The 53142-nt window shown below is 43.3% G+C and overlaps 1 protein-coding gene across 1 annotated transcript; it reads left to right on the top strand.

The window, feature by feature from the left end:
• Positions 1–3730: 3730 nt before the first annotated feature.
• Positions 3731–50898, top strand: lamc1 (laminin, gamma 1). Its single transcript, XM_028975785.1, is given in 29 exon segments — positions 3731–4297; positions 4299–4518; positions 30896–31200; positions 34463–34593; positions 36331–36497; positions 36779–36967; positions 37155–37272; positions 37825–37923; positions 40569–40705; positions 40981–41103; positions 41224–41413; positions 41521–41633; positions 41973–42194; positions 42766–42954; positions 43037–43282; positions 44003–44156; positions 44242–44384; positions 44490–44668; positions 44753–44909; positions 45117–45322; positions 45403–45482; positions 45611–45748; positions 45890–46034; positions 46124–46273; positions 46353–46467; positions 46546–46745; positions 47369–47527; positions 47920–48019; positions 48567–50898. Coding segments are annotated over 29 exon segments (4782 nt in total). The 5' UTR covers positions 3731–4147; the 3' UTR covers positions 48824–50898.
• The last annotated feature ends 2244 nt before the right edge of the window (positions 50899–53142 follow it).

The raw sequence follows: 53142 nt of genomic DNA on the forward strand, positions 1-53142 counted from the left end.
TCCCCCCCACACTAACTATATTCACCCCTGGCCACTCCACTCCAAAAGACTGATGCAATCAAATCAAAATGCGCATCAACAAGGTATTACTTTATATATACTTATGGAACCATTTTTGTATGATTATCAAACATTTAAGAAGTTATTGTTATGGTTTCATTTATTTATCACAAAATGTCTCAGAAAAAAAGAGAAAATCTTAATGAGTACAGTCCCGGCCGGCACAAATTCTGCTCACCTTGCACATGAGCCTTCAGCTGTCCAGAGGCATCAGTCTTCAGCCCACCAGCATGGTTCTGTCAAATGTCTTGCTGCACCAGTTGAAAGCTATGCAAGACATGTAAGGTCTTCATGGTGACCTCATGGCCACAAAACTGTCGCTGAATAAGAGTGGCGGCAAAACCACCAAAGACCCCTAAACCATGTGTGACTAGTGGGGTTTTAGTACAAAATGTTTATGCCAAAGTTTGGAAACATACTGTAATTGCTGGACTTAAAATCAACAGTGGAAAAAAGAGAACTATGGTATTATATTACTATATTGAACAAATATTTGTTCTTCATACAGTACAGGCCTAAGTTTGGACACACCTTCTCATGCAATGTGTTTTCTTTATTTTCATGACCATTTACGTTGGTAGATTCTCACTGAAGGCATCAAAACTATGAATGAACACATGTGGAGTTATGTACTTAACAAAAAGTGGAGACCTGGCGTCCACAGTCACCGGACCTGAAACCAATCCAGATGGTTTGGGGTGAGCTGGACCGCAGAGTGAAGCCAAAGGGGTCAACAAGTGCTAAACACCTCTGAGAACTCCTTTAAGACTGTTGAAGCTCATTGAGAGAATGCCAAAGCAGTAATCAGAGCAAAGGGTGGCTATTTTGAAGAAACTAGAATAGAAAACATGTTTTCAGTTATTTCACCTTTCTTTGTTAAGTACATAACTCCACATGTGTTCATTCATAGTTTTCGGTGAGAATCTACCAAATGGTCATGGAAATAAAGAAATCACACATTGAATGAGAAGTTGTGTCCAAACTCTTGGCCTCTTCTGTATATAATAGCTGCACTGTTTAGGTTAAACAACATTCTGTAAAGGCCATTAGATGGCGCCATAACCCATATCATTTATTACAACACTAACTTCATTCACAAGAAAGCACTTAATCCAAAGTAGCTTTAGGGGTCTACGGAGGTACTGAAGTAGTTCAACTACATACCTGGAGCCACTTTGAGTTGCAAAATCTTATTGCTTTCTATTCAAGTTTTTCAAGGACAGCTCCCACCCTGGCTTTGATCTGTTGCCCTACAGGTGCATTGAAACAAGGACAAACAGACTCAAGAACAGTTTGCTCCCAAAAGCCATAACCACCCTAAACTCACACATGCGCTGACTACACAGTCTAACTCCCATAACCTCGGGATTCCTTCTATCCTCCAGCTGTGCAGTATTAATAATTCATTGGCATTTACTGTGAAATATCTGTGTGCTGTGCAATACATATCATTATTCTCGCTGTCCAACATCCACTATGGACTGTACATGTTCATCATTACCGTGAACTACTCTTGAAACAACGTGCAAATATAATCCAATGTGCAATAATGTGCAATCCTCACTATATATCACACTGTGTATAAAACTACTTCCATATGTATATAGTGCTGTAATTTCTTGTGCTTTTTTCTGCAGTGCATGTCTGCACTGAAGGAGCTGCTTTTGATCTCATTGTAATTGTGTATAGTGACAATAAAATGCATTCTATTCTATTTCTGCAATCTTTGTATTTTTCTTTATATAAGATTTTGGCTATATTGTATATTGTTGTTGAATTTAAGCAACATTTAGCATTTCATCTTGTGGTGAGTCTATGGGTCTTGCAGGCCCATAATTAATGAATAGGCCTCCATCTGTATGAAAAGAACAAAGTCTTCCTGACCTCCGGGTAAATTCTGATGATTGCTGCGCTCATGCCACCAACATCCTTAAGTAACTAAATTCCCCTACAAAACAATCGCTGATGAATGTTCTCTGCCTCCTGGGGCGGCTGAGACAATGCACGCTTCAGACAAGCCCGAGCCTGAACTGCTGTGCTAGTCTGCCGCCTGAGATGGAGAGGTGTAAAAGACTGTCTGACAGATAGTGCTAACAAGCCTCTGCTCTCTTTTCTGACAACAGCAAATAAAAATAAAACACTGGCTCCCTTGAGATTTGCTGGGAGGGAAGGATTGATTGATGTGCTGGTAATAAAGAATGAGGTCATTGAGGGCGGGCATCATGCTGAAATACAGAAAATGATGTAAGGAAATGTGAGGTTTGATTACACAAGCAAGTGGACTTCGATGTTCTTATATAGTTATGCATATAGCAGCATATTAAAAAAAAGCCAAGCTCCTGGAAGTCATTTGTAAAATAGTAAACTAATCAGAATGGGATTGATTGCACAGACTGTGATGTCCAAGTGAAGATAAAGATGCTTTACATGTAGCCAGCTTTTTTCTTTTTTTTTTTTTAAATGTAAGACGTGTGAACGTGTGATCCTTCACTTTTCACATTTCAACTTTTGAGACAGAAACCGAGGATCACTCGTAAGACTCATTTCTATAAGTGTCATGGTGTAACTCAAGATATGGAAGGCCATTAACAGTCAACCTCCAGCCAGCTATTTTGGGTTTCCTCTTTAAGAGACACCATGGAGTATTTTTAACTTTGCCCTTTGACCTTACTGCACAGGGCTTTGACGTTTCTGTTTTTGTTGCCTCATGTACAAATGGGAACATTTGCATTAAAATGCACAATGGTGATGTGAATGAGTAAGAGTGGACTGCCACCAATTTTTTTTATTTTCACAGGATAGTATGATCTTGGGGTGAACTGATAGTAAATGTTTTACCTTTACTGATGGGAACGGTTAGGCAGATGCATAATTCAAAATAAAATTGCTTTTAAGCATTCAAAAACCATTTGTATTTTTAAATAATATTTGACATTCGACAACTAAAAAAAGAACAAAGCCAACACGCTAACAGTAAATCATTTGCAGCATTTATCAGACGCCCTTATCCAGAGCAACTTATAATCAGTAGTTACAGGGACAGTCCCCCCCGGAGCAACTTAGGGTTAAGTGTCTTGCTCAGGGACACAATGGTAGTAAGTGAGTTTGTTACCCACTAGGCTCCTACCACAGCCTAAATCAGCGTAAAAGGGTTAGAGTATCGCATAACAGTGCATATAGAAGCTTAAATAAATCAAGGGGGTTTATATCTATAATTAGGGTGAATCGAATCATATGAAAGATTTTTTTCTTCTGTTTTTTTCTGTCTTTTTCTCTTTTAACGTTATTTCGTCTAAGGTTGACGTTGTGACGTCAGCGTCACTGCGTGAACCTCTGTACGCAGGCGGACGTGTGTTCTGCGCGCATGTTGACGCCCACTGGCCGGGTCACGGGAGTCGACGGATGTGCGGACACGCCCTCATCTCACAGGGCCACGCCCCCGTCCGGCTGGTCTCGGCTGCCGAAGCCATTCAAACTGGATTTCTACAGCGGGGACGTGAGGACACGCCTCCACCTCCAAATGCCACGCCCGTGTCTCACATGGCCACGCCCCCAGTCCGGCCGGTCTCGGCTTCCGCAGCCATTATGACTTGCCTTCTACAGCGGGGTCGGCGGACGTGCGGACACGCCCCCATCCCAAAGACCACGCCCCCCAGTCCGGCTGGTCTCGTCTGCCGCAGCCATTCGGACTTGCCTTCTACAGCGGGGTCGGCGGACCATCAAAGCGTCCCTCAGGCGGAAGTAGATGTTGGGAGAACATTTTTTTTAGGTCCTTGACTTGCGCACTGGCTGCCAGGGTGTAGTCGGATGTAGCCTTAGCGCTTTTCCTTGGCGACTTTTTTTTTTTTTTTTGGCTCCCTCCTCCCCATGGCGGTGGTTACGGAGCGGTGAGACCGTGGAAGTTCGCGAAAGACAAGGCGAGGGGAACGCGGCCGTGAGGGGAAGAGGTCTAAAGGCTCCCGGTACCACTTTCCCCCCCCGCGCATGATTTTATTCCACGCTAGACTCGGGAAGGCTGCGTTTAAGTAAACGATATATATTTATATATAAATATATTTTTAGTTAGAGAAAGTTTTGCGAGTCCACCATGCTCCCTGCTCGAGTTTTTATCTTATTGACGTTCTGGACTGCGTGCAGCCATTGTGCCATGGACGAGTGCGAGGACGACCTGGGTCGCGCACAGCGCTGCATGCCCGAGTTCGTCAACGCCGCGTTCAACGTGACCGTGGTGGCGACCAAACACTTGCGGCTCCCCGCCCGAAGAGTACTGCGTCCAGACCGGCGTGACCGGGGTCACCAAGTCGTGCCACCTCTGCGACGCCAGGGACCGGCGGCAGCACCACAGCGCCGTGTACCTCACCGACTACAACAACCAAATGGATACCACCTGGTGGCAAAGCCAGACCATGTTAGCGGGCATCCAGTATCCGAACTCCATCAACCTGACCCTTCACCTGGGTAAGCGCCTTTCCGGCCGTGCAAAAAACCTTTTTCTGCCGCAGGACTTACTTCACGTTATTTTAGACGCTTTACGCACCACACCGAACCTTAAAAAAAAAAAAAAAAAATCAGTCGATTTAATCTCTAAATTATCAGTCATGCGCACACAAGAGCCTCCGTGTATGGGAAAAAAACTATTAAAATGTATATATGTATTTATATATTTATATGCGTGTTTGTAATTTGGGTTTTAAAATACTTTTTGTGAGCTGTAGATTATGTGGCCCCGGGCTACAAACTTTTACAGCCCGTTTTTTTTTTTTTTTTTTTTTTTTTTTTTATAAACTTTGGCCGCCCAACACGCCGTCGGCCTTTTCCGTGTATTTTTAGATTTTGTCCCGAGTCAATTTCGACTCGCGATATTTTCCATCATGCGGTTTCCCCCGCTCCTGCCCATCTTTCAAGATGGCGCCAGGCCTGTCCCACCGTCGCCCGGCGAGGTAACCGTACCTGTCCCGCCGCCTCGCCTGCGCTCCGGCGCGATTCACGAACCGAGGTGCGCGGCGTGCGTAACTGCTGCCGCTGCTGGTCCGCACGATGTACGCGCTGCCGTTCCAAAAATGACGGAAAGGTAGAAACGCTCCAAAAAGAAACAGCCATTGACAAAGTTTAAAATAACGAGTAATGAAAATGGATACTGTGCTGGTGTGAATTTGGCCATATTTTTGATTGCTTCTTTTATTAGTGCACATGCTTCCAGCTGTACTAAAATAACATGTCGGCTAATGACGAATGAAGCTTTTAAAGTGACAGACTCGGGTCTGTCAAACACAAAAAGTCCACTGGAACCTCTTGCGTGTATGTGGGTGTTCCGTCATCGACGTTGCCACCTACCAGAGTCATCTACAACATGAACGGCGTCTGCACCGGAGTTTTCACCCATTTGATGTCTTTCTAATTCCCCAAACAATATTGTTTCCTGTCAAAGTGACTAAACTTCAGAATTGTAATGTACGAAATGTTAATCTTAACTCATTCAACTTTTCATTAGTTTGAAGATATTTTAAATGTCGCCGAGCCTTAACCAACTGAGACAAGAATCTAAATTCATGTTAACGTTTTTGTGTGGGCTGGTCTTCATGGCCAAATGTAAAAGTTTCAGCACGTGTGAGACATGGGAGCGAGTGTATTCTGTTCATGCCCCGTTTATATTTTTATAATCCAAATACAACTTCGCCTGGCCCTCTTTGACTAAACGAAAAGGACAATCAAGATCTGTTGGCTGAGGACTAAACCGGGAAAAAACGTGATATCAAGCGAGGCCTAAATTCTTCCCCCAAATGTGACTATGCGTAGATCCATTTGGACCTGGTGAAGGGTGTTGTAATTCATCTGTTCGGATAGCTGGTAAAAAAAAAAACAAGTTTTCTTAAATCATTTCAAGACCATGCCTGCTGTCATTTTGCGGTGAGAGCTTTAAGGCCTTGTACTGATGAGTTCAGGTCTGTTCGGAGAGACGTTGTTTGTCTGCCCGTCTGCTTTTCTCACCCTGCAGGCCAGAGTTCAGTGATGAAATTGTTTGCATTACACGAATCATTGCATTTCTGCCTCCCTAAGCGAAACGGCACGCTAGAGTTCTCGAGTGGGAAAAACAGAGCTGGTGAGGGGGGTGGAAGCTTTATGTAGAGCCGACCAGAGGCGTTCCAAATTTAAATGACCTCCATGTTTAATATTCCCCTCTGATTGTCTCAGTTGACTTGATACGAACACACACAGAAGGGACTATTTTGTCTGGGTTTTGAGTTTTGCTCACATTTAGCTAGGTCTTTAAGTGTAACTACTATGAAGTAGTTTGTACTTAAGCATCCTTAGATGGTGGGGGGGAAACTTTATTTATTTATTTATTTTATCAATATTTGATGTGAAAGCCTGACTGGTTCCTTTCAAGTCTGCTAAATCAAAGTGACGTTGCCCTGTAATTAGCTGTGTACTCTGGTGTTGAATTGTCATCAAGCGGAGTGGACTATTTCCTTATTTCGAGGACGTGAGGTCATTGCAGACAGAAGTCTTAATTACAGTGCTTTGGGTAGTGTGTGTGAGACAGATAAAAAAAAAAAAAAAATCAAATTCTAGACCCCGGTCAGTTTGGTTGGTGGCTACGTAGTGGAAGTTTGCCGGCTTAAGTGATGAGCTTTTATTGTCGTCTTTAGCCTTTGATGGCTTTTTATCTCTCTGTTCTCTCTCTGTGGGCTGGGTTTGGGTAGGAAGCAAACATGTTCCAGCTTGACACGGGTGCAGTTGCTCACACTATAGATGGTGCTTGCAGTCTGGAGTCGGGTACATTTCCAATTCAGGCTTTTTAAATGCTGTGGGCCTCAGATGTGTCTCTAGAACCGACGCTTGTTTCGTTTTAATGGGTCATACTAACGTGACGTGAATATCAGACAGGTTTAGTTAGCAGTCTCAGAAAAACAGGCCTGTGCCAGATATCCCTCAACCGAGTTACATTTACAGCATTTATCAGACGCCCTTATCCAGAGTGACTTACAAACAGTAGTTACAGGGACAGCCCCCCCCCCTGGAGACACTCAGGGTTAAGTGTCTTGCTCAGGGACACAATGGTAGTAAGTGGGATTTGAACCTGGGACTTCTGGTTCATGTTACCCACTAGGCTACTACCACCCTCTTGTTTTATTGGTCAAGCATTTTGACATGCTTTAGGATTTTTCTGGAAATAAGTGTTTCAGTAGTTTATAACAGGGGTTTAAAATAAGTTTCCCCCCCCCAGTCAATGGTATTCTGTGCTCTCATTGGCTGTATCGCCAGTGGCTCTTTTATCTTTTTGCTTCATTTGCATTCAGTTGTCTGTAGTCTTCACGTTGCTCTTAAGCCTCATTTACTGGGTCTCCTTACTTTAATGAAAGACTGTGTAATATTTATAACAGGTGTAAAGCAGATAGAGCATTTTTGTTGCGCTGCTGGACTGTAACTGTGGTGAAATATAGTCTGGTCTTTTTGCATGTTTACAATGTTTTAGCTATATAAGTTATTTGACTTCTGTTTCGGTTGAAGTTGTAAAGTTTAACAGACCATGCATTCCACCCCCTCCCCCTAGAACCTTGACCATAAGCATTTCATAAGAAGCCTACAGTAAATCTGTATATGAAATCCTGATGTTTCCTCGATTTAGTTTGTTTTGAACGTTCTCCACATTTGCCTGAAGCCTGCCTCACTTTTTCTGCTGTACATCTGCACCTGGAACGTCCTCTGGCAAATGCGTAACACGGTGCGTGATAAGCCCTCAAATCAAGGACCTCTGGGGGTTCAGACAGTTCATTGGCAGTGGAACACTGGTCTGCCGAGCTGGGAAAGTGGCAGATTGACCAAAGAACCACCCCGGTGGCTGACGTATGGTCTAATTAATTAGTTTTCCCCCATCTTTTTAGTGTCTTTCATTTTGTTATATACCCCCCCCCCCCCCCCACCTCCACTTTTCGCTGTCCCCACTTATTTCCCCCTATCTCCTGAGCCTGTCTGCTCCTATCTGCGTTTCTGTCTGTCTCTGTTCGCTCATCTGTCTCCCCTGCAATCTCTCTCCCCCCAACCTCCCGTCCATCTCTCCTCGTGTGCCGCTGGATGTGAGATGGGAAGATGCAGCTCGGCAGTGTGGGAAAGTTTTCAAGGAAGAGAATGTTTTGCAGGCCCAAGGGTCTCCCAGGCTTTTATAACCCCCCCCACCCCCTGCTATCGAAGTCTGTGTCCGTTTTTGTAGAGGAACCAGCTGGTCTGAATTATACTGGTTGGAGATGACAATGTCAAGAGATGACAAAGTGCAAAGCAAAGCTGGCAATTTAAAAAAACATATCTTTTTTTTTTAAGGGGATAATTATTAGGCCTATGCATTGATTGAAATTATGAAGCCAAACTAATGAACTGACCATCCACAGATATGAGAGAGATTTTTTTGTTGAAAGATTGCAGATTGACATAGGAAAGAGCTGTTTTTGAGACTTGTAATTTTGTTTTTGTACTGATTCTGACACTGATAGAATAAAGCTGAAGCAACATTGCAAAATGTTAATTAGCATTTCTTTTTCCTATTTTTTTTTTTCCACTGCAAGTTGGGCACCCTTAATGGCCGTCTTTCATTGAAAGAGGAAGTGGCTTTGGCCCGTTTACAACACTCGGAATTGTATGGTCAATCAGACCACCCAATGAGCGCCAACTCCAAGACTCTGTCCCTCATCTCCTGGTGATAAAGCCTTTGTCAGCTGCTGATCCCTGCCAATGTGACCAAACACTTGTAGAGAGAAGTCCCAGCGGGGTGTTTGTTGGCACACGGAGCTCTGCTTACTTGTTTGGTGTAGGGGGGCGATGTGTCCATGTGCTAGTTTCAGAAAATACAGCATCCATACATACAGCGCCCAGTCCGTAACTGATAACCGAACGTAAACTGCTACATCCGCCCCCTTGTAAGTGGAATCCCCATACATTTTTACACTAGTTAGGTTAAAGAATCCCTTTTTGTGCAATTACAATGGTGGTCCCTGGTCTTATGCTTGGGATAGGCAAGTTTATTATCTATTTTTTTAGTCTCTAGAGTCTAGATAGATAGCTTTCATGTCTTTAAATCAGTGTGCACTGTGAATGCTGTTATCACATTAAGAAAGTGTAGCAGTACTCATTGGGCATATTCTCAATGGTAAGCTTCATAAAGCTTTTTGGGTTGAAATCAGTGTTCTTAATGTATTAAGAACCACGTGCCTGAAGGGCAGTAACATGGACCTCGCAGGCTTCCTCACAGTTTGTTTCCAGGTCTTTTCACACGCTCCTAGGAGGGGCAGGAAATCCAGGAGTCGCTTATTTTGGGAGCCTCTTGAATGCGCAGAGGCTTAGAAGGAGCCATTTTCCCCCTGCCTTGCCTTCAATTAGCAGCTCTTATCTTGTTTGAGTTTGTCCCTCCCCGTGGTAAAGCTTCTCATGCTGCCCTTTCAGACCCACCTTTCACCTGCAGGCCATGAAGCTCAGGGGAGTTCTGTGGGAGAGGCTTTACAGAGGCTCAGACTCCCACTCAGGTGCAGGGGTGACCCCCTTTTTAAATCATTTCATTTGGCCTTTTGAGATGTTTTGAGAAACAGTCAAATAAACCAGACATCAAATAATTTATAAAGTGGTGCTCAAGGATTATGGTGGAGTCTACTATAACTGAATATAGTCTTGCATGCTGTGGAAAGTTGCACTGCAGTGATGTCAGATTGATGACCAATGACCTTCACCAACCTCAGCTGTTTTTAAAGGACATTTTGTGGGTTTGCTTGTTGACCTCACATTCTGATTCCCCTGATTACCATTTTTTTCCATCACGCTTGCTTCACAAGCGTATTTGGTGTCAGAGCTTCTCACTTATTTTTTTTTTTTTTCCCTAAACAGAGACTTCAAAGCCACCAGGTTGAGAAGTGTAAAGGATCCCTTCTGTCCTGTGCCCCAACTGTCATTGTCCAAATACAGCTGTTTTCACACACAAACACCCATTTCACACGACACTCAGCTCCCCCTCCAAAAATGTGATTACCTCACAGCAGGACACTGTCTGCATTCTCACTGCGTCTCATTTTTCCTTCTCACCTCTTTGTCTTGTAAGTTATGAGCTGGTGAGATGAAAAATGTACCCTGAAGTTATATGGTTCTCCCTTGGGCATGGATGACTACACCTGCTTATTGCGTCAAGAATTTTTTTTTTTCTTCCCCGGTTCCCCGGCTCCTCTTCCTGGAAACTGAATCTTTCTGGACTTAGAACATAGATTTCACACAGAGGGTTCTTAAAAGTTTACACGCCCTACGAATTGTGGATAGTTTTTTACACAGAAAATTCAAGCACGTGCCATCATTAGTATTAAAAAGAGGAGGAGAATGAGGGGTGTTGCGCAGGCCGCTGCTTTACAGCAGGCTTATCTCTTGACGTTTTTAACCATTATCAGCCAGTTTGCTGAGGACGCCATGGTCGAGTAGCTCATGTGACTGAGGGACAACTTGTTACCTGGTGTTAAGACAACAGTGGGACGTAGACTAAAGAAACATTCATTGACTTTGAGTCCAGTTTCTCCCCCGCCCTGCAATGTTTGAGTTTGTGGTGCCGATCACTGAATACCACATTGTTTCCCAACTCTTTATCCCTGCTCAAGAATTAAGGAAAAGGTAAAAGCACTACTACACTCAATGGGGAAATATGTGTGAGCGTTAATACGTTCCTATGTGCTAAAACGTCCTATTAATGTCCCTTGTGTTGCCTGTTTGGGATTGGGATTTGGGATTCATCATTCACCGTCCCAGCCTGCGGGATGTGAACGATGACCTTTGATTTTCAGCCTTGAAAGTCACCTTTCTGCAGTTGTCCCAAGCGTATGACTAAAGCACTTTTGCAATGGTGAGAGATAAAGCCATCAAGTACAATCTACATTTTAAGGACCATTTGATCATGTATTTAAATACAGAGTATTGTTCATGTCAAATCGTGTGTTCCAATGTATAGTTAATTGGTTAGAAATGTTTGCAGTGGTGCCCTGGCGGGTAATAAAACGGACCCATATTCGGAAGGTTGGCGGTTCAAATCCCACACACTGCTCCCCAGTCGCCTGTCATGGCTGCCCACTGCTCACCAAGGTAATGGGTTAAATGCAGAGGCCACATTTCACTGGGTGCTTGTGCTGCAGAGTGTCACATGTGACAACTAACCAATCACATCACTTGATCACTCACAGTATAAAAATATTTAATCAACATTGGAACGTTAGTTTCCATTTGATCATTCTGTTACACGTTGCTTACGTTTGTCGAACCATTCCCTGATTTTTTTCATCTTTCCTTGCTTGTTTATATTATTACAATCCTTTTTCATTGAATGAAATGCTTTAAAGGCAACTCTGCTCACATGCCGAATTGCCTGCTTGAATTGTTCCTCAGTCACCATGTTTACTTTGTCAACAGGGTTTACACGCAGTTGTCTGCCTAAATGTGCTCCGCATTAGTCAACGAAAGACGATTCTCTGTGGAAAGATCATGCTCTTCAAATAGCAGCGTGGGCCTTTTCCCTTCAGACCTTTCAATAGAGCGAACATCGTTCTGGCCTCCACCCCCCCTCACCAGAGGATCTTCTAGTAAATAAACCCCCTACTTGATGGCTTCCTTTGCCGAAGCAGTTAAAACAACAAACTTGCCCTGTTCCCATCGCTCTATAACCCTTTCCAACAGGGAATGGGGAGAACCAAACGTCCACTCGTCGTGTTTTTTTCATTCCGATATTGTTCATCCGTGCAGCGAGCTTCATTGCTTCCCTTGCATTAGCAGGGAACTGGCACATGTCCCGACAATCTATGGATGCTGATTCGTCACTGGGTGTACAAACACACTTAAGAGTGTGCCTCAAAGAAATAGTCATGTCAATCATGCGGGTAAGGAAGCGGACCTGTAATCGGAAGGTTGCCGGTGGCTCGAATCCAAGTGGCACCGTGGCAGTGTGGGATTTGAGCCACCGGCAACCTTCCGATTACAGGTCCGCTTCCTTACCCGCTAGGCCAACCACTGCCCCAAAGCTTAAAGGCAAGGTCCAGAGTGCGAACCACTGCACATGCGCGAGTGCTAGTCATAATAAAATAATGTCATTCATAATCTCCGTGGACAGGGTCTAAAATGAGCGCATCACGGCACTGTTCGAAATGCAGAATATATTGGACAGCTAATCCTAATTTCGACACGGCCAAGACTGGTGCTAGAGCGTTCAGAACCATGGCCGGTGGTTTTAAACTTGTCCGTGTCTCATGCCCTTGGCATTAAAGTCTATAAACACCAAATTATTTTAGGTGTTTGGTCTAGCCCAGAACCCAGTGTGTCTGTAGGCCATAATTTTAGTCTGAGTGGTTTGTCCCTGCACTACACATAACACAAAGCAGCAATCAGGATAAGATGATTTTTTTTTTAAATTTGTTGAGTAAACCTTTCACTATATGGTGTGACCGACTATGTTTAGCGGTTTGCAAAAGCTTGAAAGGTGCACATCAACTTTTTGAGCCATTGTGTAAAACCCAAGTCTGTGAGCAAAGTTCGGTTTCACAAGATCTGTCTTGTGTCCAAATCTGCTTGAATTGTAAAGATTGTAAGCAGCAGGGGAAGGAAGTCCATGCCTTCTATCCAGTCCCAAGTCCCACAGTGGGGTCTGTTTATAATTCATTGGCTGGGTCAGGATGTGTATCGTGTCTGATCGTTTTTGTTGAGTTTACAGCAGGTCACTTGGATTTTCCAGGCCTGGGGAGCCGCTGGATGTAATCCGATTCCTCGCAGTTACATCCTTTGTCTTCGCTGGCCAAACAAGGTCTCTTCCTGTGGAGGTTCATGAGCAAATTCTTCGCTTTGTTGTGACATTCTTTCTGTTTTTGTGCAGGCCGACCACTTAACATCGCTCATGGTTCGGTCGGGCAGGTGAAGCTCGGCCACGTTTGGGTGCTCCCTAAGAAATACATTTTCCCTGACTGCAGATCAAAGTAATTTGAGCAGATTTGGACATGTGCTTTCTATAGAACAACCTGTGCATTCCTGTAATCCGAAGAGCAGCAGCCTTCATTTCTTCTGGTCCGTCACTAAATGGATCAGTGTGTGGTTGGTATTTTAGAGTGTAATGGTTTATTTGTACTTTGTGCTATGCTTTGCTATTGAGAACATATACTTATTAATGTCTTTCCACAGAAGGGGGATGTCACTTGAAATGAGGCTTTGACCCGTTTGTAGTCGTGGAACACCCTATTCCGATTCTGTCGTCTATCGGGCTCCAAGAGCCAAATGCCAATATAAGAACTAATTGATTAGTTTTGACTACTGCAACTAATCGCTTAATTTTATGAAAGCCTAATATAAAGTATTTCTAAATGAATAAAACATTGCCTGATCTATTTCTCGCCTTTTTTCCCCCTCCATTAACTATTCGATGTCGATCGAATGTGTGTTTAGTTATTACAGCTCTTAAAAACCAGAAAAAAAAGAACTTTGTAAAGCTGTATACGTCTTGTGACAAATGAGCTAGTCACGCTCCCAAGGGCGCATCAGTGTTCAGCGTCCAACTTGCCTCTTAAACTCTGATCACTTTTTGACCAGTGTTTGATGGGCTGTATAAGCTGTCTTTTAAGCATTTTCAGTAGAAATGGGTCCCATCAAAGAAGCCTTCGTGTGTGTGTGTGTTTGTGTGTGTATGTGTGACTGTCAGGGTCCTATCTTTAGATCTGAGTTCTACAACTCCCCACCTCCACCCCCAACTCCAATCTCCTGCCCACCCTGTCCAAGCTCTGCAACCTCACAAAACCCCTTTGTCTTCTTTTCTTTACACAGGGGAGGGGTTATCCACTGACTGGATTAGTCTTTTTGTTTGGCCGCCCCATCTCTCCCCCCACCCTCGCATCTACGGTCTCTTCACTTTTTTTCGTTTGCCCTTAACTGCTTCTCTTGTTGGTTTCCTCATCACCTCTGTTATGTGCAAGTTTGAATTTTTCCCGGTTTGTCCTTTTTCTCCGGTTGCCGTGTATAGCTGCCAGCCGAAGCTCTTTGTGGGGAGACGGTTCACTCCTCTGCATTTGTACTCTTTAACGGCTGTGTAAAAAGCTTAACCACAGCCTCTGTTTGCTGTCCATTCATCAGTGTTTACTTTGAAGTTGAAACTTAACATTCCTTCTGTTTGGAGCTAATTGAAAGGCCAGTGACAGGTTGAGGAGGGTTGGGGTGGCGGGCTCCCAAAGCTTGTTGAATCGAGGACTGCGGCGTCTCTGTCAAACTCTGTCACCAGGCTGGTGTTCTCAACCCCTTCTGCCTCCGGCCATTAGTCTGTGAGAGAGGGGGAGTAAAGCTTTTTTTTTTATATTCTGGGGTCCTCTTCCTACTTGCCTCTTCAAAGGAGCGTTCTGTATATTACCTGTAATACATTATTATATACATACGTACATGTATATGTTCAACTGAACCAAAACACAGTTCTGGCCTTGACTTGGAGGCATCTGCATCTGTTTTCAGATAAGACTAACCAGACGGTGTAACATGCACCTCGATGGCAAAAAAAGTATAGCAAAATTGGCCAATTCACCGCTCCATATTTTGCCAATTTGCCGCCAGCTAAGCTTTTGACATAATTGCTCAACAAATTGCTGTCTTAGCGGACATGCGTACAATCGACTTCTCTCCCATGCATGTATACTGGGCTAGTTAAATGGTATAACCATAGCCCTACGAAACTGCCTGGAAACACACAGCCTGCCGTGTTTCCAATAAATCTATCCCTCCTCTTGTTGCGATTTAGGCTGTTCACAAGGCTCTTACAATGCAGGGACTTAGGAGTTTTTTTTTATTTTATTTTTTTTATTAATGAGACAAAACATGTAAGCACTGAACAGTAAACAGTTATACATTATTATTTGGCTTAACCCCAAGCCAAAAATTGTGGTAAGTAATAGAACTTTAATATGAAAGAGAAGAAAATAAATGTATTAATGGATAAATATAAAACAAAATTTAATACTTATAAAATATGATATGTAAGCATGAGCAGTACATATGTATAAGAGATGGCGTCCTCATACCACATTTATCACAGCATGAGGATATGTCTAGATAAATATGTGATAGTTTAACTAATGGGTTCGATGCAGCACCTTAAACTGTAACAATGAAGGGCACAGAAAGATCAAGTGTCCTCAATTAAGGTTCATGTCCTACTCCTAAGCTGCTGTTATTTCTTGTGAAGAGGGGTGTCATAGATGATCGATATTAAACCCTTATGAATCTGGTGTAGCCTAAGTAAAGAGTCTGGCTCATCCGGGAAATTAGTTATCTTAGATCGGAGGAAGTGTCATATCTGTAAATACCTGAAAAGGTGAGTGTTTGAAAGGTTAAACTTCACAGAGAGCTGTGCAAAGGATGCAAAGCTGTTATCAATGAAAAGATCTGTCTCTCTTACCCAGTCAGTAAACACTGGGTCTGAAAGAGATGGGGTGTGAGTAGGATTTTGTGTAATTGGCGCTTACTAAAGAAAAATCCAGCAAAACCGAACCATTTGGCGTTTTTAAGAAATCCTGTTATTTCAAGACATTTGTGAATGAACAATTTAGATGCAATATATTACATTTTGAAATAATGACTCACCTATGAACCTGAAGACCACAGATTCACAGGTTCAAACCCCACTTACTGCCATTGTGTCCCTGAGCAAGACACTTAACCCTGAGTGTCTCCGGGGGGACTGTCCCTGTAACTACTGATTGTAAGTCGCTCTGGATAAGGGCGTCTGATGAATGCCGTGAATGTAAACATGCAGAGCACTTTGCTCTGATGAAGAACATGTTAGTTTCTTCAAATAGTTTGAGTTGTGCCCCACAGAACTCTAACTCTAACAGATTTCACTAACCAGTTAGTTTTTTTTATTTTTTTTTTAATAAAAATTATTTTTCCACCGGAATTCCACTAGAATCCTAGTGTTAAATTTGGCCTTCAGAACCTAAGTGACAGTGTTGAAATGTTGTAAAGCCCTTGTCATTATGAGTACAGGTGGAAGTGAACTTCCTGAAGACTCTCCATTGCATCCTTAATTGCACAGCAGGATTTAGGCTTGGGTTTATGAGCTTTCCAGCACATGCTGCTACAGCTTTCTTCAGCAAACAGGTCTTTTAAGAGCGGAAATTCACAATGATCTTATATAAACTTGTGTTATGCTTGAGGAAACGTGCCAAATGTTCCTTTTGCCCTTGATATATGAGCTGTGAAGTACGTTGGATTGGACTTAGTCCATTATGTCAACTGGCCAAAGTAAAGCCAGGAAATGCTGATGGTGTACACTTACCACAGTACAGGCCTGTGATATGTAGCTTGTGCCGGTATGTTTTGGTAAAAGATGAGTACATATATTCATTATAGTCTTGAAATGCACTACACTAAATCTAAATGCTTAGTAAATGCTATAAATTGCTGTTTAAATTGTAAATTTGTACATATATACAGATACATATTTGTTATTTTTTGTGATTCTTTTACCTTCTACTTCTGTCCATTTTCTGCCGTAACAAGTGCAATTTCCCACTTGTGGGACTAATAAAGGTTTATCTTATCTTATCTTAAATTCTAGGTTTACTAGGTTACCAATAAAGTTGCCATCTAAGATTTTTAGGTCCAGGATGGTGGTGGTCTGACTTTCCAATGAAAGTCTGTCTTCAGGGGGTGTTCCAATTGAATTTTTTCTGATTGGGAGAAATTAGTACTGTAATTCCAACTAATTTGCACTCTGAGTTTGTGGTGGGTTCAAATAAAGGTCCCCCGGTATTTTCAACTTTATTTACTATTGGGCGCCTTTTTGTGTTCTTAGAGTATAGATATTTACTATCTGTTGACAAGCATGCAACTGCAGACTTGCCTGGGGACAGTGCATTAAGTATATTATACCTTATGGAGCCCTAACATCTGGATGAATCCCTGTGGTCCTGTATTGTGCTTGTGGCTATACAGGAAGCCACTGAAGAGTGAAGTAATCAGCCATATTTTATATCTTGAACAAGTACAGCGTGTGTTAGCCTTCATGGCCTTTGCAACTGTAATTATTGCCTTGCTTATTGGCTCAACGGCAGTTCACCAAGACTGAACGTGTGACGGGCCACGCTGCTTGATAAGCCGCCCTTTAGCCGTCTCTGTGCCCACTTTTCCCCTGTACTCACCGCAACTGTTTTAGCCAAAGCAGCTGCCGAGTGAGTCTGCAGCCATTTCTTTATCTGCGCGCCATATTTAGCCTTCGTCTGGCCGGCAGTCTCCTACTCGCAAGCGGTCTGCGTGCTCAGGTTCGTATTAATTAGCGTTTTTTGAATACTTTCCTAAGCTCCCAGTAAGCTGCCTAAACCGGTAGGCTGTCATCGTTATGTTCAGGAAAAAAGACGAAAGAGAAAAGATGAGCTCTATGTATAACTCTTGCTTGCCTTGCGGTGATTGAGTTGTGTGCTCAACCCCAAATCGGATCTCTTTGCCTTTTTGTGTCACACACTCCTACTATATATTGGCCTGATTCTGAATGCACCACAAAGCTCTGGATGAACCTGGATGTTCTCTTCCAGTTCTTTTCAGATTAGTTGCTGCTCACAGTAGAGTGGCTGAGCTTCATTGACCAATGAAACAGCAAAATCCAGTCACAAAATATACAGTTATATACACACACATACATTCTTCCTGGATTAAAGTGAGTAAAGTACAACACCACATTTTATTAAATCAAGCATAACTTGAAATGTTTCCCTGAAATCTAAAACGCATCTGAGATGTAGACGTTTATCTCGTGAAAGGTCTTGTTAAACTCAGCAATTCATCATAATGTCGCACTGAAGGTGTCTGAGATAGCAAGGGGGAGGTTTCCATGGATGTGTAGGTGTGACCCATTTCTCCGGCGCTTGGAAAAATACAGATTCCGTTCAAATTGAAGACTCAAACAGTATTTTACAGATTAGCGCTACATCTTCAGCATAATCTGCCTGGGTGGCACAGGAATTATATCGTTCTAAATTCCTCTTGCCCCGTTGCTAAAGTGGTTTTCCGAAAATGCAGACCCCGGCCTCCTGCCTCTTATACCCGGTAGATGCGGGTTTAGACTAAACAAGGACAAATTCAAACGATGCACTGATGTAAATCTACCTGTTTGAAAGTCAACAAAGTAAAGAAAGATCAGAGACTGCTGCTCTTCAAATTTCAGATTTTGTCTATTAGTATAAAGAGATGTCTGCGTGCTTCTTATCTGTGCCAGAGAACATCTTTTGAAAAGAATTTATTTTTGTAGCATATGTATCTTGTTTTTGTCGTCATTTAAAGACTGAGTAAGGGTAGTAGGGATTGATCTTCCTGGAATATTTCATCCATCTCTTGTTCGTGCTTCATATAACTCTTTGACTGTTCCTCGTCCCTTTTCAGGAAATGCGGGTTTTCCATAATATGGGTGGGAGTATGTTTTACAACATGATTAAAATGCCGCTCCAGTCCAAACGCTCCAAGGTCACCCGTGGTGCGAGGTGGAATCGGAGCGAGAGCACGTGAACGGGGCCTTTCAATAAATCCCAAGTTCTTCCCTCACACATGCTCTGACCTCTGTTGATGGCCATATTGAACATATTGGACGCGTTGCCACGAGCGTAAGCGTCACGTTTTCCGCAGTGTTATCCATTGAGTATTCAGCAGTATGCATTATTACACTGGCAGAGGTGGCCAATGAGGATGTATTCTGTTGCTTCTTTCCAGAGTTTAAGCAAATTTACATGGGTAATAGTGATCGTAAGAATGTCAGTTGTCTTATGCTCTGTAGGGGGGCAGTGGTTGGCCTAGCGGTTAAGGAAACGGACCCAAAATCTGAAGGTTGCTGGTTCGACAAAACCGTCAAGGTGCCACTGATCAAACAGTCCCTGGGTGCCTTTTGTGACTGCCCACTGCTCACCAAGGTGATTGGTTAAATGCAAAGGACTCATTTCGATGTATTTCACAATGACAAACACTTCACTTTCAGGTGCTCTTGAGTATGGTACTGTCCCCACGCTGCTCCCCAGATGCCTTTCATGGCTGTCCACTGCTCAATAAGGATGATGGTTAAATGCAGGGGACACAGTTCAATGTGTACAATGACGTTCAATAAAGGGAAAAGAAATCAAACTTCACCACAATATGCCTAAAACTTGCCAATGGGTGCAGGTAAATTTTTTTTTTTTTTTCCCGTGTAATAGCAACCAATTGTAATTTCATCCCAATCCCAATCTTGACTGGAAACATTTGCACACCACACCACCACAAGATGGTGAAACTACTTAATCCATTAACTGAAGGTGGCGGCTGTTTTTTTGCTGACGTGAGCTGATTACTCATTTTAACCTGGCCTACTATGGGATCCTGTCCGCGTTTTTTAAGACACAACAAAGACTCAACTCCAGACACCAGATTTGAGATTTAGGTGTAGCAGGAGCCGGTGATTTTTGTATTGTTTTGTGTCGATTAAAAAACGCAGGTCCCTTCCACGCCCCACCCGCCCCGCCCGTTGACACCTGAGCATGTGCGGCTTTTCATTGTCCTGGAGCAGAGGTGTTGGTTTGCTTTTTTTTTCAGGAAATGGTGGGATTCCTTAGGCGCAGGATTTTCCTTATTACAGAGGCTGCAAACATGCTTCTCTGAAAGATGGAGGAAGACGTGCTACGCAGACATGCAGATGCTTGCAGTGTAATTTTAGCCTGTTGTCATTGTGGAATGATCTGTGTGTGTGTGTGTGTGGTGGAAGGAAGCTAATGGAAAGTAAAAAAGGCGCCTGAAGAGTGGTAAACATAATTATGGAGTAGGTGCTGTGATGAGAGTTCTGATTTCCACACGTGTCTGCAGAACGGTGAAACACGATTCTTGCCATCCTTTTGCTTGGGCTTTCCTCGACGATGCTGTCGGCAGTGACACCTGACCCATACACCCTAGTGCATCGCACAACCGCTGTTTTCATTAGGCCTGACAGTCATATGCATATGAGCTCATGCTCCAGCTGAAGCACCCTGAATTAGTGCATCAGCCATTTCTTCCAACAGTGAAATCATAGCAGTTAAAGGCTGCCATCAGATTTGCTGCTTTACGTGCTGATGTTCGCCTCAGGTAGAGTTTTTGCAGACCAGTAATCATGTACTGAATTGAATTATCAGCTATTTGATTCAGATTTTGTTAAAATAAGTTCTGAATTTCATAATTCAGTTGAATGAACATAACAGCTGACCGTTACAAATCCTGGATAAAAGTAGAAGTAGCAGCAAAGTACATCAAACAATCCAAACATGAATATAAATACAAAATAACTTTGTAGAAAATATGAAAATAAAACCTAGATAAATTAGACTTGTTGTTTTTTTTTTTTTTTTTTACTAAATATGAAATAGATTTCTAAAAAGGATGTGATTCATCAGGCCGCAGAGTCAAAGACGATGATGCACACATTGCGGAAAAGGCTCCTTAAAATACCCTCAGCCCCCCAGCACCGGCGGCACTATTTGAGGCGGAGGGCCGGACGTCATTTTTGCCGCTGCGCCTGTGAGTGTTGATGCAGCTGTTCTATGTCTGCACTCCATGTTAAAACACGTATCTGGTGACCTGTGCAGCCCCCTTTCTTCTTAGCAGGACACTGGCTTGGAGGTGTCTGGGCCATTTCAAAGGCCGACACTTGCAGGTCATTTTAACGCTCAAACAGTGTGGAGTAAAGAGCCTCTCTGCTTCTAGAAGGTCCGGGTGTGTATGTGTGTGTGTGTGTGTGTCTGTTTCAGTTTACCATTAACTCTACAGTATACAAGCGCAGGCCTGTTGGCGTGCCACAGAGCTGCCGAGTTCAGGCAGAATTCTGCCTTTTGAATTTATTTCATTTTGTAAGTGCTGTCAGGATTTCCATTAGGCCAGATCACGCTGGTGAGAGGCAAAAGAGTGTAATTATTGCGTTTAACCCTCCAAACATGATATGAAACGTCTGAGTATAGATCAGAGCAGCAGACGCCGATGTCTTTGGACGTTGTCTCTCAACACGTCACCAGCATGTGTGTTGTTGGGCCGAACAGTAAAGCCCATTGTTGTGACTAGTCGACCACAAAGGCCCGTCTGTGAAGTGAATGGACTCTGATGTGGTTCCTTAGAGAGTGGGGTGTAGGGCCAGATCTGTGTGTGTCATTGTAAAGCACATGGGAGCACAGCACATGGGGCACACAACGAAGTGTGTCCTCTGCTTTTAACCATCACCCTTGGTGAGCAGTGGGCAGCCATGTCAGGCGCCCGGGGATTAACCTTCAGATTATGGGTCCACTTCTTTACCCGCTAGGATACCACTGACCAGCTGTGTCTGTGTCCTGCTTAGAAGGCCATGCCATGAAACTTCTCCTTTCATGGAGTCTCAACAATCGTTCTGCCATTTCTGGCAAAAAAAAAAAAAAAAAAAGAAGAGAAGAGCGAGATCTTTGCATAACTCTCTGCTCCTTTTTCTTTCTTTTGCCTGTACAGCTAATCATTAACAGCAGCGATAACTTGGGCTCGCCACCCTCCACTGATTGTCGCCTTGTGAATCATACTGTATCCAAGCCCACCAAAAATAACTTTGCCAAAGCTTGGGGAAGTTAACGTGTCCTATATTTTATTTGGAAATGTTGCAACAATACAAGGTTCAGCCTTTAATGGAATTTGTATGTTATAACTGTTAATTATGCACTTAAATAAATGTTTGGGCTTCTCATAATTTTGATCAAATGCCACATGCATTGATACATATATATACGTAAAAGAAAGTCTTTGGATTTATTTTCTCCCTTGCTTTGTTCATTAAAAGGGGATAAGAAAGATGAATGACTGGGTATTTGCGGGATTTGTCTCAAAATCAGATTCCCCTTAACGCGGATTCCACAAACAATGAAATGGATCCCTTTTCCTCCAGGAAAAAATAAAGACAATGCGGGCAGGAAAATAGCACAGTCTGTTCAAGGTGTGTCTCCTTGACTTCCTTTGTCCGTGAATGTTTCAGACCGTAATTACATGCGGTTAATGTCAATAACATTTTTTATTTTTTTAAACCCATTTACATTTCAGGCATTTGGCAGATACTTGTATGTCAGAGCGACTTAAAACATGCCTTCAGGTGACCATCAGTGAAAGTAATCAATTCTGGTGCACTGGGACTCCAACTATTTAGTACATTCATTCTATGCACTCTGATGTAGTTTTTTCTTACTCTTGACTCTAAATATTGTTTCAGATTTGCATTCTATGATCAAATTATTATTATTTTTTTTTTATTTCTCTAACCATTCACTCTTTGGTCATTCACACCTGTCCTGGATTTTCAGGCCAAACGTTTGGACACACCTTCTCATTCAATGTGTTTTTTTTTTTTTTTTTTGACCATTTACATTGGTAAAACTAAGAATGAACACACGTGGACCAAGGGGCCACCAAGAGCTAAACACCTGGGAAACTCCTTCAAGACTGTTGAGGTGACTACCTCTTGAAGCTCATCGAGAGAATGCCAAGCGCGTGCAATCAGAGCAAAGGGTGGCTATTTGAAGAAACTAGAATACAAAACATGTTTTCAGTTATTTCGCCCTTTATTGTTAAGTACATAACTCCACATGTGTTCATTCATAATTTTGATGCCTTCAGTGAGAATCTACCAATGTAAATGGCCATGGAAATAAAGAAATCACACATTGAATGAGAAGGTGTGTCCAAACTCTTGGCCTGTACTGTACATTCAACATATTCCACCTTCCATCACCTTCAAGTCCCCTGGTGGGCCGTGACATGTCCTTTAGTTCTGAGCACACATGCTCAAGATGGTGTGTGTTGCTTGTATTTGAGTTTCCGTGAGGACATTTCTGAACTTGCCCCAAACCCCTGCTGCTTGCTGTTTATTGATATATTTATTTATTTTTACAAAAGGCATGTGACCGAATAAGTTACATCAGTCTATCAGACTGTGTGTGTGTGTGTGTTTTAATAAACATCCTTCACTCATGCACACACATGCATTTCTTGCCCTTGGCCTCCTTGCATTATAATGACAGGGCCCAGGTCGCACCTTGACTCGAGTGGAGTTTCCTCTGCTCTAATTACCAGGTTCGGTCTGGCAGGAGCTCTCATTCTCATGGATTTAAATGAAATCTTTAACCGCATCAGTTTTTCGATTAACAGGGCAGTTAATAAGTGATTGCCTCAGACATCAAAGTCGTGACACGCTCGGATCAGTCTAGTGGGAACGGGTCCATCCTGTGGCCGGGGAAGCGGATCGGATCGTCCCCTGATCACATGTCTCTCATCTCAAGGCGTTTAATGCAAAGCTATCTGTTCCGCTCTCCAGCGACATGCCGCCGCACATTCTTTGCATTCTTGCGTTGTGATGTGCGGGTCCCTCCTCCATCCAGCCACTCACCCTGCCCTGTACCATGAACCCCCTCTGTCTGCTGTGTCTGACATCCCAAAGGAGGCTTTTGTTTGTGTGTGTGTGTGAGCAGTAACCGCTGATGTACGTGAACTTGTGTAATGCATGTTTAATTGGAGGCGTCTTCTGATTGGCCGCTTCACTGAGCATGCTCATTGCTGAAAAGCTGTTCTTTAGAAGACCTAATATGGATGAGGTGCAACTGGTAGAAAGTGGGGGACGGGCAGAGCATTTGACTCTTGGGAACTTTTTTTTTTTTATTTTTATAAATGAACTTCAGATTGCTTCGCTTATTCCTTCAAGTCATGTCACCGTGGCAACAGGGCGCCCTTCTGTGGTAGTGAGGAGTGGGACAGATGCGTTAGGGTCGAGCCGTCGTTCACATTTGCGGAGGGAGAAGACGGACGTCAGTGTCCACGTGAAAAAGTCAAAGCCGCCTTTGTTCCTCTCTCGAGGGAAGTATGCGATGAGATCATGGGAGGAAGTTTAATTGGGCCGTGTTTTTGGGTTGGAGCCTTTGCCTCGGACATCAACCCCTCCCAGAGCTGCTATTCCGGCTGACGAAGGAATTCTGCCTCCGGGCCCAGAAGAACTTACTTCATCCGAGCGGAGAGTCTGCCGACACGCCTTCACCTCTCCTGTCTAACAGACGTGAGCGAGAGCAGCAGAGAGACCCCGAGTCGGGACTTTCCCTGGCAAAAAGTTCCCTCTTCATTGTTCCAGGTCTAAAGGAACTGCGTAACTTAATTAAAAATAATTTCGTTAAGAGTGATTCCAGGGTGTGAGGTGTGTGGGGTTTTTTTTTTTTTTTTTTTAACCTGTGAACGGCCTCCTTGTTGCCTATTAAATTGCAAGCTTTGAAATGTAATTGTGTTTTTTTTTTTTTTTTTTTTTTTTTTTTTTTTTTTTTTTTAGCCTTTTGTGACAGTAATTTACTGCATTTAATTACTCCTTATTTACAGTGCGGATCAGGTGATGTTTTGAGACAAAGAATAATGTGGCAGCCTAGCCAGGGGGCTGAGGGTGGTCCGGGCCTGAAGCGAATCCCCCCTCATCACCTGTTAATGAGTGCTGGGGGGTGTTGGGTGGGTGCAGCTTTCTTCTTGAGGGAGGATGGGTGCAAGCACGATTTCACACTTTCGCGGGAATATATAAATGTTTTAAATGGTTCAACGGGTGTAGATTTTTATTTCTGTATAAAACATATTTTTATACTGGTGTGCATAAACCATCCAAAGTGTAGAATGTGCATATATGGTTTTATCTATTATGCTCACTGGAACAGCTCAACAAAAATGCAGGCTTGACTATTTGCCTTTGCGCTCTTGTATGCTTTCTGCATTTAGGTACAAAGTTACCCTAGTAAAACCTGATCATGTGTTTTTCTCGTGTTCTTACATAGCATTCAGCCTGTAGGAGGGACCATGTAAGCAACTCAAATTGCAGTTTCAAACATTTCAGTCCATGAAATGTTGCACATTGGAAATATACATTAAAAAAAAAAAAAAAAAAAAAACCTAAAAATAATAATCACCTTTAGGATAGGACTTTACGGGGAATAAAACTTGTCACTTGCTGGACCTAAAGGCTTTTTTGTCACGTGCTGAATTAGTCACGGCTGCGGGTGTGTTATGTACCACCTTTACCCACTGTATGCGGTAAACACCCTGCTGAGAACCAGCTGTTGGGAACCCGATATTTACAGATGTTACCTGGATTTGTTACACTTTTTTTTTTTTCTCTTGGTTCCACTAGCAGGAGCAAAGGATCTCTTGTCTCCGACTACCTCCTCCACGCCTAAATGGCTGGTTTTAATACACGTGCTGCTTATCAAGCAGTTGTCAGAGCGCCGGACACTGCAATGGCAACAGATGCGAGATGCAGCTCGTGGCCCGTCGGAGGTGTGGCACGAGGACGTCCATTCATTTAGTAGCCAGGAGCGAAACGACATTCCGGCTTGTTTCATGCTTGGGAATGTCAGTGGAATTCTCTGAGGAATTTCTTATTTCTTGTTGTAGACTTAATTCGATAGTTATTTAATCAATTCTTCATAGTTCTGTTTTTTTTTTTTTTTTTTTTTTTTTTTTTTGTATTTCAGTTTTTTTAAAAAGTACCACAGTATTTAGTGAAATGTGACTCCTTTACTGCACCTCCCTTTGGAATTTCAGGATATACTTTTTTTTTTTTTTTTTTTTTAAAGCCCCACATGATTGAGGGCCTCCCGTAAATCGACTTTTCCACTCCAGAACACCAATTTAAAATGAAAAAAAAACAAAACAAAAAAAAAACAGGTACTTTAAAGCAAATGTCGCTGTCACTTATCTGTTAATGCGTCCTTGCTCTAGTGGCACATGAATGTCCCTTTGCCCTCTGGGTCTTTAAGGTGTCTCCAAGGTACGGGCCGGCCTTAAATCCTTTAATCAGATATGGGTGGCAGTGTCTAGTGGGAGCACAATGGTGGCGGATGGGGGCAGGGGGGTGGGTTTATCAGGCAGGTCACACATGAAAAGCTTCAAGGACGCCAAGTCTCCACCAGCCGGCCCAGGGGCCTCACACACACGCAGACACACACACTCTGTTTCGGCGTGGCCCTCAGCTGCGGTGAAATAATAAGGTTTATTTTTCTCAAGGTTCTTTCTCCTAATCTATACACACACACACACACACACACACACACTCTCTCTCTCACTGTAAAAAGGATTTATTGCGTGTTCTCCCGAGGAAAAGAGAACACAGCTGTTTTACTCTCCCCCTCACTCAACATCGTCTGGATTAAAGAAATCTCTTTTGATGAATAGGACACTGTATTCATGTGCGACTATGTGTGTAACTTTGTAAGAAGGACTTCCTGTCCTTTATAAAGCCCCCTTGACTGCACCGCCACCACCACCACGCCCTCTGCAGTTTCTCCACCAGTGCACCGGAAACACTGGAAACTTACACGGCATCTGTTAAGTTCCCAACACAAAGTGAGGCGGCGCGGTTCTCGCCGCACCGCGTTTACGGTTTCTACACAGGCCTCAGCACGCTGCGTGCGTGAAGGGCCCACTCCCGTTCCATAGTGAGCCGTTAAGGGGCAAACACCACCCCGCGCTGAGTAGGAGTTGAGGCTACAATTAGGATTTCTTGTCTTACTGCAGTTTAGTCACTATTTCTTTCTGTAATTTATGTGTATGTCTGTGTGTTTTGGGTTGGATTTTTTTATTTTATTTATTTTTTTTTATTTAATGTGCTAGTACCTTTAATCTCCCATGGCTTTTAATTCTAGAATCGACCCTTTTGATGGTTTATGTATATTATCAATTTTTTATTTATTTTTTTTTTAAACCCGTGTCCCTATTCCTTATTTGCATTGTCCGTCTTCACTCATTTCATGCCACCTGTCTAATCTTTGAAGTCTCTTCCACTTCCCTCCTTCCCCTACCGAGCACGCAAACACAGACCACCCCCACTGCTGTGCTGGCGACACCGTGCAGTAAGGGGACACATTCTGACCATTTGACCCCCCCCCAAAGTCCCCTCCACCCACCAGGACACACGCACAGAGCAGGTGGCGGGGTGAGAGATTGCTTCTTAGGTGAATGTCAGAGGACGGGAAGAATTTTTCACGTCATAATCTTTAATCTCTGCGTGGGTGACTAATTAAATGTGTGTGCGCTATATGTATTAGTTTGCCCTCGTCAGTGTTCCGGATTGTCTGTAAGGAGCGTCGGAATTCCGTTGGGTTCAGCGCTGTGCTCCAGGGGTGGAAGAACAAAACTGCGGATTACCCCCTTTCAGCTCTCACAGCACGACTTAAAAATAAAACTTGTTGCAGTCCTTTTTTTATTTATTTTTTGCTTTTTATTAGTTTGGTGCAGTAAATGGGCGTTGATGGCGTTGTCATCATATGTCCTGTTTGTCCGGTGAAGGACGGACGAGGACGAGACTTTGCAAGTTCCCATGCGTTCTTGTGAGGGTCCCCATCCGCGGTACTTTGATGCCCCCCGCAGCACCGGCGTCTGCTCCCCGTCTCCCGTCCCGGTCCCCGCAGCTGCGCGTGGTGACTACACCGCTCAACGTTGTTCTCAGGTCAGAGCTGCAGCTGACTGACGGGAAGTAGTCCAGCCTTCTCAGGATGTGAAGCGTTCTGTTGGGTCCCAGGAAAGCGTGGATGGTAGAAGCCCCCATGAGCTGAAGAGCATTTGGCAGGATGTGGTGTTCCCGCTGAAGGACTTCTTAGCGGGCCGGTCATGTTCATCCCCGTAGGAGTCAGCTGTTTCCTTTGGTCTTTGTTGGTCAGCCGTATTTCTTTATTTTTGCTCTGCCTATTAACATGTGGAGAAGGGGCGACAACGAGAAAAAGGAACATCCAGCATGGTCTGCACCTGTACGGAGGGGCTGAAGTGCTCTTTGTCCCATTGTGACGTGGGCCTCCACGTTCCCGCCACGAACGCCTTTGTTGTTGCTGTATGACCCTGGAGCTTTCCTAGTCTCTGTCACCGTGCCAACGGATGAGGTTTGCATGCATGTGGGGTGGTTGTCTGAAATGAAACATCAACGACAGAGTCTGTTCACACACACACACACACACACACACACACACACACACACACACACACACACACCACACACAACTCGTGCAGGTTAAGTTCTCTCTGGCTGGTTAAGGGGATTCTCTTTTGTAAAGTGCTGTGTGAATGAGTGGCGGTGGCCTCTGCGACCTTTGGCATCACTCTTTGTGGAGCGTGGGAGTTTGGCACGATTTGGCACTTCCTCACTCATAATCAGCAATCAGCTGAGATTGTGTGTGTGTGTGTGTGTGTGTGTGTGTGTGATTTTTCTTTGTTTTTCTTGGTGCTGTAATTTCATCTGGCCTGTATGTCCGCACCCTTGTGCAAAGAGACCAGGTCAGCCAATGGCTGAACAGGTGAGTGGGCGTAGCCTTTAAACAGACCCCATAAAGAGTGGAGGTGTCCCAGGCGTCACGTTAAACAAGCTGCTCAGAGCTGTTAAAGACCTGTTAGACTTTACATCCTCATTAGTGTAGTGGGGGTGGGTGGGGGCAGGTAGTGTCTGCCTGGGGTGTGAATCTCTAACGTTTCCAAAGGTTTAAGTGAAAGTGAAGTGACTTTCATTGTAATGCACTGCAGCACAGCACACGATGTCACACAACAAAATGTGTCCTCTGTTTTTAACCACTCACCCTTGGTGAGCAATGGGAAGCCATGACAGGCGCCAGGGGAACCTTCTGATTACGAGACCGCTTCCTTAACCGCTAGGCCACCACCGCATTGGAAGGTTTACTTGGTTATGAGCCATCGGTGTTTTTCATTCAGTTGGTGTTCCATTTTAATCAAGTAATGGAGTAATATTTTCGTCAAGCTATGGTTCGTTAATGTAATGTTTGTCAATGGGGCATTAGTAGCCTAGTTGGGTAAGAACTCTGCTGTGACCCAGCAGACCATAGTCACCGGTTCAAACTGTACTAACTACCGTTCTTTTTCTGAGCAAGATACTTCACCCTGAGTGTCTCCAGGGAGACTGTCCCTGTATTGATTTTTAATGTCACTCTGGATATGAGCGTCTGATGAATTCGGAGGCCTTGATTTAGTTACCTTAATTGCCTGATTATTGACAGTTCATGTATTCTGTGTTCAGTCAGCTCCACCTGGTGGCGCTTCCTCACAATTAATGTGAATTTAGTTTATTTCCGCCTGTTCTGGGGTTTTGTTCTGTTGCAAAAAGGAGGACATTTGAACTTCCAGTTTCCTGTCGCGGCCCGCGCCCTGTAATAAAAGCATGCCTGTGTTTAGTTGGACTTTGACCGTGGCAGATTGATGTGTTGGGCAGGGGTCTGAAATAAAAGGCGATAGTTTGCCGTCATGGCAACTCAACCAATACACTGAGTATATAATAAAAGCCTTCAACAATACAGCATTGTGATTCATTATGCTGTCAGTTCGCTGAACTGTTGGTAATAAATGATTGTAACCATGTTATGCTTTGACGTGACTGCAACATGACTGAGGTGTCTTACGTTCTTGAATGGTGGCGTCAGGTTCTTGTCAGGAAAGAAATGACAGCTTTCCCGAGTGTTTCCTGCGGCCTCTGCAGAGCCGGCATTCTGCTCGTCGTCCACAGACACACCTCGCCTGCTCAGGCTTGCCAGATATGTTTTAACATGTTTTCAGGGAGACCTCAGATGCCTGCAGAAATCCATACTCATGTCATTCTGCACCTCTTGGAAAGAGCCCAGTCTGGCTTCAATTTGCCCTAAATGACTGTCATTGGAAGGTCTGAGTGCCAAACTCAATACTATTGTGTTGACAAATGTAGTTCTGTGTAATATTTTACATTTACATAAACATTATCCAGAGAGACTTACAATCATTAGTTACAGGGACAGTGGTGGCCTAGCGGGTAAAGAAGCGGCCCCGTAATCAGTCCGCCAAGGTGAAGTGAAGTGATTGTCACATTTGATGCACAGCTGCACAGTGAAATTAGTCCTCTGCATTTAAGCCATCACCCTTAGTGACCCAGTGGTCACCATGACAAGCGCCCGGGGAGCAGTGTGTGGGGACGGTGCTTTGCTCAGTGGCACCTTGGCGGATAGGGATTTGAAGGACACATTTCGTTGTGTCACCGTGTGCTGTGCTGTGTATCACAATGACAATCACTTCAGTTTCACTCTAATGTTGCATGTGATTTTCTGTATAATGCAACATGAACTGAACATGTAGTGGTTGTAAGGAAAGCTGATACCTAGAAAACTGGCTTGTATGCCAGGCTTCCAAACTATAACCAAACTATAAGATTTTAGTTAAAATTTCGTCCACCACATGGTGTACCCTGTATATACCAAATCAAATGTAGTGTGCAATAATAGCAGATTTGTTGTAAGTATTTAGCTGCATCTTACGATGGATCTTGCATCCTACATACCCATAGTGAATATTTCTCACATACTTTTCTACTCGTGGCCCACCTCTGACTTTATCTGTGTTACACGGAAGAGTAGAGATGTTCACAGGACAGTGCGTATAGCGCAGCGTCTGCGTCCTGTTTTGTGCGTGCTTGTGTACGCTTCCCCCACCCTCTACCGACCCCTCTATCTTATATTTACTGCTGCTTCACTCTGGGCCTTGACCTCAGCCTTCTTTCTTGGCCGATGACCAGGCCCAGTCAGTCACATGCAGTCTGCTGCTGCTGGATACGCTTTTAATTTACCTTCGAACTCAAAGGGATTCTTGACGTCTGCGTCTAGTATCTACAGCCAGAATACCTTGAAAGGCTTTTGGTGACCAACTGTTCTTTTTGACGTATTAGAGGTAATAAAATGATTACTTTGGCTGGTGTCAGACAACCCAGTAGGTGTCCCTGGTGAAAGCCTGTCTGGTTCAGGCCAGTCTTCTTAATGGCTTTCTTTTATTCATTTTTCAGGCAAAGCCTTCGACATCACTTACGTTCGACTGAAGTTCCACACCAGCCGCCCAGAAAGCTTTGCCATCTACAAGAGGACACGAGAGGATGGGCCATGGCAGCCGTACCAGTACTACAGCGGCTCATGCGAGAAAACCTACAGCAAGGTGAACCGCGGCTTCATCCGGACTGGTGAGGACGAGCAGCAGGCGCTGTGCACAGATGAGTTCAGCGACATCTCGCCCCTCACGGGTGGAAACGTGGCGTTCTCCACGCTGGAGGGTCGGCCCAGTGCATACAACTTTGACAACAGCCCCGTGCTACAGGTAACGAAACCCGTTAGACTTGTACTTTCCAATCTCTTCCATTTCAGTCGGTTCCATCTGCAGGCATATGTTCAGAATGCGTCTTTCCCAAGTTGTCTAAATGGAGTTTCAAATTAATTATGCCTATTTTGCTTAATTACATACATTGTGATATACATTATGCATCCAGCAAGGAAACTGTTAACTCTGCTGCTATGCAACTGTGGCATGCTAGCTGCTAGCTAGACGCATTCATTTACTCTTTCTACCTAGCTAGCAATATATTGCTAAAGGTATCAAGCCATTCAGCTGAATGTAGATTAAGTCTCACTGGACGGTTAGTTAAATTGAGAGGTTAATTTCAGTAGGTAGATGCAGCTTAGTAGTCGTAAGTAATGTGTCTCTTGCAATTCGTCTAAATGGAGTTTCAAAAGTCTTCCCTGAGCATTTTTCTTCTTTTGCTTAATTACATACCTTGCGGTATACATTATATGTATCCGGCCAGGACGTTTTTACAACTCGCTGCAGTTATTTTAACTATAAGTAGTCGGTGTGTGGCATGCTATCTGCTAGCTAGTCGCATTCATTTACTCTCGTCTACCTAGCCAGTAATATATTGCTAAAGCCGGAAGGTTTCAACTTGTTTCAGAACTTAATGTACTTACTGGTTCCATTTCCCTTTTTTGCTGTGGGAAAAGCCCTAAAGAGAGAATCCTGTACTCCTTTTTATGAGACCTGCTTGGGTGTTTGTTTTTCCAACACAAATCCCACGTTTTTTCTCAAAAAAAAAAAAAAAAAATCTTTTTCATGTCCCTCTAAGCTGTAGTTAAACTGGTTTCAATCTGTGTTAAGATTTATTGCTCCAGGGCCACTGTTGATAAAGTTTGGAATGAGACCCTCCAAACGCAGGTGCCGTACCCAGACTCTCCAGCCAGATGTAGCGTTTCCCTTCCAGTTCCATGCGTCTCCCATAGGTTCCTTTCTCAGGCCAGTTACACAAACACCACTCAAGACCTAAAGTCTGTGGGAATGTCAAGCTGGGGAATGTCGACATATTTCAACAAAACAAACTTTAGCGCACGTTAAACCTTTGAACAAATATTGCGGAAAGCGAGCATTGTGAGGTTATGAGTTTGTGCACAGTTTTGGTTCTCAAGGGAGCTAGTTGGCACAAGCTACTCATTCCCTCTTCCTCATATATTACACACACACACACACACACACACACACACACAAAACCATTTGTCAGTTGTAAAAGGATTACTGTTCAAATACAGCTCTACCACAAATACAATATACTTCATAATTTAACATAATTGAGGCTGTACAGTTGTGCTCCAGTGATTTACATATTCATCATGGGTATAAATGTTATGTAATTTTGGACACACACACACGTATGTGTATACATGTCTCTTGACCAGGCGCTGTTGGTAGCAATCAGCAAACTTCTGGCATAAATCTGGACACCCAGAAAAGCACTGCTCTGAAGGACGTGACTGTGGACATGTATTAGGATCTTGGAGGAGAGCTACAGTAGTGCGGAGGAGGAGGCCAGGTCACACTGCTCAGGCGAGCGATGAGAGGAGGAGGCATGATAGGAGAGGAAAGGGGAGTAGCGGCATCCCAGGTGGTGGGGACTGCTGGTGCAAACGCTGCCAAGAGTTGCAACATGTTGCTAAGTGACTCCCCCACAGTTCCCACCCCGGGGGCTGTTAGTGTTGGGCAGTGTCAGCGCACAGCTGGACTTTGCCGGTTCTCCGTTAGCGGTAGTCTGGGTAACATGGGAAGTTGTTCATTAACCGGATAAAAATGTGTTGAATGGTGGTGGTGGCGTTTTTATAAATTGGCATCAGCTGTTGGTCCGGTAGGCGTGAAGAGTGATGCCGCAGTCGTGTGAGAGTCGTCGTGTAAAATTTCACTGAAAGCTAGACCTGTGTGCTGCTGAACCCTGTCGTGCCGTACTAAATCTGGCACCGGTGCTTTTGACCCTTTCCGCCCTTTGGTAAAGATGGTGTTGACTGCAATTGGTTGTTAATTAAGATTTTTTTCCCCGTCTTCATCTTGGTTTTCTGCTTGGTTCGCTCAGAAGGACCTTTGCCTGATGTACTTTTACCAAACAGACCGATTTAGCTCTGTCGCCAGATACTTCCATATTAGACTTTCTCATGTGGCACAAAGCTATTTATACTAAAGCACAGAACTCTTATTTTAGGAAGGGATACCTTTCTGAGGCGTCATATGGCTGCCATGCCTGCCCGATAACATAAGCGCGAGTGAAGACGCGTCGGTTTCCTGTAAATTACCCTGTCTGGAGTCAAGCTGGTAGTTAACAGGTGATGGACTGTGGTGGTCAGCAGTTCACTCCTTTCAATGGCTTAAATGTGCATGGTGACAAATGTGGGCTTAACACACTGTGCAGGGACTACCTACCCACCACCTTTCTAACTGTTCTTTTGACTTTTTTTACGTGTTATTTAATTTTATTTATTTATTTGCACATTTTGTTCCCTCAAATTCATCAATTTGATGGAGGAATGCAGATGAATTGAAATGTGCATGAATTTACTTCCAGTTTGGTTTGGGGACGGGGGACGTGGGTTTTGCACAGGGAACAGAAAAATTCCAGTGGCAAATGAAGTATTGAAACATGTGTACAGTGCCTGCCATCAAACTCGGTTACAGTGTGTTCCTCTCAACTGGACATCTGCCCCGCACCGAGAACAGAAGTGGGCCCTCTTATCCAGAATCCGCTTCCTGTTCGCTCACTCTGCTCGCAGGAGGCCTCCTCCATATGTCCAAAAATCTGACTCACAGGAGCTGAACTATCTGTGTGGGATTGTGTGAAGACAGAGACACATTTTCCTGCGGGGTGAGTGGGATCGTTATGGGCCATGTGGAATGTAATTTGTTCTTTGCATAATGGCATTTCATGACTCGGCCTACTCCTGAATATTGGTTAGCAGTTTCCCACCAGTTGTTTGGAGGCTGATTTATTTATTTTTTTTCCAGCTCATACTGGCCAACATGAGGCGAGCACATGCCATTCCACTTCAGACTGCTTTCCACGTGGAGATGGGATTGGTTTAGATCAGCGTCTGTGTTTATTTTTCTCTAAACGGCTGCAGATGGAAGTTTCGAAAGTCCCTATTTTGCCCCACTAAGCTGTTCTAAAGAAAATAAATTCTGAGGTCATAAACGTATAGTAACGTATGCTTCCCTGAGGAACCTTTCCTTCCTTTCCATTTTTTTTTTTTTTTAAATGCACTTTTTTCCTCTGCAGGACTGGGTGACTGCTACAGATATCAAAGTGACCTTGAACAGGCTCAACACCTTTGGAGACGAGGTCTTCAACGATCCCAAAGTCCTCAAATCATACTACTATGCCATCTCTGACTTTGCAGTGGGAGGAAGGTACGAGTCCAGTTTTCCTTTTGATATTTGTCCGTCATTTGACATTGTCTTTGCGGGTTGCCAGATACAGTGCCCAAAATGCGCGAATCAGAGAAGCAGCCTGTTTTGTCTTGTTTTGTTTTGTGCTGTTTTCGTTTCCAACCAGAAAGACATACTTCACATTGCAGTTGACTGCCAATTCACAACTCCCGTGAAAGCAAGGGCCGGGTTCATTAGTCACAGGGATTGTTGATTTAGGGCATATTCACTGTGTGCAGACAGGGCAGGGCTGACCTGTAGATGAGCCGAGGCTGGGATGGATGCTGTTTTCTGGAAGCAGGTGGTCTCCCTGAGGCCTGTCCACAACCCCTCCAAATGGGTATCCTCATTACACTGTCCAACGTGTCCAGTTCTAACATAAACCTAATTAAAAATAGAATGGAAATATTCAGTGGCGGTATTCCAGGGACTAAACACTAGACCCGTGCGGACGGCGTGTGCGTGTGTGTCCCTTCGAATGTAAAAGAGTGAGAGCAGGGGAAACAGAACTCAGGCAAGTGTTAAATCCCCCGCCCCGGTTTAGCCGCACCACCACTCTTTCACCTTAATCTGTTTGAAATGCAGAGCACATTTCCATTACACAGCTCACATTCCTGGAATTCCGGCCTGGGAGTGCTGGGTTGCAGAGCTCGGGGAAACCAGGAGCAGAGAAGCAGGGAGCAAGATGTCAAGAGGCTGGAGGCAGGGGAAGATTTTCACCAGTCCTGTTTCCTCACTATGATGAGGTCACGGCGGTGACCTCGGCAGGAAGTGTGGATTGGAGTGGTGCCTGATTAGCATAAGGGTATGAAACAACATCCCAGTGTTCAATAGAGGGAACAGGAGAAAGTTGTCCGCTGCTAAGAAGTTTTCCATACTGGCCTGCCAAGGAATACCTGGGACAATACCCAAGTGGTGGCTGATCCTCGCAAGTCCTCTCTTGTTCTCAGGGGGCCCCTGTTGGAGTGTCTCCGGTGGAGAACGTTCCTGCTGAACGTCTTCTGCCCATGCAGGGAAAGATCTTGGTAGTTTAGTGAAAACGGTGGTGGCTTTCGATTAGCACTAGTGACACTACAGCGATCATATTTCTCACCTTGCGTATTGCTGTGATTAGCTAGAACGTTTAGCTAGAACACAAACTTAAAAACTGTGAAAATAATTCTTATGTCGTGTAATGATTGATACCATTCCGATAATGTGATTTTTCGCAGTTCCTCTAATGGCACACGCCTCTTAAGTCTTATCAAGCCCGGTTGTCAGGCTTGTAGCATGGACGTATGACTAGACAAATGTAAATATACAGATTTTTCATATACCTTCACACTTTCTTTATCGTGCTGATATCATTATTCGCCAGAGACCGATTGAACCTGTTCGCCCGGGTGGGGTTCCTTGGCTGAGATAGGGCTCACATGCCCATTATATTTCCTCAGTTTGTCACACCTCAGCAATGTATGTCATATTGGGTCTATAAATACACAAACCGATAACAAACTCCTGCACGTCTCACTCACCTATGAACCAGAAGACCACAATGTCCCAGGTTCACTTACTACCATTGTGTCTCTGAGCAAGACACTTGTCCCTAGGTGGCTGTCCCTATAACTACTGTTTGTAAGTCACTCTGTATAAGGGGCATCTAATAAATGCCTTCAAAGTAAAAGTATTTATGACCTAGCAGTTTTTTTGCATTAAATCATACGTCTTTTTTCTATCCAGATGCAAATGTAATGGCCATGCCAGCGAGTGTGTGAAGAACGAGTTCAGCAAACTGGTTTGCAACTGCAAGCACAACACTGAGGGAGAAGACTGCAGTGTGTGCAAAGCCTTTTTCAATGACCGCCCCTGGAGAAGAGCCACGGCCGAGAGTGCCAGCGAGTGCCTGCGTAAGTCTGAGACCTGAATTCAGAATCCTGCTACTGACCAGTCTGGCTCCACCCATCCAGTTACATTTGCTGCACAGAATATGAAATTATTGCTGTTTGGAGGTTAATTTTAGAATTTTCTTGCTTTTTAAATAGTTTGTATTTGCAACACCAGTCTCTTGTCACCCTTGGGCAGTCATTCTGAGATTACAAAACCCTATTTAAGTAAATAGGTAGAGTCATATCCCATTTTTCAGTGACCTTCATAAACACTGCACATGTTAAATCCTTTTTTTTCCCAGCTTGCAACTGCAATGGCAAAAGCTCAGAATGCTACTATGACCCTGAACTCTACCGGGCCACTGGTCACGGAGGGCACTGCAGGAACTGTGCGGACAACACTGACGGGCCCAACTGTGAACGCTGTCGGGACAACTACTACCGAGACTCTGCCGGCAGCCGCTGCTTCGCCTGCAGCTGCAACCCAGTGGGTGAGTGACTCCATTCGTCCACTCAGAATGTAGAGTTATGATTCATGTGCCATTGGACCCTAATTATGGATTATTTTAACCATCTAGTAAATTACTGGTTCTTTTTGGGCCTACGGCGCCAAGCATCTCAAGCGTAGTAGAGTGGAGCCTTGCACTTTTCCTCGTCTTACGCTTGTTCTCTCCGCAGGTTCTTTGAGCCCCCAGTGCGACGATAGGGGGCGGTGCAGCTGCAAGCCAGGAGTGATGGGAGATAAGTGCGATCGGTGCAAGCCAGGATTCCATAGTCTGACTGAGGCTGGCTGCAGGTATATTCAGACTGCCGGGGACAATACCGCCTGCCAGGGAACCTGTCCTTAGCACAAAGACTCTTCTTTTCATCATTGAGGTCTTCACTGACAGCAGGCCTCCAAGAACCGGCTATAATACCAGCTTGCAAGTGCACAGCCTGCTGGAATGTAGCTTTTTTTTTCTTTTTTTTTTCCTCCCCCCTCTCAATATTTTTGTCAATTATGGAATTACATAGTTTGGCTGTCTGCGGTGCAATTTAACATTCTGGTCAATTTATTGCTGCATTTTTTTAATCCTGTCAGATCTTACTGACCTGCACATATCAATATTTGGCAATAGATTAACAAACAAGACTAACAAACAATACCTTGAACCAGGACGACATCTGCAATTAACTTCATTTTGCTTGAGTGATAACATTTCATGCTATTCCTTATGCGTGTAATTAGCTTATAGTGGAATGGCACACTGCTGCTTTCACAATCATCTCATGCTCTTGTCTTTAAGCAAATATTTGCAGTCGCTGTCCCTCACTTTTTTTATTTTCTTTCCTCTCCTCTACAATGCAGCCGCTGTTCCTGCAACCCCTCTGGAAGCACGCAGGAGTGCGATGTGCAGACTGGACGTTGCCAGTGCAAAGAGAATGTGGAGGGATTCAACTGTGACAGGTCAGAGCAACACTATTTAACACACATTTACACTGTGTAAACACAAATCAGTGCAATGTGTCTGCAAACAAGCTCACACACTACATGATGTATACTGTACACACAGTCCCATGGGGCTAATCCTCCCAGGGCTGTCATTTTGGTCATAACCGTTCATTTAGTCTCTTTATGTTTACTGTTTGTTCTATGTAGGAGTTTTGGACAAAGTAGAGATGTTTACATGGAATTGCTTAGGACAGAGCGCCAGGGTTCTCAATGACCTCAAGACCCAGACAAAGTTATGAGTCGTTTATGTCGTCCCCTGCTCCGCATTTCATGCTCAGATTAGACCATCGACGCCTGTGAGGGGCCTGTATCATACACAGTTACTGCACTGGAAGGTCAGAGTTGGGACCATGGCTCCCTCAGAGCCACACCGGGCAGAAAATAACCCGTGGATGGTAGCAGGCCCCACTCTGACTAGGACAAGCATACAGTCCATCTATGGCTCCCAAATCTGTTCCAGCCAACAGTGAGTCACTGGTAGACTGGAGCCAGCCGCCCTGCTTCAGGGCCATTCACATGAATAACTACTGCCAGATTCAGTCATTATTACACTCTTCCCAAGTACTGAATATATGAATCAGACATTTTTGTTGAATCTGAAACTATTGTGTTATTAGTATTTTTCTTACATTTAATTTTACAAGTATGCCTGATCTATGCCATGCCAGTGATTTATTACACCAGTATTGCATTTCCAGTTTTCAAAGACTGTAGCTTTTTTCGCAAAACCAAAACCATAATTATATATAACAGAACAGTGATGTTACTGTGATACCTTTCAGTGATATTATTTGATAATTCGTTCTCCGAATCATGACTAGTGATTTATTTGTATTGCAACATCTGTGCTAGCCATAGTTATTTGTAATATATGGTAACACGTGCATATTGTGCACGTTACTATGCACAGACAAGTCCTTTATACGTGGCAATGACAGAGCATGAGGGTTTTCTAGGACGTCATGGTGGAGTAAAAAGGGCAAGGTTAATTTTTTATTGCTGTAACTTCTTTATTCTCCCTGAATCCAGAAGACCTCCTCCTCGATCCACATGTTTTTAGAATGTCTTTATGCCCGTCATCTTTCTAATCACCCATCCGGGCCGCACATGGACATCATGGTCCACTTAGTGAGTGTTTGTGGATGTCTGGTCGCACAGAGGCGGAGGCAAAAAAGAATGAGATTCTGCGGGTTGTGCTCAGATATTTATGCCTTAGCTGCCAGAGTTGTGAATCACAGCGAGTGGCCGCCGAGGGGCCTTCTGTGTCACCGGTAAACATGGCAGCTGAAACTTTACAGCATCTGCGTTCCCACAGACTGAGATTACTGGCCTGCACGTGCAGCTGTTAGTCCAGTCTGAAGGGTTGCTGCATCGAGTCTGTTATGGTGGCTGGTGTCTTTTTACAGTCAGAGTTTAAACTTGTCTTATGTGCTTGTATACAGATTCAGTAAGAAAATAATCAAACTGATCTATCTACCTGTATGTAGTGCCCTATGGTTTTCGCAATGCATAAACGTGTAAACGGCCACAAATAATATGGAATCCGCTAGGAAAGGCAGAATTACGTATAATTTGCGGTTCTGGCAGGACATACGGCGATGGTGATGAGGCTGTCTGTGCCGAATCCACTTGCCCAATAGGTTAGGCTTGGAACACACATGTCCTCAGAATATTACAGAATTCGACACTTAGTTTAGAGCTGAATAATACCAAACAATTTATGAATCGAAAGAACAACAGAAACAGAGAAAAGACACAAACTAGCACGAGCCAGTAAGCCAGCAAACAAATCTGCTGATTCAAAACGTGGTTATTATCATGGTTCCAGTTCACTATGCAAGTGGGCACAATGAAAAACATTGAATTCAGAATAATTAAAATGGAAACAATGGCACTTAGGAAAAAAATAAAACTGATTTCATAGGGCCTTATGTATGTACAGGACATGCAGTAGGCAGGGTTCCTATGGTCATTAAAAACCTGCAAAAGTCATGGAATTTGAAAATAGATTTTTGGAATATGAACTAAACATAAAGTAATAACGGAAAAGTCATTGAAATTGGATTGACACGTGAATGTAAAATGGAGTACGTAGTTTCTGTAAGACTGCGCGAGAAGCGGTTATCTACGTTTACAACTACAATGTTTTAAATCTTACAGAGGTCTATAGTATCTTTGCTCGCTTTAAGCAGGGAACCACGTTACTGTGTGTGTTTCCTCCATATTCCACAGCAGCTTGTGTCCTTTTAAAAGTCATGTAAATTACTGATATTCGCCCAAACCTAATTGGGTCCATTTTACTCTCTCTTTTACTTTTTTTTTTTTTTTTTTTTTTTTTTTGCCTTCGAGTAATTGAAAAGTCGGAAATTCTTTTCTAAAAATGTGTAAGAATCTTGAGTAGGGCACCATTTGGGACCCTTTACTCAGTGAGTGATTATTTGTAATTACTGGGCAAAAAGCTCCCATTCCATTAAGACCAAGGAACCACACAGTTCCTGAAGATGCATAGCACTCGTTTCCACACAGTTTTTTTTTTTTTTTTTTTTTTTTTTTTCTTTTACAAGAATCCTGTCTAAACTATATAAATATCCCACCCTTAGGTGCAAACCTGGCTTCTTCAACCTGGATCCCCAGAACCACCAGGGCTGCATGCCATGCTTCTGTTACCAGCACTCCACCGTGTGCCACAGTGCCGAAGGCTACAGTATCCACACCATCACCTCCACCTTCGACCGAGGTGAGAGCGCATGGCCGCCATACACAGCCCACTTTTGTCTGCTTCTGTTTGTTTGAGAAATGATGGATTGTTCGACTCAGTAATGTGGATCTGCAGCGATTGAGTGTTTTTAAGTGGACCTAAATCTGTGATTAATTTGTAACACATGCATTCTTGGCGCTTTTAGATTAAGAACGTAGTTCAGTAAATGAGGTCCATATGAGCTCCTCTCCTCATGTTTATCTGCTTGAATCCTGTGTATCTGAGTCTGTCTTGGCTTGTCTTTCGTTATGTAGATGCTGAGAGGTGGTCAGGGCAGCAGAGAGATGGCTCTGCCGTGAACGTGAACTACTCCCCCAGCACTAAAGACATCTCGCTCATCTCAGAGGACTACTACCCGGTGTACTTTGTTGCTCCAGGTATGATGCGTGGACGTGCACTGCTTACACACAGGGGTCAAAAAGACCACAAGGATCTAAAAGTGAAGGTCCTGTGTCTTATGACTGACCTGAGTGTGTTCTGTCCTGTTGTCTCTGTAGAGAAGTTCTTAGGCAATCAGCTTGTGAGCTTTGGTCAGAATTTTTCACTCAACTTCCGCGTGGATCGCCGGGACAGCCGACTCTCAGCAGAGGACGTTGTGCTGGAAGGGTCAGGTCTCCGTGTTACTGTGCCGCTCATCGCTCAGGGCAACGCATACCCAGAGGAGGACACAAAGAACTATGTTTTCAGGTGAGCTGGCGATGACTGGCGATTTCCGCACTGACGTGTCACCAAGTGAGTTCACTGCCTGGTTGAACAGTGTGTCTTGATTTTATTTATTTTTATTCTCTCCTCAGGCTCCACTCCACATCTGACTACTCCTGGAGTCCTAGCCTGAGTGCCAAGGACTTCCAGAAGCTTCTGCATAATTTGACTGCCATCAAAGTCCGTGGAACATACAGTGAAAAAAGTATGACCCGACCTCTGAGTGTTCTTTCAGTTACTATTCTTCCAAAACGACCAATTTCTCTAACACAGACAAATAAGATTAACGTTTCAGTGGACATGTGACTTGTTAACCAGCTTAATAGTTTTAGACCGTTAATTTGTTCCTTGAAGACCAGGTTGAGGAGCATAATCTGTTTAGTCAGACAACACCTCACTGTTGCGCTTTCTCAGCTGTTCCTCTGAGCCCATCTCTCCTGATAGGCCTGTGGTTTGTCAGCAGACATGACAAATCGAGACAAGATCAAATTAGTCAGGCTGTGCTTTTAAAACAAATGGCTAAACGCTTGCTGGTATGCCACAGGTGCCGGTCACCTTGACAACGTGTCACTGGTGAGTGCGCGGCGAGGCCCTGGCACACCAGCGCGCTGGGTGGAGAAGTGCACCTGCCCTCAAGGCTACGAGGGTCAGCACTGTGAGCGTTGTGCGCTAGGATACCGGAGGAGCCAGCCCGAACTCGGCCTCTTCAGCCCATGTGACCCCTGCGTCTGCAACGGCCACAGTGACACCTGCAACTCCGTTACAGGTCAGTGTTGTCACCCTACATTCTCTTTGTGCTGCTTTTGAATAATTGCTCTATGTCCACTGATTAGATGCTGCCCTCCGGTGGATGGTAGCGTAATAATTGTGACTCTTTCAAAGTTGAGCATAGTGCATCCAAGGTTTTATCCTATTTCGTGACTGCCCAGTAGTGTATAGCTAATGCACATCACTTGTTACATATTTTGTTCTTAATTTGTCCTGTTTTTTCTTCTTTTAATATTTTTCTTGTTTCAGAAGAATATTATTGTTTCAAATAGTCATGTTGGCTCACAGAAACTGTCCTGTTGCCTTACTTTTGTCATGCATTGAGCGTCATCCTTTCTTCCACTTTTGTTGCTACTTGTAGTCTGTCTTTTACAGTACTGCTAAAGAGTACTACACTGTATTCAACACAGTATTTTCTATTGTGTTGCACCATGGTCCGGGAGGAACGTTGTCACAGTTCATCATGTCCATTATGATTGAAATGACAAATACATTCTTGGCTTGAATGACTTTGTTAAACACCGCCTCCTTGTGGCTGCCAGTGGAATGACCAGAGGGTCTGATTGCAGGAATGTGTGATTGCCAGCACAACACTGACGGAATGAGCTGTGAAAGGTGCAAGGATGGTTACTATGGTGACTCCACTGTGGGTACGTCGTCCGATTGTCAGCCCTGCCCCTGCCCTGGTGGGGCTACTTGTGCTGTTGTGCCCAAGACCAAAGAGGTGGTGTGCACCAACTGTCCTGCTGGCACCACTGGTAAGTCCGCTTTTGTCACGTTGTTAGATTTTCTTACTTTTTTACAGTCAACAAATTCTCCTTAAACTCCTCTATCTTCCAGGGAAGCGGTGTGAACTGTGTGATGATGGCTTTTTTGGAAACCCACTGGGTATTGCCAGCCCAAAACGAGACTGCAAAGCCTGCCAGTGCAACAGCAACATTGACCCCAACGCTGTAGGCAACTGTGACCGGGAAACTGGCGAGTGCTTAAAGTGCATCTACAACACCGAGGGCTTCTTCTGTGATCGCTGCAAAGATGGCTTCTATGGCAATGCCCTGGCATCCAATCCAGCAGAGAAGTGCAAATGTGAGTCCATAGTCACCTCGCCTTACTTTATGTATTCAGGGTTTCTATGATCACTAAAAACCTGGAAAAGTCATGGAATTTGAAAAGAGAATTTAAAGTTTGGAATACTAATTGTAAAGTTTTGGAATACTAAATAAACATATAAAGCCATGGAGAAGTCATTGAAATCTGATTGACACGTGAATGTATAACATGAAGTATATAGTTCCCGAAAGACTGCACGAAAAACGTATTTCTATGTTTACAACTCCCAACATTTAAAACTCGCACAGGCCTATAGAATCTTTGCGTAGTGAACCATGTCATGTGGTACTGCGTGCATTGCTTCAATATCTCAGCACCCCTGCGGCCAAAGTCATTTAAATTACAGCTGATCTATGCTGAAACATGATTGGGTCCAATTGCCTTAGAGTAATTGAAAAGTCATGGAAATTCTTTTGTAAAAATGTGTAAGGATGCTGTATATTATTTGGCATCTGAGGACATGTTTTTAGTTATTTTTTTTCTCTTCAATTTATTAAGTATTATCATACTGTGGTATATGAATAATTCATTTTAATGAATATTACATTTATCTTATAACATTTCCATTTTCTTTCTGTACGCTATGTATGTCCATTCAAGGACACTTTGTGCTGCATGTGTTATTTTTCTCGGTTCATTTACCTCCCTCATTTATGTTGAGGCTGACTGGTTCGAATTTTCCATTCCTGTGCCCAGCCTGTTCCTGCTCTCCTTATGGCACCGTGGGCCGAGAGACCAGCTGTCTGCAGGTGACAGGCCAGTGCCGCTGTCTGCCCCACGTAACCAACCGAGACTGCAGTGCCTGTGAGCCCGGCTTCTACAACCTGCGCAGCGGTAAAGGCTGTGAGAGGTAACCAAAAGAATCTTGTGAGATTGTCGTGATATATTTTTTCTTTTTCTGGTTTGTTTTAATCATATTTGGAACTTTTTATTAGGTGTGGATGCAATCCTATTGGTTCCACCAATGGGCAGTGTGACATTGTGACTGGCCAGTGCGAGTGCCATCCGGGAGTCACTGGTCAGCACTGCGAACGCTGCGAGGTCAACTATTTTGGCTTTAGCTCCTCTGGCTGCAAACGTGAGACCTGAAGTTCACACAATTCGCTTCCCTCTGTTTTGCGGTATCTATGTATGGAGGTTTCCTTTTATTCACCCACGTTTGTCCCCATTTTGACCCCTGCAGCTTGCGACTGTGACCCTGAGGGTTCTATGAGTGCTCAGTGTCAGGAGGATGGGCGCTGTGAGTGCCGTCCCGGCTTTGAGGGTGTGCGCTGTGACATGTGCCAGGAAAATTACTTCTACAACCGGTCCAATGCTGGCTGCCAGCAGTGCCCCAACTGCTATGGTCTTGTCAGGGACAAGGTAACAACTTGTCCCAGTGCTTTGAGTTTCTGTGTGTGTGGCTGCAAGTTTTTGTGTATCTAATGATCTGGGTTTTCAATGTAGGTCAACCAGCTGAGACAGAAACTGCAGGAGCTGCAGAATTTAATTGACAACCTTGATTCTGATGAGGGGGTAGTGAATGACAAAGCCTTCGAAAGTAGACTTAAAGAAGCAGAGAGAGCCATCATGGAGCTGCTGAATGAGGCCCAGACAAGCAAAGGTATGTTCAACGTCAGAGAGGAGCGATTGCGTTGGTTTGGACATGTGCACAGGAGAGACACTGGTTATGTTGGGAGAAGGACGCTGAGGATGGAGCTGCCATGTAAGAGAGGGAGGAAGTTTATGGACAGGGTGTGAGAGGACATGTGGCTGGTTGGTTTGGAAAAAGAATGATTGAGGAAATGAAATGAGGAAATATTTGTTGCAGAGGTTGACAAAGACCTTCTAAAACGACTGGGGAACCTCAACAACACCCTCACAACTCAGTGGAACCGGCTCCAGAACATCCGCTACACCGTAGACAACACCAGCGCTCTGGCGGACACGGCGCAGAAGCGAGTTCGAGACGCAGAGCACCTGGTCGACCGGGCGCGAGAAGAGCTGGACAAGGCGAAGAAAGCAATCACTGACGTAGTGAGTAATCAGCTCAACTTCATCAGGAACTGCTAATGTGACAGTCCGTCCATAACATGCTGCACAATTTTTCTCTTCAGGACATAAATATACCTACAGCACCAGGGACACCGAACAACATGACGCGACTTGCAGAGGAGGCCCGAAAATTGGCTGAGAAGTAAGACACACATTTCAGAACTTAGTAACTACAAATTACGAAAGCAAAGGACTTGTATGCTGAGATAGAATCTAGTGGAAGGTACCAATTGAATTCAACTGTTTTAACTTTTTCCCTCTTCCCGTAAGGCACAAGATGGATGCAGATCAGATAGAAAAGATCGCTAAAGATGCCAACGACACCTCCACCAAGGCGTACAACCTGCTGAAGAATGCGTTAGATGGAGAGAATAAGACAACCAACAACATTACTGACCTACATAAAAAGTATGTTTCCCATTGGCACAGTATTAATTCTATGATAACTGTATTCATCTTACATTATTTAGCTCATGATATATTTGTAATTATGCATATAATCGGTGTGATTGTTAGAATAAAGATTCCATACACTTTCTGTGTCTGCAGATTTAATGATGCAAAGGACCTAGCTAAGAACCTGGAAAAGCAGGCAAATAAGGTCCGTGCTGAGGCAGAGGAGGCAGGGGATAAAGCCATGAAGATTTATGCCAACCTCACCGGCCTGCCCTCGTTTGACACCAAATCGCTGGAGGTGGGTCTTTTCTCCTCTCCTTTTTTCTCTCTGTCATTAAAATGTTAGAGAGAAGCTGATTTCATATCGATTTCTGTCTCTCTCTGCAGGATGAGGTGAACAAGATCAAGAAGGAGGCCACAGAGCTGGACAAGCTCGTCGATAAGACGGACAAAGAGTACACCGAGCTGAGGGACGACCTGCGCGGCAAGGAGACGGAAGTTCGAAAGCTCCTGGAGAAGGGGAAGACCGAGCAACAGGTGAGTGTGTGTCCTCTGCAGTGTGTTGGCATGCTGTCCTTCAGCTCGACTTTTTATCCCAACTTTCATTTACTTTCAGACGGCAGATCAGTTGTTGGCCCGTGCAGATGCTGCCAAAGCTCTGGCCGAGGATGCCGCAAAGCAGGGCTTAAAAACCTACGATAAGGCCAAGGACATCCTTAATAATCTCAGAGGCGAGCGGAATTCACATCTTTTTAATGTGTTACAGTAGTTGTGCTCAGGCACTGACCCGGTTCTGACATTTTTTTTAGATTTTGACAAGAGAGTCAACGACAACAAGACTGCAGCCGAGGATGCCTTGAAGCGCATCCCTGGCATCAACGCAACAATCATTGCAGCCAACCAGAAGACTAGACAGGCCGAAGCAGCACTAGGCAATGCTTCAGCTGATGCTGCAGAGGCCAAGAGCAAAGCTGAAGAAGCTGAGAAGATTGCCAGCGCAGTGCAGAAGGTAACCATTGCCTGAATTTGGTTGTTCTGGTCCACTTCTAAGGCTTAGTTATCTCTTCTGACCCTGAATTTTAGTTTTTCAATTAGAGCTCCTTATTACATTTGATGTTCAATTTGTAGTGTGACTTCTGCCAAAAACTGCTCTTCTGCATTTGACCACACTGTGATGGTAGTAGCCTAGTGGGTAACACACTCGCCTATGAACCAGAAGACCCAGGTTCAAATCCCACTTACTACCATTGTGTCCCTGAGCAAGACACTTTAACCCTAAGTTGCTCCAGGGGGACCGTCCCTGTAACTATTGATTGTCGCTCTGGATAAGGGCGTCTGATAAATGCTGTAAATGTAAATGTGATAATGCCAGCATGATCCTGAAGCACATCTGAAACAATGACCTCCTTTTTATGCATGATTGGTAAATAAGTATAACATGCAAACAAGTATATCATACAAACAAGATTTTGTTAATTTTTGGTAATTTTTAGACTGGTTAAGTTGTAAGTTGGTAATTGATTATGCATTACAGTGTGTAAGCAGTAGAATTTTGGATGGTTTTGAATGCTTTTCAGAGAAAAGTTGATGCTGCCGATCATTTTAAAGAGCTGCCCCATGTGTCTCCTGCAGGACTCAGCCAAGACTAAGGCTGATGCAGATAAGGCTTTTAACGACACCATGAAACTGGACAGTGATGTGGACAACATGATGAAACAGCTTGGTGCTGCAGAGAAGGAACTTGAGAAGAAGAAAGCTGAGGCTGACCAAGACATGATGATGGCCCAAATGGTGTGTCTAGCCTTCTTGATTTGAACAATGCTCACAAATGTGAACAGAGTATCTGTAGGTTTAGGAAGCCATATTAAGGCATATTTTTTTCCACTTTTATTTAAGACCCTGCATTGGGATCATTAACTACGTTAAAATTAAACATACTTTCACCTCCTCACTAGGCTATTCCTGATTCAGTAATGTCTGAGAAATTTAAAGTGCAGAATTTCAACTCTGGATTTAAGGATTTCTGGTCATTTTTCATGATAGTCATGATATTAGTAGTACCATACTTAAAACCCAATAGGAAAATCCAATTTAAGACTTTAAGGACCTGCGTGTACCCTTGTGAGGGGCAATATAAGAATGAATGTAATTTTCATTGTCATTACTTTCTCCTCCTCCTGCAGGCATCTGATAATGCTAAAGAAGCTGAAGACAATGCTCGCAAAGCCAAGAGTGCAGTCCGGATGGTTCTTGACACAATCAACAAATTACTGAGACAGCTTGGTGAGTCATGCAGGCTTATTTCCATGTTAAACCCTGTTGGAGGTACTGAGGAGTAAACATTTTCAATCCAATGCATTTACTCCAAAAGAAAGTAAAAGTTCATCACCAGGACATATTTTTTGAACCTTTGTAAACCAGAGCACCACTGAGGCTATACATTTACATTTACATTTACAGCATTTATCAGACGCCCTTATCCAGAGCGACTTACAATCAGTAGTTACAGGGACAGTCTCCCTGGAGCAATTTTAGGGTTAAGTGTCTTGCTCAGGGACACAATGGTAGTAAGTGGGATTCGAACCCGGGTCTTCTGGTTCGTAGGCGAGTGTGTTACCCACTAGGCTACTACCACCCTACTATAGTCTAGAATTATTTTGAAAACTGGTATATTTTTAACTGTTGTGCAATTATGAAATATATCATACTTGATAATATAAGTAATATATATAAATGTAATCCATTTACAATTGTAATGTTAACGTGGTCAAGTACTCAAGGATTGTGTGAGTGCTGTTTCTTAATTGTCTATCTCTGTTTCTGTGTATAGGCAACATTGACAAAGTTGACCAGAGCAAGCTGGAACAGATCGAGAAATCGCTGAAGGATGCCAAGGACAAGATGGCCGGCAGCGAACTGGACAAGAAGCTCCAGGACCTTGACAACGTGGCAAAATCCCAGGAGGACATGATCAGCGATTACGACAGGCAGATCCGCGAGATCCGTTCAGACATTGAAAACCTAAATAACATCAAGGACTCGCTACCCAAAGGATGCTTCAACTCTGCAGCCTTAGAGCAGCCTTAACCCTGCCCTTCCCCTTTCTTCTTCCTCCTTCCTCCCTCTCCCATTTCCACCTCTTTTTATCACTCCTTCCTCCATCTAACACTTGGGCGAGAAATCAACTTTAACCAAAACAGGTTTTGTTTTATTGTATTTTATTGAATATATATTATTACAATTTTTTTGTTTAGTAAATGCCTTTTGTCCAAGACACATTCTTGATTTTAAGAGGCAAACCACAGCTTTTTACCCACTTTTTTTTTCTTTTCTTTTTTGGTGAACTTAAACTACTTGGTGATCAGGAGCCATTGCATCCACTCTGTGACATAGTGGGAGAGGTTGCAACTCCCCAGTCTAGAAGAAAAAACCCACTTGACTGCAGTACCACCATCATCACCAGCTCTTCTGTTCCCATCAAACACAAAACCGGCCATCTCTGGAGAACAAACGTCCTGCAACATCGACTAAGACTTGGACATGTTGATTTAGGGGGGCTGCTATCTTTTTTTTATTATATTGTGCATACTTCATTACAATATGTGCCATTATTGGTTTAAACTAGTCTCCAAACTAGCAGTGAAGGATTTCCTCCCTTTCTGTGTCTTCATTCTCTGCTCTCTCCTGTAGCGCTGCAGCACCCTTTGCAGAGATGGCAGAGGAGTGTGCTTTCTACCTGTACATACTGAACAGTATTCAATGTGTTTTCATCTTCATCACCACCATTATCATTACTTACAAAAAATAAATCTTTTGTTCTTTTGATCCAGAAACAGAAGCTGTTACAGGAGAGCACAGTTCAGAGAGTGTTCAGGGACTCGTACATATTGGTGACACTAGACACTATGTATGTATTTGTTGTTAACACTACATATTTTTTTAAGCTGCTGCTTAATACAGGTGTATTGCAAATCACACGTTAACAAAGATCCAACACTATGCAACTTTGTATATTTGCGTAGAAAGACTTTATCTGATACACTGGTGCTAATAATTATTTCAAATGTTATATTTTTGTGTGAATGTTTTTTATTATGGTAATACCGTGAGGAATTGTTTTGTGTAAATATATGCTTAAAGGATTCAGGACTGGCAGACTTTCTTTTTTCTTTCTTTAAAAAAAAAAACAAAACAAAACCCTACCAGCCACTTCCAATAGATTTTATCACAAGAAAAAAGGTAGATAAACCTCCACATTAAAAAAAATTATATATATAAATAAAAATATGGTCTGTGGTATGATATATATGCTTGCTTGTATACATGGCTTCGCCACTTATTTTATTTGTTTTTAATTTTCAGTGGAGGGTTAAAATAATAGTGACTTGTAATCCTCTCTTTTACAAAGGCCAGACTCACTTGCGTGTAATTGTAGTCACCCCACAGTATGACTAACACCATTTTTTCAGAGTTTTACTTGACATAAAAAAAAAAGACAAACACTTGGCCACCATGGTTGGTTAACTATTTTTATTATTGTTTTGTGCCTTAATCTTTGAAGTATGTTTTATTTACATCACATCTAAACAGTTTGCAACAAAGAGCTGTGAACTGATAAAGAAGCCCCATTAGGGTTCAATATCAATTGCAGGGATTTTTTTTTTTTTTTTTTTTAAACCACACAGTGCCTGGTAATCGTTTTATTCCATAATACACTTTCAGTTTTTTTTTCCTTGCTGTTTCCCTCGTATGCAAGCATGTGCTCTTTTTCACACATTGAAATATTTAAGTTGCCATACAGTGTGGAGAGAAGGCATTTGTCCAAATTTACCTCTCCATTGTTATTTTTATGATTATTATTATTATTCACTCAGCCATTGACAGAAGCTGTGCAGCACAGAATTTATGTATAAAACAGTATTTCTAATTTATAAAGTGTCAAGTATTTGTAATCTGTTCTTTAGAGAAGTGTGTGTGACAGTCTTTTTATGGTCATTCATGGTTTATGGAGGGTATTACAGCTTTATTTTTCATCATTTTTTTTTTTTTTATTGAGGTTTTCTTTTTTCACACTCCGTAAGAACCTGAGAACACCCTGCTTTTTAGCCATTTGCCTGTAAAATTGTAACATTTCAAATAATAAAGAATTGTTATTACCGGAATCTGAATCTGGAATTGGGTTTATATACCTTGGTTGTGGTCAGTTATTAAACGTTTATAACATAACTTAAATACAGAACCCTTACTTATATCTGATTTTATATTTTTAAGTTAAATGTGGTTTACTGTATTTTATCCTTGAAAACCGTCTAACTTTTGGGGATTTTGGGAGTTTGACCAGAACAAAAGAATCACTTTGTCTTATTTAGCATTGGCCTTCACTAAAAACAGGACATCATTAAAGATTCTGTCATCCGAAACAACGTTTCCTTGTTCAAAATCCATCCCACAAGTCATGACAGACTTGAGCGGTCATGTGAATGCTTTCACATGTCGAGTGATTCAGCATTCACCACCACTTTTTATGTATTAGATATTTATGGATCTTTTTCAAAAGATAAAAGAACAAAAACCTTTTCAGTCAAGCGTCTTCATTAATTGCACATGAGGTATGCGTCACTGACCTGTCAATGGGTTGCATATGAAACCACCTCCTGTGTCTTAGAATATTTCATGTAGAATACCACACAGACTCAATTTTAAGAGTTAGACTTGGGACTGACTCGGAGAAAAAGCTCCAGTTGGATGTATGGCAATAAACTATTTTAAACACAAATCAAACTATATATCAATGGACAAACACCAACTCTAAATTGCAAGGTCTTTTCTGTATTTGGTGTCATATTTGGTTTCATATCATCACAAGCCCAGATTTAAACATATGACCTTCAAGGTCTGAGGCCATGATGCTTCCCATCTGATACAATATATGTATCTTAATTTCAATATTTCAGTGTTGAAGAGCATTTGCACAATTAAGCTCTGATCAGCATTTAATATATGGGCATTTTATTACTCAAAGCATTTTATAGGAAATAAATTCACAGTAAAATTTACGACCATTTTGGAATGTTTTTTTATTTTATTATTGTTTTGTCCATTAAAATCTCCAAATTGGTGAAGGCCCTTGTCAGACATTATTTATGTTGTAAATGACTGGAAATGTCTGGAAATGATGGAATATCTGCAGAACTTTATCAGCTACTTTTAGTCTTGAGTTCCGGTGAAATTCTGTGTTCATTAATGCCATTCTGTCACTTTGAAAACTGATTAAGTATTTTTTTTTCCTAATCTGTGTATTCCTTTTTCCCTTAATATTTTTATTCAAATTTGAATAAAACAAGGACATTTTGAGATTATCCTAAATGTTTGAACGGTGGTGTAGACGCGAAGGAGTTAATGTTTCATACAGAAGCCAGGGAAACAGATTTATTCTGGGCTGGAATATTTTTTTGCTGCTTCTTGACCTGCTCAGTCTGACAATGCTTAGTACCATTGTACGGTCACACCGTATCACATTGAATGTGTGTGCGTTTGTAGGGCGTGGTGTCTGAAGAGAAGCTGAGTAGCAGACAAGGTGAGGCTTGGGCTAGTCTATGTGCGTCTCATTCGGGTGTTGAGGTGAGTCCGTGTGAGTGTGTGTGTGTGTGTGTGTGTGTGTGTGTGTGTGTAGCTGTGTATACTTGTGAATGTGTTAGCAGTTTGTTAGCAACCTGAACAAGCATGATTCAGCCTCCTGTGCCCAACCCACCGAGTGAGTCCTTGACTGTGAAGGGTGTGGTCAGGGTTGAGCACGAATGTGAAAACTTCCCCTGGAGGCTTGTTTTTTCCCCCCCTTTGTCTTTAATTCACTTCAAGGCTGCTGGAAAGGTCTGTTTTTCTCTTGCTTCACAAGGTTTCATCTACTATCAGCCTATCATTGGAGTAGTACCATGAAGTTCAGGCTCGCCGTGATTACCTTGGATGGAGGGGTTTTGATGGCCTCCTGTCCTGATGAGAACGTGATTCATAGAACCAGCCATGACTGGAATTGTGGCCACCAGTTATTTTGTCTGCCGCTTGCTCTGTGTTTATGCCAAACAGTGTGTACCTGCGGTCTGCCACGTCTGTAGCTGCATTATACCTTTACATTCATCCAGAGTGACTTACAATCGGCCGGTACAGGGTTAGGGTCTCGCTCAGGGGCGCAGTGGAAGTAAGTGGGATTCGAACCTGCGACTGATCTTCCTGTGTTACTCCCAAGGCCACTACAGCCCTCGTTATATCTTAAACAATAAAGCCTGGGTGTTTCTTTATTTCTTTATTGAGAAAAAAATGTACAGAACAGGTCAAAAGTTTGGACACACCTTCTCATGCAATGTGTCTTCTTTATTTTCATGACCATTTACGTTGGTAGATTCTCACTG

This window comes from Denticeps clupeoides, chromosome 4 (assembly GCF_900700375.1).
Source record: "Denticeps clupeoides chromosome 4, fDenClu1.1, whole genome shotgun sequence".
In the NCBI taxonomy this organism is placed as follows: Eukaryota; Metazoa; Chordata; class Actinopteri; order Clupeiformes; family Denticipitidae; genus Denticeps; species Denticeps clupeoides.